At 44.7% G+C, this 71,876-nt stretch overlaps 3 protein-coding genes and 1 pseudogene across 8 annotated transcripts; 2 read left to right on the forward strand and 2 right to left on the reverse strand.

Moving 5' to 3' along the window:
* Nucleotides 1-47,750: 47,750 nt before the first annotated feature.
* LOC123429361 (NEP1-interacting protein 2-like) lies at nucleotides 47,751-48,680 on the forward strand. Its single transcript, XM_045113405.1, has one exon. The coding sequence runs from the start codon at nucleotides 47,866-47,868 to the stop codon at nucleotides 48,433-48,435; it is 570 nt and encodes a 189-aa protein (XP_044969340.1). The 5' UTR covers nucleotides 47,751-47,865; the 3' UTR covers nucleotides 48,436-48,680.
* Nucleotides 48,681-48,753: 73 nt separating this feature from the next.
* On the forward strand, nucleotides 48,754-50,888 carry LOC123429359 (annotated as a pseudogene).
* A 1,866-nt stretch (nucleotides 50,889-52,754) lies between these two features.
* Nucleotides 52,755-56,818, reverse strand: LOC123424581 (two-component response regulator-like PRR37). Of its 6 annotated transcripts, XM_045108214.1 has the most exons (10): nucleotides 56,705-56,812; nucleotides 56,345-56,602; nucleotides 56,057-56,241; nucleotides 55,781-55,945; nucleotides 55,570-55,703; nucleotides 55,218-55,373; nucleotides 54,593-54,782; nucleotides 54,078-54,495; nucleotides 53,332-53,995; nucleotides 52,755-53,232 (listed from the first exon to the last, which is right to left on the reverse strand). In XM_045108214.1, the coding sequence occupies exons 2-10, from the start codon at nucleotides 56,353-56,355 to the stop codon at nucleotides 53,134-53,136; spliced, it is 2,022 nt and encodes a 673-aa protein (XP_044964149.1). In that variant the 5' UTR covers nucleotides 56,356-56,602; nucleotides 56,705-56,812; the 3' UTR covers nucleotides 52,755-53,133. The 6 variants fall into 6 exon arrangements, with proteins under 6 accessions (XP_044964149.1, XP_044964152.1, XP_044964150.1 ...); XM_045108217.1 differs by having other exon boundaries at nucleotides 56,057-56,237; nucleotides 56,345-56,818; XM_045108215.1 differs by having other exon boundaries at nucleotides 54,593-54,776; nucleotides 56,345-56,818.
* An 11,333-nt stretch (nucleotides 56,819-68,151) lies between these two features.
* On the reverse strand, nucleotides 68,152-69,419 carry LOC123429362 (protein STRICTOSIDINE SYNTHASE-LIKE 10-like). The gene is made up of 2 exons (XM_045113406.1): nucleotides 68,869-69,419; nucleotides 68,152-68,769 (listed from the first exon to the last, which is right to left on the reverse strand). Exons 1-2 carry the CDS (start codon nucleotides 69,417-69,419, stop codon nucleotides 68,289-68,291), a joined length of 1,032 nt encoding a protein of 343 aa, XP_044969341.1. The 3' UTR covers nucleotides 68,152-68,288.
* Between the last annotated feature and the right edge of the window lie 2,457 nt (nucleotides 69,420-71,876).

Below are 71,876 nucleotides of genomic sequence, written 5' to 3' on the forward strand. Positions count from 1 at the left end.
ATGTTCTCCGTTGCATTTTATTGCTTTGATCGAGTAGTAGATTGTAACTTCAAGAGGGAGTGTTATACATGATTGTGGGTTCATGACCCCTGATGTCTAGCTTGAGTGACAGAAACATGAGACTAGGGGATGTGCTATTGCCACCAAGGAGAAAACAACGGTGCTTGTGACCACGGTTGCAATGATTGTTTACCTTACGCAAAGTTCGTTAATGCAGTTGTTCGTTGCTTTGAGTTTACACTTTGGGTGGGGCTCGCAACTTAACATCAGCGAGATGTTTCGGATAGATATCTCAAGGTGGATGATTAATAAGTAGATGCTGATGAATAAACGGTCTACTTGTCTTGGCGTATTGCCCATTACTTTTGAGCCTCTAACTTTCTAGTATCATGATTAGCATTGCAGTGCGTTTATAATTCTGTCAATTGCCCAGCTGTAATTTGTTCACCCAACATAGTTGTTTATCGTCTTTTGGAAAATAGACATCACTAGTGAACATCATGGGACTCTGGTCCATATTACCACCATTGTTTACACCTCCATCGTTTACTGTTTTTATTTACTTTTCTATTGCAATCAATATCACTATTCCCGCTTGTATTTTGATCCTTTGCAAACTACAAGGCCGGAAAGATTGACAACCTCTCTGAACTCGTTAGGAGCAAAGTTATTTGTTGTGTGTGCAGGTCCACGTTTTCTGCTAGCGCGAGAGCAGCGGACACCTATTTGTTGATCCTCGGAGTCCTCCTGGTTCAATAAACCTTACAGTACCTTTGTAAGGGAAATTTGCTACTGACTACATCTCCACCTTCCACTTGAGGTAACCAACGAGGGGTGAGAAGTATATCCAACAACTCGTCATCAACATGTGTGTATTTTTTTCATTTTTTGGAACCTAACAGTTAGGTTTTTGATAATTTTTTCCCAGAAACGAGCTCCATGGAGCACACGAGCCTAATACAATTTGCATATCGGGACTTTATTTAGGAATCACTTAGAATTTTTTTTATCAAGTTCCCAACTTTGATTCTCCATACATCTTCGGTTCCAGTTTCCCCATTAATATTTTCGAAAATGTTAATTGGGTGAACGCATAATTTGTAGCAAGTTCCAGCGAACGCCCTGCTGGCCGCTATATCTCATGCATGGACCTTGGTGCAAGAGGCCTTACCAGGTCAGATGTGAAACTCGTTTGCTAGAAACAAAAGCAACGCAACGCTATCATACCCAAACAACGCGGATTACCAGATTGGCTAGTGTATCAAGCATCCACGTAGGAGAGCCGGAATTGAATCCCACTGTCTACTCTCCTTTTTCATTTTCACTATCTGGCAAAAATATGCACAAATTCCGTGTTAGATACATGGCAAGATATTTTAAAAAATAAAATGTAAGTGGCCGATTTATAAGTTTCTAAACTTGTCACATGACAAATTTAAACATTTTTTATGCTCACATGCCAAGGTGAAATGTACATATGGAAAAAAATAGTTTTTTTTCTCATAACCCCATGGCAAATTCATGACATTTGTTTCTTCCAAGTATGGCATTTTTACTACTTTTTTTAATGGTCACTGGGGAAACTGTGGACTATTTTATATCAATTTTCAAGGCAATTTTGGAAATATTTTTTCTAGTTTTCTCACATGGGAATTTTATTATCAAGAGCATGAAAAGTTGATTATCAATAGCATGTCAATTTTATTATTTAGATCATTGAAATTATATAATTTAAAGCATAGAAAATATTATTAAGTGCATGGCTTATTTTTAATCATATGATTTTTTTACTATTTTACCATCATGCAATTTCATTTTTTAGGAGCATGCCTTTCCAATGTGTGATTTCTATGGTTTTAAAACTGAAATATAAAACATAGAAAATTATTTTGTACACCCTTATGAAATATATGCAAATATTCTATATATGATCTTCGTTGTCAGAATTTGGGCCATGTTTTTTTTAAATTTCTATTTGGTAGCCTACCTTGGCAATTTCCAGTATGCGTTTTGTAGTTCTTATGTCATGTTTTGTATTTGTCTTTTTTTTATCAAATGTTGCTTTTAGGTGACCTAACAGGAAAGCTACAGGGCCTGTTCTCGGAATCAGCTATTTACCGCTCGCTGCCGCAAGTTGTTGGGCAAACGCACAAGGACCGAGACGAGGGATTTTAATGGGCATGTTTCACTGATTCTGGTTTTGAAAACTTTCTAAAAGTTTCTAGTCGATTTTTTTAATGAGTGAAACATTTGTGAAACATTTTTTATGATTTTTTCATTATTTTCTGTTTCTTTGTTTTCTTTCCTTTTTCTATTTCAAAAAATGTTCTGGATTTTCGGAAAATATTCTAGATTTTCAAAAAAAAAAATCTTCAAATACAAAATTTTTAATGTTCTATATTTATAATAATTGCTGTTTTTTCAAAAACGTTCATAACCTTAAAAAAATGTCTGTGCTTCCAAATTTATTCAACATTTTTCAAAATTGTTCTCCGTTAGAAAATTTCTTTTCAAAATTCAAATAATGTTTGTGCTTTAAAAAATGTTCATACTTCCAAATTTGTTTTTGGTTTTTCAAAATTGTTCTCCGTGTCAACATTTTGTTGTCAAGATTAAAAAAAAATTAGTTCTTCAAAAAATTGTTCGCGCTTCCAAATTTGTTCAGTATTTTCCAAAAAAAATCTTGGTTTCAAATTTTTTCTGAAGATTCAAAAACTGTTTGTGCTTTAATTTTTTTATTGCTCTTCCAAATTTGTTCGGGGTTATTCAAAATTGATCTCGGTTTTCAAAATTTTGTTCTCAAGATCGAAAAATGTTCGTGCTTTAAAAAAGTGCTCACGCTTCCAAATTTGTTCAGGAATTTTCAAAATTGTTTTGGGTTTCAAAATTTGTTTTCAATATTTAAAAAATGTTCGTGCTTTAAATTTGTTCGCGCTCTTAAATTTGTTCTCCGTTTTAAAAAATGTTCAAAATTGTTCGCGCTTCCAAATTTGTTCGGTGTTTTTCAAAACCATTCTCCATTTAAACAAAACTCAAAATTCAAAAATTGTGCGTGCTTTCAAATTTTTCTCATGATTTTTCAAAATTGTTCTCAGATTCAATTTTTTTGCTGAATAGATTCAAAAAAAGCTCGTTCTTTAAAAATTGGCTAATGCTTTCAAATTTGTTCGGGATTTTTTCAAAATTATTCTCGGTTTCATAATTCTGTTTTCAAGTTTCAAAAGTATTCATGTTTTAAACAATTGTTCGCACTTCCAAATTTTTTAATAATTTTTCAAAAAATTCCTTGTTTTAAATTTTGTTTCAAGATTAAAGAAATACTCTTGCTTGAAAAATTATTTTGTGATTTTGAATTTATTCTCCAGTTTAAAAAATGTTCATGTTTTTAATAAATGATGGGAAATTCAACATTTTTTTATTTTCATAGAAAACTTTAAAAAGGAAAATAAAAGAAAAAGAACCAAAAAGAAAAAAAGATAGGAAATAACTAGAAAATGAAAAATAGAAAAAGAAAAAAGTTAATTATCAAATTTTTGTGAGAGAAAAAAACACTGGATCTGCCCAGACCCTGATGTTGATCTGGTGCTGAACATTTTTGTTCGCTGGATCGAACCATTTCCAGGAAGGAGGGCACGGCATCAAGCCGCCCAAGTATGGCCCAGCCCAACAAAGACCGCAAGCTTTGAGCAATTGTTTATTCGTTCTTTCACGTATTTGTTTTTTGTTTTATTTTCGTTTTTGTACTTTTGCTTATTTTGGAAATATCATAAATATGTATAGTATAAAATTTACTTTAAAGGCAACCTGAAAAATGTTAATCGTGCTTTTGACCATCTTAATGTGTATAGGAAAATCTTTTAATGTGTAAGAAATTTATATGATGTGTATGAAAAAGTATACATCAGAACATATACATGGTAAAAATATTAATTATGCGTCTTAGAAAAGTTAAACATGTATAATTTATGTCCTTGTGTATAAACAATGTACAATGTGTATGCAGTAAACCTCAATATATATTTGTCACCCTAGACGAGGAATAAGTATTGTTCAGCCCCCTCTATTTTAACATCGATGTGTCGTATTTTATGTTCCTTAAATTTGCATTATTTCATATGTAAAAGTGAACGTTGAAAAAACATAATCACGGTAAAATATATTCATGTTGCCTAAAATTACAAACGTAAAAATATAGTGTGAATATATATAAAATGCAAAATTTCTATTCTTCTATTTTTTGTTATGCCAATTTTTATGTACTGAATTAATATGAATGTAAGTATTTGTATTTCAAATATAATTTATTTATAAAACGATCGTAAAATTACGGTGTATTGAAGTAAAAATAGAGGGCGGTGAAGAAAATATTCCTCACCCAGGATGACAAATAGTGCGACCTTATATATATATACTTTCTCCGTCCTAAAATAAGTGTCGCTGCTTTAGTATAAAATTTATACTAACTTAATATAAAATTTACGTCATTTATTTTGAAACAGGGGGAGTATATGATAAACTTTATCTACAAATGGTGGTAGTTACCATCACTTTCTTTGCCCTCCATGTGTCCCCGTTTGTAGGAGGAGGAGGCACCGGGTGCGTTAGTGGTAGCAAACGTGGGCACGACCCTCTAACCCGCAGGCCGCAGCCGAACCTATTTAGGCAACTGAAGAAAGGTACGTACCCCTAAGCAACTGTCGTTGATTAGGCTCTCGCATGTCTAACCTGATCAGGTTAATGAGTTTGGTGGAATCCAATAGCCATCAACTAACTCATACACGTGATTCTCTTATTAATAATTAAAAAATTCAGATAATTAAGGTGTTTATTGAACGGCTCCCTTGATTCTTGGCAAGCTGCAGCGAACCATCATTGGATGGATAATCACATGTCTGTCTATAGCTATTTTTCATGGAACGGAATATCTCAAGGACTGTATGTACTGCAACCGATATACATATGTGAAGTATGTCATGCCATAGTTTCATTTACGATCATATTTATCTAGGAGCATATATATTGTAAGAATGTATGTTTCGGTTTCCTTAAAAGAAGTCATATTCATCGAGTATATTTAAGAGGAGTATGTACTTCCTCCGTCCCAAAATAACTGTCTCAACTTTGTATTAGATTTAGTACAAAATTGTATTAAGCTTAAGACACTTATTTTGGAACGGAGGGAGTAGCATATATTGTATTCTATGGTGAAAAACAGTATGTTGTATTTGAAAATAAAGAGTATGGAGTAAGGTCTAAGTAGTATGTTGTATGTGTTGTAAATATTCCCTAGAGGCAATAATAAATTAGTTATTATTATATTTCTTAGTTCATGATAATCGTTTATTATCCATGCTATAATTGTATTGATCGGAAACACAATACTTGTGTGGATACATATACAAAACACTGTCCCTAGTAAGCCTCTAGTTGACTAGCTCGTTGATCAAAGATGGTCAAGGTTTCCTGACCATAGGCAAGTGTTGTCATTTAATAAACGGGATCACATCATTAGGAGAATCATGTGATGGACTAGACCCAAACTAATAGACGTAGCATGTTGATCATGTCATTTTGTTGCTACTGTTTTCTGCGTGTCAAGTATTTGTTCCTATGACCATGAGATCATATAACTCACTGACACCGGAGGAATGCTTTGTGTGTATCAAACGTCGCAACGTAACTGGGTGACTATAAAGATGCTCTACAGGTATCTCCGAAGGTGTTAGTTGAGTTAGTATGGATCGAGACTGGGGTTTGTCACTCCGTGTGACGGAGAGGTATCTCGGGGCCCACTCGGTAATACAACATCACACACAAGCCTTGCAAGCAATGTGACTTAGTGTAAGTTGCGGGATCTTGTATTACGGAACGAGTAAAGAGACTTGCCGGTAAACGAGATTGAAATAGGTATGCGGATACTGACGATCGAATCTCGGGCAAGTAACATACCGAAGGACAAAGGGAATGACATACGGGATTATATGAATCCTTGGCACTGAGGTTCAAATGATAAGATCTTCGTAGAATGTGTAGGATCCAATATGGGAATCCAGGTCCCGCTATTGGATATTGACCGAGGAGTCTCTCGGGTCATGTCTACATAGTTCTCGAACCCGCAGGGTCTGCACACTTAAGGTTCGACGTTGTTTTATGCGTATTTGAGTTATATGGTTGGTTACCGAATGTTGTTCGGAGTCCCGGATGAGATCCAGGACGTCACGAGGAGCTCCGGAATGGTCCGGAGGTAAAGATTGATATATAGGAAGTCCTGTTTTGGTCACCGGAAAAGTTTCGGGCTCATCGGTAGTGTACCGGGAGTGCCGGGAGGGGTGCCGGGGACCATCGGGAGGGGTGTCACGCCCCAAGGGGTCTCATGGGCTATGGGAAGAGATAAACCAGCCCCTAGTGGGCTGGAATAAGTTCCCACCAAGGCCCATAAGGTTTGAGAAGGAAAAAACACAAGGTGGAAAGAGTTTCCAAGTGGGAAGGTGGAATCCTACTCCAAGTAGGATTGGAGTAGGACTCCTCCACCTCCAATTTCGGCCAACCCTTGAGGGTTTGAGGCTGCCTCTTCCCTCCCCCTCCCTCCTATATATACTGAGGTATTAGGGCTGATTTGAGACGACTTTTTCCACGGCAGCCCGACCACATACCTTCACTGTTTTTCCTCTAGATCGCGTTTCTGCGGAGCTCGGGCGGAGCCCTGCTGAGACAAGGTCATCACCAACCTCCGGAGCGCCGTCACGCTGCCGGAGAACTCTTCTACCTCTCCGTCTCTCTTGCTGGATCAAGAAGGCCGAGATCATCGTCGAGCTGTACGTGTGCTGAACGCGGAGGTGCCGTCCGTTCGGCACTAGATCGTGGGACTGATCGCGGGATTGTTCGCGGGGCGGATCGAGGGACGTGAGGAAGTTCCACTACATCAACCGCGTTCACTAACGCTTCTGCTGTACGATCTACAAGGGTACGTAGATCACTCATCCCCTCTCGTAGATGGACATCACCATGATAGGTCTTCGTGCGTGTAGGAAAATTTTTGTTTCCCATGCGACGTTCCCCAACAGTGGCATCATGAGCTAGGTTCATGCGTAGATGTAATCTCGAGTAGAACACAAAAGTTTTTGTGGGCGGTGATGTGCGTTTTGCTGTCATCCTTAGTCTTTTCTTGATTCCGCGGTATTGTTGGATTGAAGCGGCTTGGACCGACATTACTCGTACGCTTATGAGAGACTGGTTTCATCGCTACGAGTAACCCCGTTGCTCAAAGATGACTAGCAAGTGTCAGTTTCTCCAACTTTAGTTGAATCGGATTTGACCGAGGAGGTCCTTGTATAAGGTTAAATAGCAATTCATATATCTCCGTTGTGGTGTTTGCGTAAGTAAGATGCGATCCTACTAGATACCCTTGGTCACCACGTAAAACATGCAACAACAAAATTAGAGGACGTCTAACTTGTTTTTGCAGGGTATGCTTGTGATGTGATATGGCCAACGATGTGATGTGATATATTGGATGTATGAGATGATCATGTTGTAATAGATAATATCGACTTGCACGTCGATGGTACGGCAACCGGCAGGAGCCATAGGGTTGTCTTTAAACTAACGTTTGTGCTTGCAGATGCGTTTACTATATTGCTAGGACGTAGCTTTAGTAGTAATAGCATGAGTAGCACGACAACCCCAATGGCGACACGTTGATGGAGATCATGATGATGGAGATCATGGTGTGACGCCTGTGACAAGAAGATCGTGCCGGTGCTTTGGTGATGGAGATCAAGAAGCACGTGATGATGGCCATATCATGTCACTTATGAATTGCATGTGATGTTAATCCTTTTTGCACCTTATCTTGCTTAGAATGACGGTAGCATTATGAGGTGATCTCTCACTAAAATTTCAAGACGAAATTGTGTTCTCCCCGACTGTGCACCGTTGCTACAGTTCGTCGTTTCGAGACACCACGTGATGATCGGGTGTGATAGACTCAACGTTCACATACAACGGGTGCAAAACAGTTGCGCACGCGGAACACTCGGGTTAAGCTTGACGAGCCTAGCATGTGCAGACATGGCCTCGGAACACATGAGACCGAAAGGTCAATCATGAATCATATAGTTGATATGATTAGCATAGGGATGCTTACCACTGAAACTATACTCAACTCACGTGATGATCGGACTTGGGATAGTGTAAGTGGATCATGAACCACTCAAATGACTAGAGAGATGTACTTTTTGAGTTGGAGTTCTTAAGTAATATGATTAATTGAACTAAATGTCATGAACTTAGTCTAATGGTCTTTGCGAATTACGATGTAGCTTGCGCTATAGCTCTACTATTTTTTATATGTTCCTAGAGAAAATTTAGTTGAAAGTTGATAGTAGCAAACTTTGAAGAGGATTGTCCTCGTTGCTGCGCAGAAGGCTTATGTCCTTAATGCACCACTCGGTGTGCTGCACCTCGAGCGTCGTCTGTGGATGCTGTGAACATCCGACATACACGTTTCTGATGACTACACGATAGTTCAGTGCAAAATACTTAATGGCTTAGAAGCAAGGCGCCGAAGACGTTTTGAGACGTCACGGAACATAAGTGATGTTCTAAAGAGATGAAATTGTGATTTCATGCTCGTGCCCTTGTTGAGAGGTACGAGACCTCCGGCAAGATTCTTTGTCCACAAAGTAAAGGAGAAAAGCTCAATCGTTGAGTGTGTGCTCAGATTGTCTGAGTACGACAATCACTTGAATCAAGTGGGAGTTAATCTTCCAGATGAGATAGTGATGGTTCTCCAAAGTCACTGCCACCAAGCTGTGAGAGCTTCGTGATGAACTATAACATATCAAGGATAGATACAATGATCCTTGAGCGATTCGCGATGTTTGACACTGCGAAAGTAGAAATCAAGAAGGAGCATCAATAGTTGATGGTTTGTAAAACCACTAAGTTTCAAGAAAGGCAAGGGCTAGAAGGGATACTTCGTGAAATGGCAAAACAGTTGCTGCACTAATGAAGAGACCCAAGATTAAACCCAAATCCGAGACTAAGTGCTTCTGTAATGTGGGGAACAACCACTGAGGCGGAGCAACTCTAGATACTTGGTAGATAAGAAGGCTGGCAAAAGTCGAAAGAAGTATATTTGATATACATTATGTTAATGTGTACTTTACTAGTACTCCTAGTAGCATGAGGGTATTGGATACCGGTTCGGTTGCTAAGTGATTAGTAACACGAAATGAAAGCTACGGCATAAACGGAGACTAGCTAAAGGCGAGGTGATGATACGTGTTGGAAGTGTTTCCAAGGTTGATATGATCAAACGTCGCACGCTCCCTCTACCATCGGGATTGGTGTTAAACCTAAATAATTGTTATTTGGTGCTTGCGTTAAGCATGAACATGATTGGATCGTGTTTATTGCAATACGATTATTCATTTAAAGAGAATAATGGTTACTCTATTTTCTTGAATAATCACCTTCAATGGTTTATTGAATCTCGATTGTAGTGTTACACATGTTCATGATATTGGTGCCAAAAGATACGAGGTAATGATGATAGTATCACTTACTTGTGGCACTGCCGCTTGAGTCATGTTGGTATAAATTGCATGAAGAGGCTCCATGCTGATGGACCTTTATACTCACTTGATTTTGAATCACTAGTGACATGCAAATCATACCACATGAGCAAAGCCTTGTTTTCATTGAGATGAAACAAGATAGTAACTTGTTGGAAGTGATACATTTTGATGTATGCAGTCCAATGGGTGCTGAGGCACGCAGTGGATATCATTATGTTCTTACTTCAATGACGATTTGAGTAGATACAAGAGTATTTACTTAATGAATCACAAGTTTGAAATATTGAAAAGTTCAATTCTGTTTCAGAGTGAAGTTCGTCGTAACAAGAGGATAAACGATCTACGATAAGATCATAGAAATGAATATCTGAGTTACGAGTTTTGGTACGCAGTTAAGACAATGTGGAAATTGTTTCGCAGTTCATGCCACCTGGAACATCATAGTGTGATGATGTGTCTGAACGTCATAGCCACGCACTATTTGGTATGGTGCATGCTATGATGTCTCTTAACGAATTACCACTATCGTTTATGGGTTATGCATTAGAGACAACCGCATTCACTTTAAATAGGGCACCACGTATTTCCGTTGAGATGACACGGTATAGACTGAGGTTTAGAGAAATCTAAACTATCGTTTCTTGAAAGTTTGGGGTTTCGACACTTATGTGAAAAAGTTTCAGTCTGATAAGCTCGAACCCAAAGCGGATAAATGCATCTTCATAGGATATCCAAAACAGTTGGGTACATCTCCTATCTCAGATCCGAAAGCAAAGTGTTTGTTTCTAGAAACGGATCCTTTCTCGAGGAAAGGTTTCTCTCGAAAGAATTGAGTGGGAGGGTGGTAGAACTTGATGAGGTTATTGAACCATCACTTCGACCAGTGTGTAGCAGGGCGCAGGAAGTTGTTCCTGTGGCGCCTACACCAATTGAAGTAAAAGCTGATGATGGTGATCATCGAGCATCGGATCAAGTTACTACAAGCCTCGTAGGTTGACAAGGTCGCGTACTACTACAGAGTGGTACGGTAACCCTGTCTTGGAAGTCATGTTGTTGAGCAACAGTGAACCTACGAGTTATGGAGAAAGCAATGGTGGGCCCGGATTCCGACAAATGGCTGGAAGCCATGAAATCCGAGAGAGGATCCATGTATGAAAACAAAGTGTAGACTTTGGAAGAACTACTTGATGGTCGTAGGACTATTGAGTAAATATGGATCTTTAAAAGGAAGACAAACGATGATGGTGATAAGTCACTATTAAGAAAAGCTCGACTTGTCACAAAGATGTTTCCGACAAGATCAAACAGTTGACTATGATGAGACTTTCTCACTCGTAGCGATGCTAAAAGTCTGTTAGAATTATGTTGGTAGTTGTTGCATTATTTATGAAATATTGCACATAGGATGTCAAAACATTGTTTCCTCGACGGTTTCCTTGAGCAAACATTGTATGTGATACAACCAGGAGGTTTTGTTGATCCTAAAGATACTAGCAAGTATGCAAGCTCCAGCGATCCTTCAATGGACTGGTGCAAGCATCTCGGAGTTGGAATATACACTTTGATGAGATGATCAAAGATTTTGGTTTGTACAAGGTTTATGAGAAACTTGTATTTCCAAAGAAGTGAGTGGGAGCACTATAGAATTTCTGATAAGTATATGTGGTTGACATATTGTGGATCAGAAGTAATATAGAATTTCTGTAAAGCATACAAGGTTGTTTGAAAGGAGTTTTCAAAGGAGTACCTGGATTGCGCTACTTGAACGTTGAGCATCAAAGATCTATGGAGATAGATCGAAAGCGCTTAATGGAAGTTTCAACAAGATCCATGCCTTGACAAGTTTTTGAAGGAGTTCAAAATAGATCAGCAAAGAAGGATTTCTTGGTTGCGTTGTGAGGTGTGAATTTGAGTAAGACTCAAAACCCGACCCCGGCAGAATAAAGAGAATAGACGAAGGTCGTCTTCTATGCCTTGGCCGTAGAATCTGAAGTATGCCATGCTGAGTACCGCACCTGATGTGTGCCTTGCAGCAAGTCTGTCGAGAGGTACAGAGAGTGATCCATGATTGAATCACTAGCAGCGGTCAAAATTTATCCTTAGTAACTGATGGACTAAGGAATTTTTCTCGATTATGGAGGTGGTTAAAGAGTTCGTCGTAGAGGGTTACGTCGATGCAAGCTTTGACACTAATACGAATAACTATGAGTAGTGAAACGGATTCGTATAGTAGAGTAGATATTTGGAGTATTTCCAAATAGCGCATAGTAGCAGCATCTATAAGATGACATAAAGATTTGTAAAGAACACACGGATCTGAAAGTTTCAGAACCGTTGACTAAAACCTCTCTCACGAGCAAGACGTGATCAGACCCCATAACTATACGGGTGTTGGATTCGTTGGAATCACATGGTGATGTGAACTAGATTATTGACTCTAGTGCAAGTGGGAGACTGTTGGAAATATTCCCTAGAGGCAATAATAAATTAGTTATTATTATATTTCTTAGTTCATGATAATCGTTTATTATCCATGCTATAATTGTATTGATCGGAAACACAATACTTGTGTGGATACATATACAAAACACTGTCCCTAGTAAGCCTCTAGTTGACTAGCTCGTTGATCAAAGATGGTCAAGGTTTCCTGACCATAGGCAAGTGTTGTCATTTGATAAACGGGATCACATCATTAGGAGAATCATGTGATGGACTAGACCCAAACTAATAGACGTAGCATGTTGATCGTGTCATTTTGTTGCTACTGTTTTCTGCGTGTCAAGTATTTGTTCCTATGACCATGAGATCATATAACTCACTGACACCGGAGGAATGCTTTGTGTGTATCAAACGTCGCAACGTAACTGGGTGACTATAAAGATGCTCTACAGGTATCTCCGAAGGTGTTAGTTGAGTTAGTATGGATCGAGACTGGGGTTTGTCACTCCGTGTGACGGAGAGGTATCTCGGGGCCCACTCGGTAATACAACATCACACACAAGCCTTGCAAGCAATGTGACTTAGTGTAAGTTGCGGGATCTTGTATTACGGAACGAGTAAAGAGACTTGCCGGTAAACGAGATTGAAATAGGTATGCGGATACTGACGATCGAATCTCGGGCAAGTAACATACCGAAGGACAAAGGGAATGACATACGGGATTATATGAATCCTTGGCACTGAGGTTCAAATGATAAGATCTTCGTAGAATGTGTAGGATCCAATATGGGAATCCAGGTCCCGCTATTGGATATTGACCGAGGAGTCTCTCGGGTCATGTCTACATAGTTCTCGAACCCGCAGGGTCTGCACACTTAAGGTTCGACGTTGTTTTATGCGTATTTGAGTTATATGGTTGGTTACCGAATGTTGTTCGGAGTCCCGGATGAGATCCAGGACGTCACGAGGAGCTCCGGAATGGTCCGGAGGTAAAGATTGATATATAGGAAGTCCTGTTTTGGTCACCGGAAAAGTTTCGGGCTCATCGGTAGTGTACCGGGAGTGCCGGGAGGGGTGCCGGGGACCATCGGGAGGGGTGTCACGCCCCAAGGGGTCTCATGGGCTATGGGAAGAGATAAACCAGCCCCTAGTGGGCTGGAATAAGTTCCCACTAAGGCCCATATGGTTTGAGAAGGAAAAAACACAAGGTGGAAAGAGTTTCCAAGTGGGAAGGTGGAATCCTACTCCAAGTAGGATTGGAGTAGGACTCCTCCACCTCCAATTTCGGCCAACCCTTGAGGGTTTGAGGCTGCCTCTTCCCTCCCCCTCCCTCCTATATATACTGAGGTATTAGGGCTGATTTGAGACGACTTTTTCCACGGCAGCCCGACCACATACCTTCACGGTTTTTCCTCTAGATCGCGTTTCTGCGGAGCTCGGGCGGAGCCCTGCTGAGACAAGGTCATCACCAACCTCCGGAGCGCCGTCACGCTGCCGGAGAACTCTTCTACCTCTCCGTCTCTCTTGCTGGATCAAGAAGGCCGAGATCATCGTCGAGCTGTACGTGTGCTGAACGCGGAGGTGCCGTCCGTTCGGCACTAGATCGCGGGACTGACCGCGGGATTGTTTGCGGGGCGGATCGAGGGACGTGAGGACGTTCCACTACATCAACCGCGTTCACTAACGCTTCTGCTGTACGATCTACAAGGGTACGTAGATCACTCATCCCCTCTCGTAGATGGACATCACCATGATAGGTCTTCGTGCGCGTAGGAAATTTTTTGTTTCCCATGCGACGTTCCCCAACCCCTTAGCATGGTATCATCATTTCACCCACATAACATGTGCGAGAAAGTTGAGAGGGTTACGGCAAAAACTGGAGGCACTTTGTGTACAAAACGGACAATCTCTTTCGAAGTATCATGGTTTCATACAGAAACTCGTCTCTTACAAAGGGATTTCATTTTTTTGAACTTATTTGAACTCCATAGTTTTCCTGTGTTCAAAATGCACCATTCAAAGCCACATCAACAATTTACAACCCTTTCTGACTTCATTTGTTATTTTTCATGCATTTACTGATTATTTTGAGCTATAAGACCATGAAATTGAAAAGCATTTGAAATAAACTCTGAAAAGGTTCCAAGTTGGCATGGTATCATCATTTCATGCACATAGCATGTGCAAGAAAGTTGAGAGGGTTACGGCAAAAACTGGATGCACTTCGTGTACAAAACGGACAATCTATTTCGAAGTATCATGGTTTCATACGGAAACTCGTCTCTTACAAAGGGATTTCATTTTTTTGAACTTATTTGAATTTATTTGAACTCCATAGTTTTTCTGTGTTCAAAATGCACCATTCAAAGCCACATCAACAATTTACAACCCTTTCTGACATCATTTGTTATTTTTCATGCATTTACTGATTATTTTGAGCTATAAGCCCATAAAATTGAAAAGCATTTGAAATGAATTCTAAAAAGGTTCCAAGTTGGCAGTGGTGACAATTTTAACACAACACATGATATCCATTACATCTAGGGCACAACATTACATTTGTTCAAGTTCACAACAGTGCACAAATGATAGAATTATATCTAGGGCACAACACACTAGCAGAAACATAACACACACACACTGCCACTTAATTGGTTTGCTTCGAGCAAATAGAAACTAAACTAGCCACAATGATGATGCCAAGAACAAAGAGAAAACACATTGTTTCCATGAGCTCATTCCTTTTCTGCAACTTCAATTGCATTTTCTTGTTTTCATTATTCAGATCCATAACCTTCTTCTCCATCCTACTAGCTTTGATCCAACTACGTTCAAGGCCACCATGGAACTCCTCAAAAGCTTGCCACACTAGCTCAGTGGGAGGGGGGGTTCAATCCAAACAACCCAATCACACTCATCAGGAAGCTGTTAAATCAGAGTTCACATAATTAGGTGAAATTCATAACTTTGCAATAAATCGATGAAAAAAGAGTACCAAATGATGTTTTGAGGAATTACATCGAGTGGACAACCCAAAAACCTTCTTTCCGTGCTTGCTCCACCCCAAGAAACACGGCGAGCAGGAATTAGCCCATGCCCCGGGCAACGGTGATTCGGGCGCTCCTCAAGGCCGTAGAAACTTGGATTGGGAATGAAAAATTCGGATTGGAACTGCACAATCCCGCAGCCATCCACCTACGAGCCAGAAAGGCGCATATTACGGCCCATCCCGCAAAACCCTAAATGAGAAATCGCCAAATCCAATGTCAACCGAAAATCCAAATCGACTTACCTCACTGTCTGCGGAGGAGCTTGCACACGACATTGCGGACGTACACATGGACGTGCCCCAGCGGTGAAAACGGGGACGGGGCGTGACGGACCGCTAAATCTAGACAAATCTCGGGAAAAATGGAGATCCGAGGTCGAGTTTCGAGAGGAGAAAGCTTAACTAGTGTGGCTCGGGCATTTCATCGAACACCTCATGTGCATAGGAGGTAAGCTAAAGCACCCAAATGCCCTCCCCTCGCCGGCCAAAAAAAACAGAGTGCTCTGCCGCGACGATAGGTATATATAGGCAAATTATTTGTCCCGGTTCGTGGCATAAACCGGGGCTAAAGCCCCCCCTTCTAAACCAGTTCAAGGCATGAACCGGTACCAACGGATATGGGCCAGGAGCGCGGCCCATTGGTCCCGGTTCGTGCCTAGAACCGGGACAAATGGGTCCACACGAACCGGGACCAATGCCCACAAGGCCCCCTGGACTCATGAACCGGAACTAATGCCCCCCATGGGCCCCGGTTCGTGAAGAACCGGGACTAATGGGCTGGCGAGGCCCGAACCAAAGCCCTATTTTCTACTAGTTATTATAGTCGTACGTCGTGGCCATCACCCTATGAGCCATAGACCACAGCGTGAAAGCAGACATCACAATGCAAAAGCAATCATCAATTGTCCGTGCGTCGTCACACGTCGCCCTTGATCGTCATTGTCCTTCAATGATGAAAAATATCAAAGAAATTATAAGTTCGTCTAGAATCTGAATCTGCATGTAGCCTCAGGGGAAAATAAAAGGAAACCATTCAAATCATTGATATTAATGTACACTGCAGACCACTAATTTTGTTCCATAGAAGAAGCTAAACATACTAGTTTTACCAGGGATAAAGGCATCAGCAACTAAAACGTGTAGTACATTCAAAATACATCAAGATTCTAATGCTCATGTACATGTATTGCAGCTGCAGTTGTAGCTAACTGGCTAGGAGTACGAGATCGGAGATCTTCTCATGTACACGTCGACGGCGCGGTGCAGCCGTGGCCGAGAACTGGCGGACGATGAGTGGTCGGAAAGAAACCTGTGGATGGCATCCTCATTGGCCCCATGAAAAGTAGAAAAGAGGAATGAATCTGGCGACAAAAAAAATTCTCGGCAGGCCAACGAACCTACTATGTAGGCGCGAGTAGATACACAACAGCTTGGGTGCACATATCTTGATTAACCAGCAGATAAATGGTAAGTGGAACCGGTTTGCCTCGTGGGATTTTGGACCCGTTACACAACAGCTGGGGTGCACAAATCTTGATGGAACAGACGGTAGATAGAGTGGAGGTAATTACCACTAGGTGGTAGAATGGATTTTCCATATATATAGAGTGGATGAGAATAACTATTCTGATTTCAGGCTGACTCGTCTCAGCAATAACAGTTGAACTTTCTGGCGTGCTCGGTTGAACTTCCATGAAAAGTCTTCAAATGAGGATTACGATATACTCTTTGAAAGATATGGACAACCTAGTCATGCCTAGGTTGGATTTTTATTACAATGTTCATGGTTTAAGAGCAGTTTTAAATCGTGAATAATATTTTAGATCCTATTTTTTAACCGTTTGTTGGAATGAGGCAAATGAGATGGCGTTAAATAGCTGCTGCAAATCCTCTCGTTTTATATGTTGAAAGTTTTTCCAAATTCCTTACAGTTAAAGACATCTCATTTAAAAAATGGACGGATTTCTAAAATCAAGCAGCCGGATTAGTATTTCGGGGTTAATTTGAAAACGGCTAGTCTGATTGATGCAAATGATATGACGTTTCAAAGCTTATGAAAATGCGCATTTTTTCATATAAAAAGTTTCTTCCAACTATTAACGGTTTAAAAGTAATTTAGAAAACGACAGAAGTTGTACCGAGTTCGTATTTTTGCATTAATTTCTCAATAGTTTCTCGGAATGGAGCAAATGATACGGCCTTTGAAAGAATGAGAAAATGTGAAACTTTTATACATAGATTTTTTTTCCAATTCCTTATGGTTTTATGTCAGTTTTAAAAATGGTTAAAAACGTTTTTTGCCTGTAGTTTTTACAAACTTTGTCGGAATGGGGCAAATAACATACAGTTCAAAAGCTACGGAAAATGCACATTTTTTCATGTATTTAGTTCTCTATGATTCCTAACTGTTTTTAAGCAATCTCAAAAACAATGAGATCATGCGTTATGCCTTTTTTGTGAAACACATCCTTCGAAAATGCACCGCGTGAAGAACTTGGCATTCTCGCCATGTCCACTTTGAACTTCACTCCGTTTTCCACGTGCTGTTTTTTGTTTGTAACACTCCATCTACTCATCCTGGTAATATTCTTCAAATGAGGCTTGCGATATACCGTTTGAAATCTATGGACACCCTGGAAACAGCCTAGGTTGATTTTTTGTCAAAATGTTCATGGTTTAAGAGCAGTTTTGAAAACCGTTTTTTTTCTTACAAAAAAACTTGAATGTTATTTTTGATCCTAACTTTAAACCGTTTGCCGGAATGATGCAAATCAGATGGCGTTGAATAGCTGCTGCAAATCCCCTCATTTCATACGTTGAAAGTTTTTCCAAATTCCATACGGTTAAAGAGGAAATGAAAAAATAGCAAATTTTCTGAAACCGAACGAACCGAGTTCGTATTTCTGGGTTAATTTGAAAACAGCTAGTCCGATCAATCCAAATGATATGGTGTTGGAAAGCTTATGAAAATGCGCAATTTTTCATATAACAAGTTCCTTCCAACTATGAACGATTTAAAAGTAACTTAGAAAATGACAGACGATATTGTGGAAGAATTCAATAGAATCTACAAACAAGTCTCGCTGACAAATCGTTTTTGCATATTTCAAATTCAATCAAATATCCGGAGCCAGGCAAAGACAAGCATTTTCGTAGAAGGACCAAGATGATAGAATATCGTGACATGTTTTTACCATAGCAAGCTAAGTGCAAACCAATGTGCACAATGGCACGACAAAACATCTCAAAGTTTCTACTACCCCTATTACAAACTCATATCAGGAGTTGTTAAAAATTTAAGATTTTTGGTCTAAAAAATGCTTGGGGGCTAGTTCTTTGTTGGGCGTGTTATTTTGTTCCGAAAGGAACCCGCCTTCAATCTTCGTCGTCGGCTGATTCAACGTCTGATTCCTCTGGCTCATCATCATCAATGTCTTGCTGACCCTTTTACAGCCACCAGATTGTCCTCAGCGACTCAAAATTTGAAGTTCCTTCGACCGTAGCAGAAGCATCAACTTCAGGAGCAGTTTTTCTTTTGTGACGAGGCGGGACCAGCTCAGAGGGTTCATCTTTAGGCATTGGGATGCATTCATTATCAAAGGTATACGCGGCGTAGTACTGGGATGTGTCAACTTGCTTTGCTAAAAGAGTCGCCAGCGGCCGGGTCTCTTTCATTACACGAGCAAAATCTTCACGAGTGAATTCTGAGCCGTCCAACTTATGTTCTGGAAATCCATCTTTTAGAGCCGCCAAATCGACTTCAGGTAAATATGCCTTAGCACGCGCAAGAGCCAAATTTGCTCCGCCGCGGGCTGCCAATTTCTGGGTTTCAGAGACCCATTGCGGCACAGTGGAAAGTTGCTTTAGCATATCCTTGAGGGTCTGGGGCGGATATTTCAAATTCTTGACGACCATAATGGAATAAACAGACCTGATGAATAGTTGTTCCAGATAAGTGAATATCACTTTCAGTTTTATAATGGGCAACTGCACCAAGGACTGATGTGTTTGGACTACACATGAAAGACAAATACAACTTTAAGTCGCCCCTTTTTTTATTATCAGTCTCAGAAGATCAAAGGAATAGAGGTCACAAAGTCTTACCAAAGATGGCAGTTAGCATCTCGTTGAGTTGCTTCAGCACAATGGGATAATTTTCTTTCAAGGGACCAAGTTTCCCCTTGGCCTTTTTGGCACAATTCATGAGGGCAGTTTTTTCTGTTTCAATTTTTTTACTGCTTGCTCAAAATGGTCCTGCGCGTGACAAACGGAATTTGCAAAATAAGCCGCCGTCGATTCGGCCTCAGCCCTCAGCTTCATCTCTTCCTTCAGACGTTTCTGCAGGTCTGCGGCCACAGATTCAGCATCCCCCACATACCTCTGACGGATACACAAAGTTTATCAAAAATTGTGATTATCACACGCCTTAAGAGTGGCTTATTATAAGCAATAAGAAGGTCAAGATAAGGAAATTTTTTTTTAAGTCCCCAACATATTGCATGCAATATACTCGGCACTTGGGGGCTAATGCATAACTGTTCTTTCCAAAAGAATATGATGGAAAAGAGGAAGACCCACCTCATCTCACAGAATGAGCCGACCCTTGGGGGCTACATATGTCGAATCTTCATAAAAAATTTCCATCCTAAAGAAGTAACGACTCCGACCTTGGGGGCTACGGACGTAAGTTCACATTTAAACAGTGTGAAAAGAGCCGGCTTATCATATTTATAATAAACCGACCATTGGGGGCTAGGGACAATATATAAAGATAGAGTAGGTAAGCAAGAGTTTTTCCTCATATTTCTCCTTGAGAGCCCAAATCATATTGGCTTCAATTTCCCGGCGTTCAGACAGCCGGGTCAAGTATTGCTGGTGGATTTCTTTAACACTAAACACAGACATATTCGAGACCACCAATTGTGTTTTCCCTTTTTCCAAGTTCATCGGTTCTTCCTTGGCCACAATCTTAACAAGAGAGGTGGAAACAACAGGAGCTTGAAGCTTTTGTTTGACAAAGACAACATCCAGAGCGCTCTGGTTAGTCGGTGGAATAGAATCATTCCCATGAGTCGTCGGACTTAAGTGACGAGCCGGACTTGGTGGATGAGCAAGAGGATCAACTGAAATGCATGTAATCTCTACCGGTGCGTTCATTAAAACTGCCTCATTTGATTTAGACGGTTGCCGGTTCGGTTACAACATCCGGAATGTTCCTTTCAGAAAGGTCAACCTCGGTGGCTGCTTTTTCCGATTGGGGGATCAAAATGTCTTGATTTTCAGCACACGGCCCGACAGCGTGACTAGACAAAGTAGATTTGGCCCTAGACAGATTAGAAATCAAATATTATGCTAAGGAAGGTAAACATATGGAATCAGGTCATGATCAGAAACTTGCCTGCGATTGATACTAAAGCTGGGAAGTAGCGTCGCAGATGAGGCGCCCGAAGATAGAGGAGATTCCTGGTAAATAAGTTTGAAGGACGAAGAGGTTGTTTAAAGAAACGAATCTTAAGACAAGCATCATATGGTACCTCAACACGTGGCTTCCGAGCTGGCGCTGCATGAGGCGAGGGAGTGTCTTACTCACCCATGTCACTTCGGGTCTTGCGTTTTGACTAACCAGCAAATTGCGTTTCCTTCAAAATAAAATTAGGAACCAAATGAGCGTCTTGATTTGACATTTTAACCTCCCGGACCACTTGCCTTGTCCTTCTTGCAACAAACACTTCTGAGGAACTGGAATAAATTGGAATTACTCAATATCGTCGGCTTCGCTGGCTTCAGAGTCTCCATGAGAAGAAGGCGTGTCAGTGAGTTTAGTAAACAAACGGCCAAGTGAGTCAAGTTCTACCTTAGATGGTTCTCCTGAATATGAGCCGGGAGTCAGGTCATCACGAGCCGGATCATTTCCTCGAACCATGAAAGAACATGGATCTGAGGTGTGACTTTCCAAAAGCTAGAATCCTCCTGCGAATGAAAAATCATGGTAAGGATGGCGGGTCAAAATAAAATCAACAAAGGAATAGAGTACACTTGATGGGAAAGGATCAGTACCGATGGCGGAGGATCTCGTAGATAAAATGGACCTAAAACATTAACATTTTACCTCTCCTTTGAGTCAGAGAAAAACTTCTCCATCTCTTTATTAAGAGCACCATCAGATAAATCTGGGGTGGAGAAGCGTTGAGCATCGGATGAGTCGCGTGAGTAGTCACACATTAAACCGGTCCTCGCGCTGACGGGCTGGATGAGTCACTTTAGCCAGCAACGGATCAAGTCGATCCTGGTTAGGCCATGAGCAACCAAGGCTCTCAATTTTATATGAGCAGGAGCCATCATATCCCTCTCTTCATCCCTTGGCCAACCCGGGAGTTCTACGTTGTTGCCGATCCTCTCCAATCTGTAACCTGGCAACGAATTTTCTTCTGCACGGGCAGTATTTCTGCAATGGAACCAGGTCCTGTACCATCCCTTCGGATGATTCGCCAATTTAGACTCACGGAATTAATTATTTTTCCTTTTCTGAAAGGAGATTCTACCAAGTTCTCAAGAGGGGTTGTTCGTGACTTCAGTCTCACGGTTGGCATAGAAGAACTCCATAAGCAAAGTCACTAACGGCTCAATCTGGAGGTATACTTTGCATAAAACTTGAAATTGACATATGTTGATCATAGAATTGGGACCAATATCGTGGGGCCTGAGGTTGAAAAAGTGCAGAAGGTCCCTGAAGAATTTTGAGCTGGGCGGTCAAAAACCTCTACGTAAATGATTAGTGAAAATAACAACTTCTCCTTGCCGAGCTGCGGGTAGGGCTCTTCTTTAGGAGCTCGCCAGTTTATCTCTTTTCGAGCCGGCAAGAATCCTTGACTCACAAGGTTTTCCAAGGTAAGTTTGGACTCTTGGTACCTGGCCCAGTTACAAGCCTTGGAGTTCTTGAGGGGCATTAGGTGGTATGAAACAGCTACAAGGATGGTAAAAGAAAACAAGGTGATGCATGATACCAGCAACTGACTGGTCGTTATTCAAGGGGTGTTTAAGCCGCCAAAACTATTACAGAACAACGTTCTAATCCGGCCAATGTTACAACAAGGTGTTTTAAGCCGGCAACAACGAGTAAAGGATTTTGAAATGTAAAGTCCATGGGAGACTTAGCAGAAATTCTTCATAAACAGGTTGCAACACGCGACATCTCTTGCAATGGATCTAAATAAAGCTCAAAAAATAGAGATACCCGTTCAACGTCGGGGTATGCCCGAAGTTCAAGACATTTGCACGGGGTGTCCTAAAAAGAGTCTCATATCAAATCTATGCATAGAAGATGCCAAAGGAGGCCGCGACAAACCTATGGATGCACAAGGGATGAGAAGCTTGTGGATCTGCAAAGCGGGTCTTCAGTTACCTTGATGAACATAGTATGAACACCTGTCGAATCTATTGATGAATCCAAACCCTAGTAAGGAGGAATGTGTACCTGATTCGTTGAAGGAGAAAAGTGATGATCGTGTGCACCCCCACAAATACAAGGAAAATCCAATAAAAAACGCGACGCGTTGGAGGAGGTCCGGTCGTCGTCTTCGGAGTTCTGGAGTGCATAGTAATGGGTAAGAACGTGGAGGAGAACAAGAAAGGAAAATATGCTGCAGAGGTTCGCCCCGCCTATTTATAAGGACAGGGGGATCGAAACGGAACGGTCACAGGAAATTAGTGGCTGAGTTTACACCTAGATTTTCGCGACAGTCTGGATTTAGTGCTGCTTTTTGAAAAGATTCGTTATGACGACTTGGATGAGAGCGGTCAACACCATGGCGTCATATGAATATAGACTGAAAAGACGCTAAGTCTCAAGGAAGGAGAAATGACTCGACATAGTCTTGGCCCGGACTCAAGTTTTATTTCAGGGATAAAGGGCGAAAGATTGTCCGCTCATAGTTTGACCAAAGAAGCTTGACATAAACAAGTTCAAATCAACCTGGGCCTAATGTCGAGGATATGACCCCGCAGTGTAAACCGCCCTTTTGGGCCGGGTTAGACCGTAGGTGACTCAAGAAGTATATACACAATGGGTTGTAGAAAGGACAGAAGGACAGTAGAAAGACTTACCAAGAGAGACGCCCGTCGGCCTAATACCCGAAGATAGCGACTCAAGGCCCACGAGGTGGAAGGCGCGAGAAGCTTTCCTAACTTGGGAAACAAGATGAGATAGAATTATAATAGGTCATGGGTGTTTATTGACTAGACTCTGTTGTAAACTCGAGGCCTCTATCTATATATAAAGGGGAGCCCTCGAGCCGGAAAGAGGAGGCTAGAAACTCTGAAGAGCTAGGTTAGCTATTTCGCATCCTTGTAATCGAGATCACCATTAATATAAATACAAAAGAAGGCGTAGGCTTTTACCTCCATTGGAGGGGCCGAACCTGGGTAAATCTATCTTCCGTTCCCGATCAACCTCTTCGAGTCGCCACACAGCAACGATGGTCTCACCTCTAAGTCCTTTTACGAGGACATCTTCCGTGACAAAACCACGACACAGGCGGTCCTTGAACTAGTGTTGCGTGCTGCTATTTGAACGTTTGTACCCTTTGCATACAACTATCTGATCGTGCAGACTTGAAAATAAACAAGGAAGGCCGGATATATGCGGCTACGGTTGGATGATGTCCTTCCGTATCCATGTCCGCGGACTAATTCCCTGTCCGTGGACGAATGCGAAAAAAAATTGCGGGACGCCGTTAGAAATACCCTTACTCGGCTTGAGAACTCTTATTCTTTCGAAAAGTGCAGCCAATCTTTGAAAACTCTAAAGACTTCTCCGCGAATGGACGCAGAAGAAAATTTGCATGTTGGAATGCCCTTACTCGGCTTGAGAGCTCTTATTCTTTCCAAAAGTGCAGATAATCTTTGAAAACTGCTTCGTGCTTCGGAGTTCATGCAGAACAGGTTGTTGGATCATCCTACAACTGTTATGAGGTTGTTTTACGCTCCATTTTAGAGCATCTACAAACGGATTGAACAAATTTGACCCCTTAAACGTCCGCGGAGGCGCCCGGTCAACGTCCGGGCATGTCCATTTTGACTCTCATTTTTTTCGTTCACGCAGCCATGTCTTTTATTTTTTACCTTATATGTCCGATCACATGTATGTAATTGATGGAGGAGGAGAGAAAGAGAAAAAAGAAATAGTAAAAAAAATGCTCTGTGATGAGCCCAATATTATGCAATTAACGCATGACCATTGATCAAACACATCTAGGCATTCCTCGTACTCATCTTATATATGAGATGAATGTGAAGACTGTCGAACACTTTAAACATTTAAGAAGGCTTTGAGGGTGCTTGGATACGTTTTAGTTCCATAACTAAAAGTAGTGAGACTAAAATTTGCTAGCCTCACCCATGCTTGGATCCAAATATTAAAGAGACTAAAATCAAATTAATGAGCATTTATTATCCTGCAAACCCTCCAATCCAGAACTCGTCTGAGGAGTTAAATGAGAAGAGAGAGGACTAATGCACATTTTAGTAGGGGTACCCCTGACTAAAAGATTTTAGCCTCAACACTAGTTTTAGCCTCTGTCTAGTCAGGGGTGCTTGAAACTTTAGCCTCTTAAAGAGACTAGCCGAATGCTCATGCGTTGCTATGAATAATAAATTTAGATATAAAGACGTAAAATTTCTATATCGTTACTATATCCATGATGACTTCATTATGTCTTCAATAAATTCCACCATGTGATGGCCCTGAAAGAAGGCTTTAGAATTATTTTTGGACTCTCTTATCACCTGTGTATGCCCCACAATCACCAAGAAAATGTAGCCACCACCCCGACATAACTCACACTCTCTTATAAGAGCCTTTTCCCCTCTCTAACAATGCGAAAGGAGAATACATGTTTCCTTACCGTCTATCACCAGTGACCAGCCCATGAGTTCCCTCATCGATGTGCCACTTTGATAACGAGAGGCGTACGAAACCCTGCTGCTTCGGTCCCGCTTAACGTATTTGCTTTATGCAGCGACACTTCGGTTGCAGCGGCGACGAACGAAGAGTAAGTTTCCCCCGACTCCGACTCGAACTTCACCTCATCGGCATCCTTGCTTATAACTAAAGTCATTCATAATTTGAGGGGTGGCGACGAGGTGGGGGTGGGGTGGGGATAATTTGATTTTTCCTTGGCGACAAAAATACAACAACTCACTGATGTTTTTGCCGATGGCTGAAGTCCATTGGGAACCTAAGGCCAGTGAAGTCCATTGGCCTTTTCCTCTCTCTGACAATGTGAAAGGAGAAGACATGTTTCCCCACCATTTATCAACGGTGACCAGCCCATGAGTTCCCTCATCGACTTGCCACTTTGATATCGAGAGGCTTACGAAACCCTCGTGCTTCGGTCCCGCTTAACGTCTTTGCAGTGACAGTTCGGTTGCAACGGCGACGGATGGAGAATAAGTTCCCCCGACTCCGACTCCAACTTCAACTCATCGGCGTTCTAGCTTAGAATTAAACTCATTCATAATTTGAGGGGTGGCAGCGAGGTGGGGTTCGGGTGGGTATAGTTTATTTTCTCCTTGGCCACAAATATATAACATGTCACTTATGTGTTTGTCGATTGCTGAAGTCCATTAGGTACCCAAGGTCAGTGAAGTCCATTGACATTTTTCCCCTCTCTGACAATGTGAAAGGATAAGACATGTTTCCCCACCGTCTATCACCGGTGACCAGCCCATGAGTTCCTCCATCGACATGCCACATTGATACCGAGAGGCGTACGAAACCCTTGTGCTTGGGTCCCACGTAATGTCTTTGCTTTAGGCAGCGACACTTCGGTTGCAGCGGCGACGGATGAGAATAAGTTTCCCCCGACTCTGACTCCGACTCCAACTTCACCTCATTGGCATCCTCTCTTATAATTAAAGTCATTCATAATTTGATGGGTGGCGGCGAGGTGGAGGTGGGGTGGGGATAATTTGTTTTTCCTTGGCCACAAAAATACAACAGGTCAGGGATGTGTTTGTCGATTACTGAAGTCCATTGGGAGGCCAAGGTTAGTTAAGTCCATTCTCTAACAACGTGAAAGGTGAAGACATGTTTCCCCATTGTTTATCAACGGTGACCAACCCATTTGTTCCCTCGTCGGCTTGCCACTTTGATACCAAGATGCATACGAAACCCTGGTGCTTTGGTCCCACTTAACGTCTTTGCTTTAGATAGTGACACTTCGGTTGAAGCGGCGACAGATGGAGAATAAGATTCCCCCGACTCCGACTCCAACTTCACCTCATTGGCGTCATCGCTTATAATTAAAGTCATTCATAATTTGAGGGGTGGCAGCGAGGTGGGGGTGGGGTGGGTACAGTTTGTTTTTCCTTGGCGACAAAATACAACAGGTCAGTGATGTGTTTGTCGATTGCGGAAGTCCATTGGGTACCCAAGGTCAGTCAAGTCCATTGGCCTTTTCACCTCTCTAACAATGAGAAAGGAGAAGACATGCTTCCCCCGTCTATCACCGGTGACCAACCCATGAGTTCCCTCATCGACTTGCCACTTTGATACCGAGAGGCGTATGAAACCCTGGTGCTTGGGTCCCGCTTAACGTCTTTGATTTAGGCAGCGACACTTCGGTTACATCGACGACGGATGGAGAATAAGTTTCCCCCGACTTCGACTCCAATTTCACCTCATTGATGTCCTCGTTTATAATTAAAGTCATTCATAATTTGAGGGATGGGGGTAGGGTGGGGATAATTTGTTTTTTCCTTGGCCACAAAAATACAACAGGTGAGTGATGTGTTTGTCGATTTCTCAAATCCATTGGGTACCCAAAGGTTTACATGGCATCCAATAACCGGTTTATTGGTTTATAAATACCTAATTAACTGGACATGCCATCCGATTCATTCAAGTACAGAACTACAGATTAAGGTTGTACGTAAGCAAAATATTTCACCAGAAGTGTATATGTCATGCGAACTTAAAAGTTACATGCCACTCCCATTCATAGTGTTTTCATGTCAATTTAAATATTTATCCTAATTTTTATACAACTAAGACTTTAAGGCGAAACCCTGAAGAACTTGTCACCAGAGATGATTGGATGAACCCTGAAGAACGAAGCCTTAAAATAGAGAACACACAAGAAAGGAGCAAATAAACTGGTCACATACGATTATTGTACTCTAGATGTACATGTACTTCATGATGACGGGTTCCTTGGTGCGCTTCTCACCAGTCTCAAGTCGTCCGTTTATTCCCACATGCGTTCGGGTCCGTCGGTGGCCGCCGTCTGCATGCACTGCTGCTAGGTCCTTGTGTGTTCTACACACAGCGCGGCGAGGTTACCCCTTGCTTGTTGTTGTCGCCTTCCCATCTCGCGTTCTCGCTGTAGACATGGTCCACCGACGAGCAACCGCTCACCATGGTATTCAAGGGCCTGTCAGATTCGCCATTAGCCACAGGGATTGGCACTACGAGCTGGTGCAACAGTGCTACGATATGTGATGTACTCCACGAGCTCTTAAATATCTCAACGTTGTCTGGCCGGGAGGACTTGAAGGTTTACGTAGAAGACAATGGGGTTCCAGATCGCGGGAGCCGGGAGGGAAGACGTTTGCGTCGTGTGTGTTGAGGGGATTGGTCGAGCAGTAGTTGCGGATTGCAAAGAGAAGACGTACGTGCGTGGGTGGACCGCTGGAGGGTCTTTTTTGGTTTCTTTCCCTGTAAACCAGAGATGGGAGCGGGGACGTATCGTGAGGAAAATCGGCGGGGCGGGGACATGCGCTCGAGGGGAGATCCCTGATCGAACCAGCACGACCACAGATCCCGTTTAATAGTAGAGACTAGTTTTAGTCCCTTGGATCCAAGCACCCTCTCAGCTTTTTACCTTTTCTTTTGTCCGATTCGTGGTCTTGGGGTCCGCGTGGTCAATGTGAGGGGCTTTTACTACCCTGACCGGTGGGTGGACGAGGCTAGCCCGAAGCCCCGAACAGCCGAACTGTTCTAACTTTGGGATTCACAGCAGTGGCAGTGGAGTATAGGTACAGTAACTTGGAACAAAACTAAGAGTGACAGAACTGATGGCCAAAGAAATCAGGCCGTATTTTGCACGGATGGTTGGCTAGAAAATCAACTCAACACACACGTACGGTGCTACTTTATCAATCAAGGAACCAAACGGTCGTGCAAATACCGGGCCCGGCCGGACAGCAAGCTAGCTCGCGGTCTGAACTAACCAGACCCACCGAAATACCTACAGTTTTGGAAATGGATCACAGCACGCGCGTCAATTCTCGGTCTTGAATGAGTTGCCCCCACGTACGTAGTACCGCAGTTTGGAGTCTGATGAAAGCAGCATCATGGCGGCCCAATTGACCATTAATATTCTCGACATCGTGCTGCCTCGGCCGGTCCTCCGCTCCAAGTGTTTCATGGTGCGCGTCGTGCACCGATTTAGACGTAGCATCCTCCGCTTTAATAACAACTCCAATACGCCGACCTAAACGGACGATGTTTTCGTTTATTTGGTCAGTCGTATGGTTGACGTTCGTTTTATTTAAGATTTACGTCGATAATGCGACCAACGTCCAAGATTTATTTTATCTTCGTCCATATATTCAAAAAGGCCCGCGATTATAGATCAAGCCAACCACCATGTCGTCGTTCAAAATTCATGCCGGCATCATGTTAGGGACCGGCATACTATGCCAGCTTCAGAAAACACCACACAGTTTATGCTAACACATTTGCCAACAGCCATCCCACATACCGGTACACAAAAAGGGGCGTCAGTTCGACCACGCCATCGCGGTCGTGGTCATGCCAGCACACTTGCCGTCATATAAAAAAAGAATGGCACTCATCGTCATAGATCACTCGTCGTCGAACTTGAGCATGTCGGCCTGCATCTTCTCGAACCACGGCCTCTTCCTTGACGACACGGTGTCGAGATCCACCTTCATGATCTCCACCCCCGTCATCATGCTAGAGCCACTTCTTTCGTTTTGGTCTTGGCATTGGCGGCCTCGATCTCTAACATATTGGCTTGTTTCTCCGCCTCCATCTCAAGCATCCTCGCTTGCTTCTCCGCCTCCATCTCAAGCCACTCCTTTGGATCTCCATGAAGGCGTTCATTTTCTCTTCCTTGTCTTGTCGGCGTTTCTCCTCTCTTGAATCCTTCTTGGTCATCATGCCCTCCACGGTTGCGATCAAGGCGATTGACACTGCATCCCGCTTTGTCCTCCTTCTTGAAGTTGTTCTTTACCCGCGATCGTGGCTTCTCACCCTCCCCAACCTCCACCAGAGCTTCCTTCCCCATGCGTTGTGGGGCGACATATTGGAGCTTGAACTTCTCCTCATCTTTGATGATCCTCCAACAATGAACCAAAGCTTGAAATGCCTACAAATGAATTACAATCAAGCATATTAGCAAATGAACATGAAAACAAAGAAGGGGTGTATGCATGCACACCATGTCTTGCATGCTGATGCCGCTCACGGGGTCTGCCTTGATGCTCTCAGAAATGGCATAAAACTTATTGCATTCTCGTTGGATCAACTTCCATCGCTTCGAAATGGATACCCACCCGCGCGTGCTTTGCATTTGATACGGTGGAAACTTCTTGCATTCGTGAAACTCACGATGAACACGAATCCAAAAGATTGATGCCTTTTGTTCGGCGCCGACCTTGGGGTCTTGCCCAATGTCCCTCCAACACTCACAAAGGAGTTTGTCCTCGGCCGTCGTGTATGCCTTCGTTCGTCTGCTCTTGCGCTTCGGCTGCACCCCGGTGGCTTGGTTGGCGAGCTTGTCCTCGAACAAAGGCTCCTCGTCGATGTCCACCTCATCCTCTTCCTGGAGGTCGTAGTCATCCGAAAACACGTGGTCGAGCGGGAAGCCGTTTAGGTCAAGGCTGACCAGATCTTGCATGAAGGCGGGCTGCATAGGATGACGGCGTGAACGGCCCGCCTCGACCGTCCTAGCATTGGGTCTCTTCGGGATTGTAGCCAACCGCAACCGCGGTGGCACTGCCTGTGGTTGTCGCATCATCCTCGAAGATGATGCTTTGCATGAAGCGGTTGGCCCTCTCGTCGTCGACGGCCGTCGGCATTTCGTCGAACAGGTTGCGGGCGCTGGAGAGCATGTCAACTGACATCTCTCGCGCGCGTTTCCTCGGCCCACCGGATGACGAGCCGTCGGCTACCGGTGTGGCGCTGAGGCTGATGGGCGCGGGCGCGGGCGTGGAAGGCGCCACCACGCTCACCTCCGGCGAGCATTCCTCGAATAGGCGAGAGGCTTCCAGGTACACGTGAAAGCCGGGAATCGGCTGAGTCATCGACGCACGGGGCAACTCTAGCAGCGCCATTCGATGGAACGCACACGAGCATGTGCTAGCCGCGGCCACGGCGGCGTTGACGAGACCGTGTTGGCCAGGATTTAACCCTAGGTACAAAAACGCCCCCCTCGTTGCCGTCGTGACGCCTGCAGCGGTATCCTCCCGTAGCTCTGCGGCGGCTATGGCTGCGACGGCCGCTGCTTCGTCCCTTGTGTCCACCCCGTGCCTCCGTCCCTTTATCTGTTGGGGAACGTACCAAAAATTCAAAATTTTCCTACGCCATACATGGATCTTCCTATGAAGTAACTGAAAGTGCGTTATATCGACTAGAGGGGGGGTGAATAGGAGATTTTTAGAATTTCATTACTGAGGAAATTCCTTTTGAGGAAATTCCTCACTGATGACTAACTTACAGCGGAAACAGTTAAGGATCAGTCGTGCAATCGTTCACAACAGCAGTATTACAGAGTGAAGATTATGAAAACAGATTGCACAGTAAGCAGGCATGCAGAATACAGATGATGATTAACTCAAGTGAAGAATTTGGGGTTGAGGAAATTCAGAGAAAGTCTTCAGCAAATTCTTCAAACAGTCACAGTGAAAGTCATCAACACATAATACAGAGAAAGTAAAAAGTTGAGGAATTAGAACCCGATTCTTGGTGAAGACTGTTGTTGATGACCCAGTTCCAACTGCTGTGACAGTTGTACATCTGGTTTGGAGCGGCTTGGTATTGAAACCAAAGGACACCCAGTCCCGGAACACACAGTCCCTACCGTATTCTCCTTGAGCTAAGGACACACAGTCCTCGCCCAACACTCGTGGTAAGTCTTCAGGGCAGACTTCCAAACCCTCACAAACTCGGTCACCCGGCGATCCACAATTGACTGCTGGATTGCTCTAGACCATGACGCCTAACCGTCTGGAGGATGCACAGTCCTCAAAGGTAAAAGGCTTCAGTCCCACACAGGAACAACTTCTTCAGTGATGCTCAATCACTAGGTTTGGTTTGTGGTTTCGGTGGGTGGTGTATTTCCTCACTGATGATTTACTCTCGAAAGCTCTGAGGAATTTGGGTTGCTCTTATGACAAGTGTCAGTTTCTAACGGAGCAGCCAACTAGCTAGTGGTTGTGGGGGGCGGCTATTTATAGCCTGGGAGCATCCCGACATGATTTGACATTAATGCCCTTAAATAATATGGCCGTTGGAGTGGATAAGATCAGTGACTTGGCGTGGCTTATCGAAACGGTCGAGACTCTCAACTGTGAGAGTCCTCATGTCACTCATATTCCTCACTTGAGGCTTTTAGTAGGATTTGGCTTGTGTTGAGCATCATGAGGAAATCCATTCCATAGTGTTACTTTGACCCCCTTTAACAGTACGGTGTTCCTACTCATTAAGTGCGAAGAAAGTAAAACAGAAAACGTAAATCTTCATGCTTCAATTTCTTCAGAACGATTTTCTTCAGGAATCACCGATCTTATCAATATCAATATCTTCATGAGGAATATCAATTTCATCGCAAATTCTTCGCGATTCATTTCTTCAGCTTCAGACCAATTTCTTCAACTGAAGACATATATATTTTTAGGGGTCGATATTCTTCAAATATTTCAAACTCCTCAATGACTTATAGATCCTGTGTACACTTATAAACACATTAGATACTTAACCTATAAGTCTTCAAACCACCAAAATCACTAAGGGGCACTAGTTGCACTTACAATCTCCCCCTTTTTGGTGGTTGATGACAATTAGGTTAAGTCTTCAACAGGGATCAAAAATATGAAGTGTAAATACTCATTTGAGGAATTTGAAAACAAGATTCACAGAGACTCCCCCTGAAGATGTGCATACCTTGAGGATTTTGCTTTTATAGCATATGCACATTGATGATTTATATCATGGAGATCTCCCCCTGAATCTTGTAAATCATGCATACATATAACATATCATATGAAGAAAAATGAAAATGCATGATGGCAAATGGTATCTGACGAATTCCAGCATGCGTGCATTAAAACTTGAGGAATAAGCATGCGAAGAAAAACGTTCAAAAAGCGTCAGAGTACCATCGGGCTTAAGTTACAACTCATTACATAAAAACTTCAGAAGAGCCAAGAGTTTGTAACTTAAATATAGTTCATAAGCCCCAAAAATAAATCCCGTTTGAAGACTAACTCTCAAGTTTCTCCCCCTTTGTCATCAAGTGAAAAAAAGGGACAAACTGAGGACTAACGCCCGTGAAGACGTCATTTCTTTGCGGTTGATGAAGATCCTTGGCGCTTCTTGGGGGTAGTCTTCTTTCTTGGTCCTGTTGCAGTGTCGAGTTGTTCCTCATCAGATTCGGCGGTGCAGAATGACGAGAAGGAGCTGTCTTCAAGATCTGGCACAGGAATGGGCCTGAACTTCTTCTTGGGAGGCCACGACCAGTCAAAGTCCTGCTCAAAGTTCAATTCTTCAAGCTCAGTCTGGGTCTTCAGATGTGCAAGGGTAGCCCAGGTGCGATCAAAAACCTCATGCAGATAGTGATGATTAAGCTTCACACTATTCTATGTCTCAGTGAGGGTTTTCACAATGGCACCAAACCGGCGTTTGACCCATTTGTGGTTGTGATCCACCTTCTGATGAAGACTGAGAAGAAGCTCTCTGGTGTTTAACACGCAAGGAGGAACTGGGCTTGGCGGACGAGTCTCAGTGTCGTCCCATGAGGAATATGCATCTGGTTCTTTAAATTGACCATCAAGAGGCTTGCTTCCTTCATCAATTACAGACTTTCCTTTTCCCTCAATGGGCTCGAAAGTCTTCTTGTTGACCCGGATAGGAGGCATATAACCAACATGGTTCTGGAAATCTGCGTGAAAGTTGATGCCTGTCCTTGTCCTGAGGAATCTCATGATCCATGGTGCATAAATTTTGTGATCATATGGGCACATTGCATTGTCGGCCAAAGTCCTCAAGAAGAAATCATGGATATTCATGGAGATACCGTGAATGATGTTGAAGAGGATATTCTTCATGAGGCCGACGACACCTTCGTCATCATCATGGCCTTTGATTGGCGCTAGCACACTGCAGAGAATGCGGTAGACAGACCGGGGTGTGTACTTTAGCTCATGGACGAGGAATGTGGTTCTTGAGGGTTTTCCTGCAGCCAAAGGCTTCATGAGCACTTCCATCATTCCATTTGGCAGCTCACGCTCACCATAAAGCTTCACTGCCCCTTCTGAAGGAATTGGTACGGGCAGTTCTCTGAGGAGTTCAGATGCTGGAGCCTTGTAGTGAGTATTTTGGGTCATCCAGTCGAACACCCAAGTGTTGATGTCATCAGCATTGCCCGAGATGTGCAGAGTTGAATAGAACTGAAGAATTAGCTTACTATTCCAATCTGATATGTCTGAGCACATAGGGAGCAACCTGCATCATGTAGTACACTGAGGACTGGTTCCATACAGGGAATCTCTTCAAGTTCATCATGAGGAATGTGCCTGTGCTGGAATATCTTGTTGCGTCCACAGAGCACTGAAGCATAGTAGTTCATCTGAGTCCTTGTCCAAAACTTCAGATGCCTCATTTGAGGCCTGTCATCAGGATTCTCTCCGATCAAATACATGCGTTCCTCAAAGAAATTCTCTTTCTGAAACTTTGGCCTCTTCGATAATGGCAGGCACTGAACTGGATTGAGAGTGTGCTGAGGAATAGGAGGGGCAACAACCATGGCAGATTCTGGGTTGAGGACAATGAATTCATTGTCGGGGGAGGGAATATTTTCTTCAGCAGTTTCCTCAGGATGAGGAATTTCTTGTTCTAGCTGAGCATCAGGCTGAGGAATTTCTTCATCCTTCTCAGCTTGAGGAGTTTGATCAGCCTGTTCAGTGGGAGGAGCCTGCTCAGACTGGACATTTTCTTCAGCTTGATTTTCATCAGCTGACTTTGTGGCAGACGCAGATTCATCAGCTGGTGCAGCTGAAGCTTCAGTAATCTCTTTCGGAGGAATATGAGGTTGAGGACTGTCATCAATTTGTATTTCCTCATCAGTATGCTCCTCAGAGGCAGCATCCTTCATTTCCTCATCTGCCCTTGTAGTGTGATCAGCAACGACGACCATTTCAAATGAGGGTGCAACATTAAGAGGCACCGGGTCCAGAGGGGCAGATTCTTCAGTTTCCTTGAGGCATTTTGCTTCAATCTTTTCTTCTGCTGAGGAAGCTTTTCTCTTCTTTGCTTCCTTCTCAGCAGCTCTTGTCTTTTTCGCGTCTGATGCAGACGGGATTAACTTCTTCACCTTTGAAGTTTTTGGTGAAGGTGATTTCTCAACAGATTCTTCAGCTGGCAGTGAGGAACCAGCTGGAACAGAGTCATCAGCCTGCTTTGGTGAAGCAGCTGGATCAGTAGCAGTTTCATCAGGAGCGGTCTCAGTGATGATCTCTTCAATGGCCGGCTCATCAGCACGGCGCTCTTGGTGTTGTTCCTCAGCTTGAGGAATTTCCTCCTCAACAGGAGATGCATCTTCTGGCTGTTCAACCAGGGGCTGAGGAGTTGGTGCTGGTGGGGGGTGACGTCTGTTGTAGTCATCAACAACACTAGTGACTAGCTTGATGAAATTGCGTTTGATGCTTGTGCGGTCTGACAGTTTCTCACACTTGTCAGTTAGGACTTGCAGCTCTGCCTGGGTGGACACCAATGCTTCAGGCGTCAACTTGAGAACATTTTGCCTGAGGAATTTCTCCTTTCTGGCCTTTGCAATCTTTGCCTGCTTGGCCTTCTGTTCCTTCCACTTGGCTTCGTTTATGAAGGTAGCCACCATGTGGCTGACACCAGGAGGAAGTTTCAAATCATCAATGGGTGTGTTTGGGTCTTCATACCACACATTGATGAAGTCGAGGAGGACTTTGGGGTCCATCGCTAGAGGAATAGCACTGCCTGATGCTTGTGCTACCCTTTCTTGCTTGTTCCTCATGATGGCTTCCAGAGTTTCATCATCATATTCTTCACTTCCCTCTGATGCAGACGGGACTGTGATGATTTTGCTTGGGCTGGGCAGAGGTGCAGGTTCAGTAGTTGCCAAAGTCTTCACATGGGGTGTTGAAGACTTTGTCTCCGAGCTAGTTGCAGCTGGGAGTGAGGAGCTAGAGCTGGCAGTCGTAGTCTTCGCGACTTTCTTCTGTACTGGCTTTGGAGGTGGAGCTGAGGACTTTGGTGTAGATGCCATTGGTGCTAAGGATTTTGGCGCTGATGGTTTTGGTGTGGACGGTTTTGGAACCGAGGGTTTTGGAGCTGAGGGTTTGGTGACAGAAGTCTGTGCAAACTTCTCTTGGGGTTTTGAAGCTTTTGGCTTTGCTGGCACAGACTTTGGTTGAGGAATCTCGGAGCCTGAGGTTTCTGCTGCTGAGGAATGAGCAGCACCGGAGGCAGCAGCTAAGGATTAATGAAATTTCTTCACTACTGTTTCTGCTTGCTTCTTGAGCTTGGCCAGATGCCTTTCTTTTTCCTCTAGGTAGTCATCAAGTGTCATAAGACTTGAGGGATGAGCAACTTGATGATCCTCAAGCGGGGCCCTTCTGCCAGGAGGCTTCAAAGCGAATTTCTTCGCATATTTTGGAGTCACAAACCTGTACTCCTTCCACTCCTTTGCCCATCTGCGTTCAATTTTCTGCATCCTAATCTTTCTTTTAGGCATAGTCTCAGGTTCATCATCAGGCGTGCAATAGTCCAGGTATATGTCATCAGGAATATCAACTGATGTGTTCTGCTCCAGTTTCTTTCCTCCCTTATGTTTCCTTTCTTCCTTCATTTTCTTCAGACGAGGAACTTTCTGAGGATTTTGAACTCTTGAGGATTCTGATGAGCCTTGAAGAGTTTCTTCTAGAAACGCTGCAAATGAGTTAATGTGATGAGAACCGAGAGATTCATCAGCTGACATGTGTGTACCTGTGAACAAAGTATAGTTGCGAGGAATTTGGAGAGGTCATATGCGTTCTCAGATTTGAAGAAAATGGAAAAGTTTGACAGTTTGAGGAATATAACCAGTGGTTGAGGAATTTGCTTAAGCATCCTGTTCTTGGGTTCCAGAGTTGTACAGATCCGAAAATTTGCACAATTGAGGAATCTCGTGAAAATCTTAGATGCTTAGCTAGTTCATCAATGATTGTGGAGATGGATAGTGTTTGAGGAATCATGTGCGCATCGTATCTTGAGGAAAAACAGATTTCACATGGGAGAGGTAAAATTTTAGATCTAATCTGTTGTAAAAATGGGATATAATTACCCTGGAAGGTGCGAACGAAGAACACAAAAAGGTGGTGATGGAGAGGCTCTTCGGTCAAGTGTCCAATGCACTCTAACTTGGCAGCAGAGGACGTCTACGGCGGCGGCGGACGTAGATGTTCCGTCTCCGGCGTGATCCTGGCGGCGAGAAGGTTGAGGCAGTGAAGCTCTTCCTTGCCAGCGACAAGACTACCAGCGGTGGCGCTAGGGTTCGGTGTGCTGTGGCAGGAGAGCGATGAGGCGAAGAAGATGATACCGAGGGGGTTAAGGACATATTTATAGCCCGAAAGTTACTGTTTGGCGCGAAAGTTTCGGACCGAATAGCCCCTGCCTCTACGTCTCCGCAGGACACGTGTAGCTCCCGTACGATGCGGTGGAGATAGTGGAGATCATGGCTATCCAATCGTGGGAAGTGGGGATTCAGTTACTGTTCCTTTGAAGAAAACAATTTTTCGAAGATTTGAGGATTTTCGTTACAAAATCATGAACTGACAAGGATGCAGTGAGGATTTTGAACAAAGTTTCAAGTAGAACGCATATGAAGAATTGAATAGACTGGATAAGTATAGCATAGAGGGAAAATCGGGTCCGATCACATTCACTTAGCAGAAACATCAAATTGAAGAAATAGCAATAAGTGAATGCTGTTGAGGACTAGAAATCACAGTCTACCTAGGCAAATGAAAGTCATCAAGTGTTTTTGAAGATTTTGCAATAGATCATCACAATGAAGAACAACTGTTTTGAAGAAAAATGCATTGTGAAGAATTTGATCATTTGAAGAAAATCAACTTGAGGAATTTCACATTGTGCGGTGGCGTTGCCCACCATATAAGAATGTTGATTACAGACGCCGCGTACAATTGTCGTAGGGCTCTAAAAATCAATTTCTTCGTTAATTTCTTCACATTCATAGTGACTTTCTTCATCGGTTGAAGAAAATCGTTTCATCATGTGTTGCACATCTAAGTCATCTACTTTGCATAAGTGTTAGGATGTGTGCATGTTTTTAAAAAACATTTGAAGATTCTAAGATATTTAGCTCACACCGCAACTTGCAAAACCTTTTCTCATCCAAGGGCTTAGTGAAGATATCAGCCAGTTGATCATCAGTCTTCACATGGTCGATGAGGATATTGCCCTTGAGGACATGGTCCCGAAGAAAATGATGACGAATCTGGATGTGCTTGGTCTTCGAGTGTTGTACTGGGTTGTAGGCAATCTTGATAGCACTCTCATTGTCACAGTAGAGAGGCACATTCTTCATGTTGATGTCGTAGTCCTTGAGGGTTTGCTTCATCCATAGTAATTGAGCACAACAAGAACCAGCAGCAATGTACTCAGCTTCGGCAGTGGAGAGTGATACGCAGTTCTGCTTCTTTGAGGACCAGCAAACCAGTGATCTTCCGAGGAAATGGCATGTGCCAGATGTTGACTTGCGATCCACACGGTCACCAGCATAGTCTGAATCAGAATACCCTACCAGATGAAGATTGGAGCCCTTGGGATACCATAATCCTAGTGTTGGTGTGTGAGCTAAGTATCGAAGAATATGTTTCACAGCCTTATGGTGTGATTCCTTCGGTTTTGCTTTAAAACGTGCACACATGCAAACACTAAGCATTATGTCTGGCCTAGATGCACATAGATACAATAAAGAACCAATCATAGAACGGTATACCTGCTGATCGAAATCTTTACCATTTTCATCAGTGCCGAGGTGACCGTTGGTAGGCATTGGAGTCTTGGCACCTTTGCATTCATGCATGTCAAATTTCCTCAGAACATCCTTGAGGTATTTCTCCTGTGATATGAAGATTCCATTGCTTTGTTGACGAATTTGAAGACCTAAGAAGAATTTCAGCTCCCCCATCATAGACATCTGATATTCTTCACTCATCATATAAGCAAATTCATTACTGTATCTTTTGTCAGTACAGCCAAATATGATATCATCAACATATATTTGACATACAAACAGTTCATTATCATAAGATTTTGTGAAAAGAGTTGGATCGAGTGAACCAGGTTTGAAGCCTTTCTTCATGAGGAATTCCTTCAATGTATCATACCATGCCCGAGGGCTTGCTTGAGACCATACAGAGCCTTTTTGAGTCTGAAGACTTTGTGTGGATTCTTTGGATCCTCAAAACCTGGGGGCTGAGCAACATATACTTCTTCCTCAAGCTTACCATTGAGGAATGCACTTTTCACATCCACTTGATATAAGATGATGTTATGATGATTAGCATAAGCAAGTAAAATTTGAATAGCTTCAAGTCTAGCAACAGGTGCAAAAGTTTCATCGAAATCTATTCCTTCAACCTGGGTGTAGCCTTAGGCTACAAGTCGTGCCTTGTTCCTCACCACTTGACCGTCCTCATCTTGCTTGTTTCGGAAAATCCACTTGGTGCCGATTATGTTATGCTTGCGAGGATCTGGTCGTTTGACGAGCTCCCATACGTCATTCAGCTTGAATTGAAGAAGTTCGTCTTGCATGGCTTGGATCCGCTCCGGTTCCAGAAAAGTCTCAGCTACTTTTGAGGGTTCTGTGATAGATACAAAAGAAAAATGCCCACAGAAGTTAACTAAGTGTGAAGCTTTTGAGCGAGTGAGAGGGCCTGGCGTTGATGTCGTTGAGGATTTTGTCAAGTTCTACTTCATTTGCAATCCTCGGATGTGCTGGTTGAGGGTTTTGTCTGGGCTGAGGAAGTGGTGTTGTTGCAATTTCCTCAGGAGCATCTTCTTTTCTTTCATCAACGATGGGGATTGTTTCTTCACCAATTTCCTCAGTGGGAACAATGTCTTCAGTAGGCTTAAGCTTTATTGCTTTCTCAGGAGACAGCTTATCTGGATCGGAAGGCAATTGCTCTCTTTGCGAGCCATTAGTTTCATCGAACCGCACATCTACAGTCTCAACAACTTTGTTGTGATAGTTGTTGAAGACTCTGTAGGTGTGCGAGTCCTTTCCATAACCGAGCATAAAACCTTCATGTGCCTTAGGTGCAAATTTCGAGCTATGATGAGGATCTCTAATCCAGCATTTTGCACCGAAGACTTTGAAATAACTTACATTGGGTTTCTTGTCTGTGAGGAGTTCATATGAGGTTTTCTTGAGGAATTTGTGAAGATATACCCTGTTGATGATATGACATGCAGTGTTGATTGCTTCAGGCCAGAAGCGTCAAGGAGTCTGATATTCTTCAAGCATAGTTCTTGCCATTTCAACCAGAGTCCTGTTCTTTCTTTCGACGACACCATTCTGCTGAGGAGTATAAGGAGCAGACAATTCGTGAGTAATACCAAGTTCATCAAGATAATGTTTTTTAACTCGGTTCCATTATCACTCCTGATATGTTTGATCTTGATGCCGAAGTTCATTGATGCCCTTGAAGAAAATCGTTTGAAGATTTCCTGCACTTCAGTTTTATACACGATAATGTGCACCCAAGTGTATCTGGAATAATCATCAACTATGACAAAGCCATATAGAGATGCTGCATTGGTTAGTGTTGCATAGTGTGTAGGTCCAAATAAATCCATATGAAGCAATTCAAATGGACGTGTAGTGGTCATGATGGTTTTGGAGGGATGTTTGGATCTGGTCATTTTCCCAGATTCACAAGCACCGCAGAGATGATCCTTGAGGAATTTGACTGATTCGATGCCAATGACATGCTTCTTCTTAGCAAGTGTGTGCAAATTCCTCATGCCTGCATGACCTAGTCTTCTGTGCCACAGCCATCCTTCTGAGGTTTTTGCTAGTAAGCAAGTGGCTGGTTGAGGACCTGTAGAGAAGTCAACAATGTACAAATCCCCTCTTCTTACACCTTCGAAGACTTTGGATCTGTTAGATTCCATGATGACTACACATCTATATCTACCAAAGATAACAATCATATCAAGATCACAAAGCATCGAGACTGACATGAGGTTAAAACCAAGGGATTCAACGAGCATTACTTTGTCCATATGCCTATCCTTGGAAATAGCTACTTTGCCAAGTCCCAATACCTTGCTTTTACCTTTATCAGCATATGTGATTTGCTTCAGAGGTGATGTAGTTAGTGGCATATTCATCAGTAGGCTTTTATCACCAGTCATGTGATGTGTGCAGCCACTATCGAGAACCCACTCAGTATTTTTGGGTTTGTCATCCTGCAGATGAATTAGTACAGCTTACCATCTCATATGCTTCAAGTTTGAAGAATATGATACTAATTTCACCAGTTTAGTGATTTCATCGTAACAGAAATGTAAGGACGTGTGAAATATTTCTATTTCATCAATCATTAGCTTGCGTCCTGTCAAGCATTTCCTCAGGTCTCCAGCAAATTCTTCAGATGATGATTTTCATCTGGAGACCTGACCTGCAGAAGTGATTAGTTTGATTTCTTCACCACCCACGTATGAAGGGGTGGCAAAGCGTTCATCATCCTGCGAGCACCATATGAGAAAGGTGGCATTGAAGCTAATGCACTTCTCTTAACAGTAGGGGGGTTAAAGTACTCATATGAGTATGCAGAGAACTGGTTTGAGGATTTATGAACATAATGATTTGAAGAATAACGCTCATAATCATATTCCTTGTAGTTTCCCTGCATGTTAGACGCATAAGCACGGGTATGAGCATAGTTTTGACCAGTTGAGGATTTTGATCCTCTTGAAGACTTTGGTCCTCCTGAGGAATTTGATCTGGGGTTCAGATTCTTCAGAGGTGATGTCATGAGGACATTTACTTGAAGATTTTCAAGACAACTTTTGAGAACCCAGATTTTCTTCAGAGGAGGGCCATTCCTGCAGTTAGTTCCAACATATCGAGCAAATACTTCACCAGATTGATTTTTGAACAGTTTATAGTTGGAATCAAATGACTCATCCGAGGAATAGGATAATTCACATGAGAAGCCAGTTAGATTAGATGGATCAAAAGGAGGCCCAGTAGCAGCAACCCATGAGGTTTTGGGATACTGCTCAGGTTTCCAATAAGATCCATCAGGATTCAATTTCCTCTCGAAGGCAATTCCTTCTTTCCTCGGGTTCCTGTTCAAGATCTGCTTTTTGAGCACATCACAAAGGATTTGATGTCCTTTGAGGCTTTTGTACATGCATGTCACGTACAATTCCTTCAACCCTGCATTTTCATCAGTGGCATTTGTGTTTTCCTCAAGTGAGGAAATAGACACAACAGGTGCAGTTGAAGTATTTGTAGCAGTGGTAGCATTTGAAGATTCTGGTGAAGAATTAGCAGTTTCACGATCAATGCATTTAAGACATGGAGGAATAAATTCAACTTCACTAGCGCTGATCTGTTGAGCTAGTAATGAATCATTTTCCATACGAAGATCATCATAAGACATCCTCAGCTTCTCAAGATCAAGCTTCCTTTGAAGATATTCGTAGGAAAGCTTCTCATGATCGGTGAGGAGTGTATCATATCGATCCTGAAGAATATCAAATCTAGACTGAAGATTTTTCATGTCATCAGCGAGGATTTGATTAAGATTCATTTCATCATTCAACAGATCATCACTTTTGTCTAGCAGTTTTTGAAGCTTTTCCAGAGCAGTTTGTTGTTTGGTGGCAATGATGGCAAGTTTACTGTAACTGGGTTTTTTGTAATCATCATGTTCACAGTCACTTGAATCAGAGGAGGAGGCATTATGTGATACCTTTGAACCTTTTGCCATGAAGCAATAGGTTGGAGCGAAGTCATCAGCATAGTCATCAGTATGGATGGTGCACTCATTGTCTTCATGATTGAAGATTGACTTGCTGACGAAATTGGTTGCTAGTGCAAGACTAGCCTGTCCGGATTCTGAATCTTCTCCAGAGCCTTCTTCATCATCACATTCTTCTGATTCTGCCTCGGAATCCATTTCCTTGCCAATAAGTGCCCGAGCCTTTCTGAAGCTAGTCTTCTTGTGTGAGGAGGACTTTGAAGATGAGGATTTTGAAGATTTCTTTTTCTTCTTTGAGTCATCAGAACTGTCATCCTTGTATTTCTTCTTCTTTGATTCCTTTCCCCAGCGAGGACAATCAGCAATGTAATGACCTGATTTCTTGCACTTGTGACAAGTCCGTCTCTTGTAGTCCTCCGATGCAGATTCTGATTTCCTCATGTCTCTTCTTGATGATTTACCGAACTGGCCTCGTCGTGTAAATCTCTGGAATTTCCTCACAAGCATTGCAAGTTCCTGACCAAATTCTTCAGGGTCACAACTGCTGTCATCTGTGTCTTCTTCTTCAGATGAGGAAATTGCTCTTGCCTTCAGTGCACGTGGTCTGGAATAGCTTTGTCCATATAGATCTCTCTTTTCTTCTAGCTGGAATTCATGAGTATTTAGCCTTTCGAGGATATCAGCAGGATCTAGCATCTTGTAGTCTGGTCTTTCTTGAATCATCAGAACTAAAGTGTCAAATGAAGAATCCAAAGATCTCAGCAGTTTCTTCACAACTTCGTGACCAGTGATGTCTCGAGCTCCCAGTGCTTGCAGTTCATTTGATATGTCAGTTAGGTGATCAAAGGTGTCTTGGCAGCTTTCATTGTCATGTCTCTTGAAGCGATTGAAGAGATTGCGAAGAATATCAACACGAGAGTCACGTTGGGTTGATACTCCTTCATTTACCTTGCACAGTCTCTCCCAGATCAGTGTTGCAGAGCCTAAGGCACTTACTCTTCCAAACTGGCCAGGGCTCAGATGACCACAGATGATGTTCTTCGCTTGAGAATCGAGTTGCTTGAATTTCTTCACATCAGCTGCAGTGACACTAGCAGAAATGATGGGGACACCATTTTCCACAATATACCAGAGATCATTGTCTATAGCTTGTAGATGCATTTGCATTTTGTTCTTCCAGAAGGGAAAGTCTTTCCCTCGTAGGTACGACATGCTGCAGTCACCTTAAACATGCCTGCAGTCGACATAACTAAAACTCCAGGTGGTTAAACCAAAATCACACAGAACAAGGGAGTACCTCGCTCTGATACCAATTGAAAGTGCGTTATATCGACTAGAGGGGGGTGAATAGGAGATTTTTAGAATTTCATTACTGAGGAAATTCCTTTTGAGGAAATTCCTCACTGATGACTAACTTACAGCGGAAACAGTTAAGGATCAGTCGTGCAATCATTCACAACAGCAGTATTACAGAGTGAAGATTATGAAAACAGATTGCACAGTAAGCAGGCACGCAGAATACAGATGATGATTAACTCAAGTGAAGAATTTGGGGTTGAGGAAATTCAGAGAAAGTCTTCCGCAAATTCTTCAAACAGTCACAGTGAAAGTCATCAACACATAATACAAAGAAAGTAAAAAAGTTGAGGAATTAGAACCCGATTCTTGATGAAGACTGTTGTTGATGACCCAGTTCCAACTGCTGTGACAGTTGTACATCTGGTTTGGAGCGTCTTGGTATTGAAACCAAAGGACACCCAGTCCCGGAACACACAGTACCTACCGTATTCTCCTTGAGCTAAGGACACACAGTCCTCGCCCAACACTCGTGGTAAGTCTTCAGGGCAGACTTCCAAACCCTCACAAACTCGGTCACCCGGCGATCCACAATTGACTGCTGGATTGCTCTAGACCATGACGCCTAACCGTCTGGAGGATGCACAGTCCTCAAAGGTAAAAGGCTTCAGTCCCACACAGGAACAACTTCTTCAGTGATGCTCAATCACTAGGTTTGGTTTGTGGTTTCGGTGGGTGGTGTATTTCCTCACTGATGATTTACTCTCGAAAGCTCTGAGGAATTTGGGTTGTTCTTATGACAAGTGTCAGTTTCTAACGGAGCAGCCAACCAGCTAGTGGTTGTGGGGGGCGGCTATTTATAGCCTGGGAGCATCCCGACATGATTTGACATTAATGCCCTTAAATAATATGACCGTTGGAGTGGATAAGATCAGTGACTTAGCGTGGCTTATCGAAACGGTCGGGACTCTCAACTGTGAGAGTCCTCATGTCACTCATATTCCTCACGTGAGGCTTTTGGTAGGATTTGGCTTGTGTTGAGCATCATGAGGAAATCCATTCCATAGTGTTACTTTGACCCCCTTTAACAGTACGGTGTTCCTACTCATTAAGTGCGAAGAAAGTAAAACAGAAAACGTAAATCTTCATGCTTCAATTTCTTCAGAACGATTTTCTTCAGGAACCACCGATCTTATCAATATCAATATCTTCATGAGGAATATCAATTTCATCGCAAATTCTTCGCGATTCATTTCTTCAGCTTCAGACCAATTTCTTCAACCGAAGACATATATTTTTAGGGGTCGATATTCTTCAAATATTTCAAACTCCTCAATGACTTATAGATCCTGTGTACACTTATAAACACATTAGATACTTAACCTATAAGTCTTCAAACCACCAAAATCACTAAGGGGCACTAGTTGCACTTACAGTAACCATCAACGAGAGAGGGTGAGAGCATCTTCGTACCTTTGAAGATCGCTAAGCGGAAGCGTTGCTAGAACGCGGTTGATGGAGTCGTACTCGTTGCGATTCAAATCGCGGTGTGATTCCGATCTAGTGCCGAACCACGGCACCTCCGCGTTCAACACACGTGCAGTCGGGTGACGTCTCCCGCACCTTGAACCAGCAAGGAGGAGGGAGAGGTTGGGTAAGAGCTCTGGCCGCACGACAGCGTGGTGGCGGTGGAGCTACGAGGTCTCCCAACAGGCCTTCGCCAAGCACCGTGGGAGAAGAGGGAGAGGAGAAGCAGGGCTGCGCCGAGGGAGAAAGAATTGCGTGTTCTCAAAACAGCCAAAAGCCTCACTATATATAGGGGGAAGGGGAGGGGCGCACCCTTTAGGGTTCCCACCCCCAAAGGGTGCGGCAGCCCTAGATGGGAAGTGCTGGGCAGTGGCCAAGGGAGGAGAGGGGATGGCGCACCCCTAGGTGGGCCTCAGGCCCACCAACGCCTAGGGTTCCCCCTCCTTCCCTCTCTGGTGCGCCTTGGGCCGAGTGAGGGGGCGCACCAGCCCACCTGGGGCTGGTTCCCTCCCACACTTGGCCCATGTAACCTCCCGGGGCTGGTGGCCCCTCCCGGTGGGCCCCCGGAACCCTTCCGGTGGTCCCGGCACATCGCCCGTGGTGCCCGAAACATTTCCGGCGTCCAAACCCGTCCATCCTATATATCAATCTTTACCTCCGGACCATTCCGGAGCTCCTCGTGATGTCCGGGATCTCATCCGGGACTCTGAACAACCTTCGGTAACCTCGTATATCAATTCCCTACAACCCTAGTGTCATCGAACCTTAAGTGTGTAGACCCCATGGGTTTTGGACGCATGCAGACATGACCGAGACACCTCTCCAGTCAATAACCATCAGCGGGGTCTGGATACCAATGGTGGTTCCCACATGTTTCACGATGATCTCATCGGATGAACCACGATGTCAAGGATTCAATCAATCCCGTATACAATTCCCTGCGTCTATCAGTATAGAACTTGCCCGAGATTCGATCGTGGTATCCCTATACCTTGTTCAATCTCGTTTCCGACAAGTCTCTTTACTCGTTCCGTAGCACATCATCCCATGACTAACTCCTTAGTCACATTGAGCTTATTATGATGATGTTCTACCGAGTCGGCCCAGAGATACCTCTCCGTCACACGGAGTGACGAATCCCGATCTCGATTCGTACCAACCCAACAGATACTTTTGGAGATACCCGTAGTGCTCCTTTATAGTCACCCAGTTACGTTGTGACATTTGATACACCCAAAGCACTCCTACGGTATCCGGGAGTTGCACAATCTCACGGTCGAAGGAAAAGATACTTGACATTAGAAAAGCTTTAGCATACGAACAACACGATCTAGTGCTATGCTTAGGATTGAGTTTTGTCCATCACATCATTCTCCTAATGATGTGATCCCGTTATCAATGACATCCAATGTCAATGATCAGGAAACCATGATCATCTATTGATCAACGAGCTAGCCAACTAGACGTTTGCTAGGGACACATTGTAATCTATTTATTCACACATGCATTACTGTTTCCTAATAATACAATTATAGCATGAACAATAGACGATTATCATGAACAAGGAAATATGACAATAACCATTTTATTATTGCCTTTAGGGCATATTTCCAACATTATCTTCGCCGACTCCCTAGCCCGCTCCTCGGGCGTTAGCTCCTTCTTCTTCTTGGGCGCGGTGGCGGTCCTGCGGGGGGCGCGAGGCTTACCTTTGGGGGAGGGGCGGTCGTGATGCCGGACGAGGTGAGGGAGGCGAGGCCGGCAGCGGCATCGAGGTCGCCGTCCATGGCGGCGTCCGGAAGCGCACGCGGGCGGGAGGGTTATGGGGAAGTGGACGGAAATGATGGAGGCTTTGCCACCGACTTGCAGGCCAGGGGGAGTAGTTGGCGCAGCGCGCGCGTCCGTCTCGTATCCGCGCCGACGCAAATCAGGCTAAAAAATGAGCCGGCAGACGAACGAAAAGAGGATGCGCATGCGTTTGGATCAACGCATTGGGACGACTTTTTTGTCCGTAGCGATCACAACGGACGCGTGTAGACGAAATTGATCCACGCGTTGAGGTTGCTCTAATGAGATGCATTAGCAGCTTATTAACTGGATGTCTGGTTCGCTAGCCTGTACAATCCCCTTAATTGGTCCCGTGCAGCCGCCATGCCATTGCCATCCACCCACACATTTCACAGGTGGGCTGCCTGCCCCGGTGCGTGCACGCACGTACTGTTGCATGCACCTATCGGTTGGCAGAGCGTCGTTTCGTGCCACAGCACGTTGTACAGCAGTAGAATGTATACAACGGACGGAGAGAAGTCAAAAAGGAAGAATCTGTGCAGTGGAGTTGGAGCTGGGGGACGTACGTACGAGACGAGGCCGGTCCTTGGCGCTTCAATGCATGGACGTCGACGCCCAACCGCATCTTCATTGCTGTCACCACTGCTCAATCTCCGCGTCGGATCCATCCCTCGCACACCCACGACACATGTCGCTAGCTCGTACGTCCATCTCGTACTGCCAGTCTGCCACGTAACTTAGCCAGTAGCTTCTTCGGTCGCTATATATATGCTGCTACTACGTGGTTGGCCAGCGTGATATGCCCTCGATCAAGTGAGCCTGCGGTTTTGTAGCTGCTACTAGTAGTATCATATATCCATTCCATCCTGTGCATAGGCCCGGCGTCCGGAGCGATAATCAACGAAGATGGTGGCGGTGTCGCGGGTGGCCGGCGGGCTGGCGCGCGCCCTCCTCTTCGGCGTCTTCGCGGCGGCCGGGACTGTGGTCGGCGCCGCCTACGGCCTCCTGTCAGGCTTCGTCGACGAGGAGGACGGCTTCCTGCACGGCACGCTGCTGGGGGCGGTCGGCGGGGCTCTCGCCTCCCTCGACCTCGCCCACTCCCTACTCGCCATATGGTGCCGCCGCCGCCATGTTTTCGACCACTGCTCTCCCGCCGGCCGAATCAAGCGCACCGTCGGCGCCGTCTTGAGGCTGACGGCTCTCGCCGACCCGCACTACTGCGGAAGACGAGGTGATCCCGCCGTCGTGGGCCTCGAGCAACCGCCAAGATCGTCAAGCTTCGGCTTCTTTCCGCCGGCGGCCGTCGCTGCTGCGGGCGGCAGCTGCTGCCCCATCTGCCTCCAGGAGTTCGAGGCCGGCGGCGAGCGCGCGGGGCGGCGGCTCCCGGCGTGCTCCCACGTCTTCCACCTCGACTGCATCCGTAGCTGGCTCCTGCGCAAGCCCGACTGCCCCATGTGCCGTCATGCCGTCCACTAGCGGAAGAAACCGGCCGTCGGTCTCGCCGGAAACGAAAAGGAGTTGGCAGAAGCTGAGCTCGGCAGGTCAATACTGTATGTGATTTCAAATCTTCTATTTTGTCGACGATTTCAGTTCGTGGTCACCGGGTGCGTTTTTTACATGGGAGCTGCCACGTGTGTATATAAGTGGGTCATTGTTGTTACGTGGCACCACTGCTGTTATATACTCCTTCTATTTTTAAATATAAGTCTTTTTAATGTTTTATTGTAGGACTACATACGAATGTATATAGATATATTTTAAAGTATAAATTCATTTATTTATTTCGTATGTAGACTTCTAGTGAAATTTTTAAAAAGACTTATATTTAGAACGGGAGAGAGCATGTATGTGGGAAATTAACTCCATGGTGTGTTTAAGCTTTGGCCGCGGCCTAGGTCTAAGACTTTAGTAGGAAATATATATATTTTCGAAACGGAGATAAAATCTTTATCTTATCTATTAATTAAAAAGAAGAGTGTTGTTCGGTTAATTTACGAAAATCCAAACAAAATCCGTTATATGTTTAGCCATGAATGGCAACCAAGGCACGATCCCATGATGCAAACATACTACTCCCAAATTATCAGACCACAACTTCACACGGTGCTACTCCACTTAATCAAGGGAATTGGTACATGCAGGGTCGCTCGATCGTACAAATACGTACCCCGGACAGCCACCTGGCCAACGTAAGACCCACCGGTCTCTCGTGCTGTCTCTGTACGTGCCTTGATTTCGACACGGCACCCTCCTTCCTGCTGCTCACCAGCTATAACTAGAAGCATTCATTCATTCATTCATCAGGAGCAGCTTGATTAGATTAGTTCCAACCCAACCCATGCTATGAGTAGCATCAGTCGGCAGCTCGTGCATCCCTTGTCAGTTTAGTTCAGCAGAATGTATTAGCTGCATGCAGCGGAGCGCGGGGCGGGGATGAGATGATGCCGGCCCGGACGCCGACGGGCAACCGCATTTTCACTGCGGCCAGCCACCACTGCTGGAACTCTGACCGGAACAGGCCTGGATCCTCTGTCTGCACGCACAGGCACAGATAGCTACCTCTCGTACTGCTGCGTCAGTTAGCTTTTCCGTAGTAGCTTCTTCTTGCCGACTACTCGATCGCCATGTTTAGTTTAGTACGTGGCCTGGCCTGCCCTGCCCTCGATCAAGTGAAGCCTGCGGTTTCGTAGCTATCACATACAATAGTCTATAAATGTCACAGCGAACCAGTGGCTGCCAGCGATGGGCAAGGCTAGCTAAGACCGCCATCACGCGGGTGGCCGGCGCCTTTGGAACGGCCGGGACGGTGGTGGGCGCCGCGTACGGCCTCCTGTCAGCCGGCTTCGTTGACGAGGACGGCGGGTTCATGCAGGGGACGCTGCTGGGCCGGGCGGTGGCCTGAACGCTCGTGTCCATCCACCTCGCCGGCTCCCTCCTAACCCATATGGTATCGCCGCCACCAGGGGCATGCAGGACGGCCACTGCTCCATCGGGCAAATCAAGCGCATCGGCGGCGCTGTCTTGGGGCTCATGGCTCTCGTCGACCCGCAGCACTGTAGAAGGCGAGGTGATCGTGCCGTCGTGGGCCTCGAGCAACCGCCAAGATCGTCCAGCTTCGGCTTCTTTCCGCCGGTGGCCGTCGCTGCTGCGGGTGACAGCTGCTGCCCCATCCGCCTCCAGGTCAGACACAATACTTATCGCAAAGTGATACATGTGTGTCGCATAGAGACGGGATTTAATTTAGTGGGAGGCCAAGTTTCTGTCAACGTTGAGATGTTTATAGTGACTTCGTCATCCCAACAGCTGACAGTTCGATCGGTCCATCGAATATGCTCATGTAAGCATGTGCTATACTGTCTTGTACACAACTTTCTGTTTCGTTAATTACTCAATGTTAATTATATTTGATGAGTTATGTTTGTACAGGTTCCATTTTATTCTACTAGTCATTCAACTTGATGCATGAAAAGTACTTGTAATGGACTTGTTACGTAAAGACATGAAGATGTGGGCAGACCCGAGAGAAATGCTTCAGAGGTAATTTCAATCATTATCATACTATATTGACAACTTTAGTTCATTTTCTGATATCAAGTAATTAATAACTCTTTTATTCATTTTCTTTACCGAACAGGATTTGGAAAGAGTTCATTAAGAAGTTGAGTCTCGCCTTATTGTTTTGGGCCTAGGCTCTCTGGTGTGTGGCTCCGATGATGTCTTCTGTTGATGTTTTTGTCTTGTCCCTATTTTCTAGTTCTGGTGCCTCTTTTTTCTTGTTTTTTTTTTCTTTGTGTTTTGGTCTTCATTCGGTTTTTCCTAATTAGTCGAGAATGTTAAGTTTTCAGGTCCAATTTTCCTTATAAATTAGACCAATTCTCTTCTTCTCAATGAAATGCAGGAACACCCTGCCCCTCTTGAGGTGTTGTTGGAAAAAAAAGAATTGAGGAAGATACAAACTAACTCTATCTGTATCCTATGGGATTTACTAATTCTAATTTAGATGAGAATTAACAAAGTCTCATCTAACTCCCACAAATCATTTGAATGATGAACAAAGTATAAAAAATATATAACCTACATGAATTTTCATGACAATCAAGTAGCATATGAGTTTGATGCGATTTCTTTAACTCCCATCTAGATAAGCGCTAGACACACACACACACACACACACACATATTATCTAACGTAAGGACGCGTACGTAGCCATAGTACTTCAGTCAAATCATTTAAATATCCAATTCAGACGGTCATTAATAGGCAATCGCTGGGCGGATTGGCTTCACCTGGTCAGGAGGCTCATAGATATTCAGTTATCAGAGGAACGTGATAGGGTGCAGTGGAAGCTTACAAATAACGGAATATTTTCGGTCAAATCGATGTATATGAATCTCATTGATACGACCAGCATCCCGAAATCCATTAATATTTGGAGAGTCAAGATACCCTTAAGGATCAAGGTCTTCACGTGGTTTGTGTACAAGAAGGTGATTCTAACTAAGGATAATTTGGCTAAACGTAATTGGGAGGAGTACTCGATGTAGCTTTTGTGATAATGACGAGAACATTACACACCTCTTTCTCCAATGTCCACTTGCAAGAGTCCTTTGGCAGACAGTGCGTATAGCCTTCAACATTGTACCCCCGGATAGCATCGACACGTTATTTGGAACGTGGCCGGATGGAGTTGATATAGTTTTTGCTAAGCACATTCGGATTGGAGTTTGTGCACTTCTATGGGCTATATGAAACTGTAGGAATGATGTGATTTTTGACAGATACTTCACAGAGCAACGGCTTTGATCCGTACATGGTCATTACTCACTCCTGCGGAAACCAGGGAGCCTTTGGTTAATGGGTCTACCCGATGGGAGATGGTAACGCGGGATATCTTCAACCGGTTTGGATGGCGGTCCAGTAATAGGATATATGGTTACGCATCTAGGCCTATTTTGCCGGTTGTGACACTTTTTAATCTATTTTATATTTCATATTGCTTTGTCGGAGACTATGTGAAACCAAGATCAGTTCGTTTATTTTAATAAAGAGGTCATATGCATCATGCTGATGCAGAGATCGGCTCCTTTTCTGGAAAAAAAAACATATTGTCTAACAGAACTCAGCTGAAGTCGGTCTTTCGTCGTCGTGCTGCTGCGGCGACTCTAGCTAGATCGATATGTGGGCTCAACTTGTTAAGGTGGTGTTTCTTTACCCAGGGACTAGACTAAAAAGTCACTTTTAGTCCCTAAGTAAAAAACAGGAGGGGCTTTTCCTTAAAAGACTAGAAAAAGATTCTATTGAAAGGACTTTTTTCTTTAATCCCTAAGACTAAAAAAAAAATCTAGTCCCTTGAAAAGAAACACCACCTAAAACATCGTGGAGCAACTCGCCTCGTCCACCGGTTACGGATTTACCCGTGTGGTCCTCTACAGGATCCGGTTCCTTCGTCCCCCCGGTACATTCTCAAGTGTTCTGCACCAGCACCAGCACCAGCCAAGATTCGTGCTTGTTCGTCGACGAAAGGCTGGAGTCCGCCGCGCAAGGATGCTGAAGCAAGACGAGTGCATGCTACAACGCTTGGATAGGAAACGCAGGGAGCACTTCACCGTAGTAGTAGTAAAGAATCTACAAATGCGGTTTCGTCTCAGCGGTCTTCACCTTCTTCTTCTACTTCTTCTTCTTCTTCTTCTTTTAAAATGAAAGACAATGTGCAACAAAACTTCCACATGTCGCGTGATGCCGACACAGGTTAGACAGATTTGCAACAAGTACGATGATGATGTCTGCCCGGTAACTAGAAAGAAACCACAAATATGCGTTGATTGATGACACCTGACAAGGCTGCCGCCATGGCCAAGCTGATGACAAGTGTACAGCACAATACTCACTCATACTACCATTCTAGAGGCTCAGACATTGATTGGTCAATTGCTGCTACATTCAAGAGCGGGAGCCTGTCTGATCGGCTCCACACGCTCCTACTATGTACAATCGCCCTCGTCCTCCTCCGCCGGCATGTTCTATGGTAGGTCGCTAAGGCAGGCAGGAGGAGTCACTCGTTATTCTTCTTCTTCCAGGAGATGAGACGAGCTCCCAATGATCCATGGCCAAAGACACAAGAATCAGCTGTCTAATTAGTAGAGTACTAGGTATAGCTAGGTGCGTGGCGGGAGGTTATCTCTCCACGGTCGCCGGCGCCGGCGGCTGCCGCACGAACTGCCAGCGCACCCGTGGGCGCTGCTCGGCCAGCCGCTTCCTGCTCTGGTAACGCACCTGCAAAACGAACGACCCATTCAGAAACGAACCCCCAATAAGAAGAATGAAATGAAGAACAGAGGACACACGAGACCGCTCTAGGGAAAAACCTAGTACCTTCTTCCCGAAGTTCCTCTCTTTTCTCTTCTCTCTGAACTTGTTCACGGCGGCCACACGGCGCTCCCGTTTCATGTTCATCATGTTACTTCTTTTGTCGACGCCACCACCGGTCTCAGCATGTACAGCAGCAGCAGCAGCAGTGGTAGCTGCGGTGCTCCCGTTATTGGTGTTGTTATTGCTGAATGAGTTGCTACCATAGTTGGCAGTATGGCCTTCAACCGGACCCGAAGGATTGACAACACTGGACTGAGCAGTGCCTCCTGCCGATCCACCATTCACGTCATCGGCCGCTGCACAGGGGTGTTTGCTCTGTGCTTCACAACCCATTTCTTTCGCTGCTGCTGCTGCTGCTGCAACGTTCTTCTTGCTCACTTCATCAGCCTTGTCTTTTCCTGCTGCTGTCGCTGGCGTCCATGGCTGCACACGATGAAACGCCGACGTGTGTGTGTTGCCGTTGATGGGCGAAACCTTATTATTTCCACAGGGCTTGGTCACCACGCTCTTCGTGGTGGAGCCCATGTCATTGTTGTTGCTGCTGCCGTTAGAGCCCTGCTTCATCTGAGCAGCAACCGTTTTCGCGGCCTCGGAGCTGTCGCCGTTGGGTGAGCAGCTCCCGACGAACCCTGCCCCGCCTTGATTGGAGACCGCACACATATTGTACCTTGCAAAGAATGAAAACGGTTAGTATGCAACATACGGATGATTTCAGGATTCACAAAGGACACTGATATTATGCTTTGCACCTCGTGAATGCCGACAGGTCTGACCGTCTCACGACGTTCCTCTGTTCCTCCTGGATCGGGCCTGCACCTTCCCCGGTCGATCTCGACCTCTTCAGGCTCAGCTCAAGATATGGCATAGCGTTCTCGCCGTCCGTGTCTTTCCCTTCCGACGCCTGTAAGGAGCAGTTAGGAGCATCTATGGCTCTAGCTGCTGCCTGTTGGGCGTCCATGTTTTTGGCCATCGAACCGATTAAGTCAGCAGCTCGAACAATTGGCTCCTCCAAATTCTCCATGACCGTATCACTGGAATTGTTCTGTGGCAGATACTCACACCGTCCATCGGTTGGTTTGACCGAACTCTCGTTCGGGGAGGATTGATCGTCTGTGTTCAAATTACCAGGGGCTCCTATCTCCAACTCCTTGCCTTTGAATCCATCACCTGGAAAATAGATTGGAACTTAATCAATACGAAGTGGCACAAGCAGCTTTTGGTTCAGTTGCACAGTGAGCTGGTTGGGCACTTGAGCATACCATACCATTAGTGGTTTCTTTTGGTTTCTGGCATTTTTTGTTATTTGTACCTGGTAACCATCTATTGCTGCATATCTCTGACTTGGGATGGTTCACATGGGCACAAGTGCCTTCAGGGGGATCGGCTGACTGATCCGGAGACATGTCCTGGGGACTGTCGATCTCAACGGCACGCTTTGTCCATGAGCTCTGCGCCTTAAAATAAATTGATGAGAAACTAGTTCAGATGCATATACTTCTCACACATGTAAGTATTCTACTTACAACAGTTGATTCAAGTTTATCCAAAGTCCAAACAACTAGCATGTGTTTCAAATCTTAAATCCAGCAGTTTCCAGTGTCTAGCAGTTTCCTAGTACAGTTTAAGCTAAGACTACTACCACACTAGAATAAAATACAGAGCTGTCTAAGTCCGGCAGTTAACGAAAAGAGCGAGTCATGTAGTAGTCAGAGATAACTAATTTGCTATATGGACAAATTGGCCTCTAGTGCACTAGGAGAAGCAGTTAGTTCCATTCGGTTTTATCTAGCTTCCTTATCCTAACAATTGTTCTGTTCAGTCTTGTCTGAAAATATTACAGGTAGCAGTATACCTTAAGTACAAAAAAAGATAACATAAAAATCTCATACCTGAGTGCCACTGCCATTATCGCTGCCATCCCTTGCATTGAGCCCCATGCTGGCATCGTCGTTGCGATCATTGCTGTTGTTATTGGAATCATCGCCGCTCTTTGATTTGGTACACTTCTGAGTCTGAATGGCACTTCCACTACCACTGCCACTGGACTGAGTTCCAAGAAAACAACCTTGTTTTAGTATAATAGTCACACATGTTGACCGAGTAAAAGATGCACTATTAAGCTGGAAGCACACAAGTGAAATTAGGAAACTAAAGCAGCAGCAGCAGCAACAGTATTTCTGAATGATGATACATACTACTGTGAAAGAAGAGAGTGAGACACCATCAGAGATAGTAACTTACGCTGTGAGACCGTCGCCACACATGCGCCCAAAGGTTCTTAAGCTCGTTCTTACGTATCGGCTTGGCCAAGAAGTCAGCAGCACCATTTGAGAGGCAGCTGAGGACGGTGCCCATGGAATCGTGCGACGACATCACTGGAAACGGACAAGATAAGTATTGGTGGAGCAGATGAACATTTGAGCGGCGAGTGGGGTTGGACCAAGGTGCTTACTGATGACGGGGATGTCCTTGCAGACCTCGTGGTTCATGATCCTGCCGAGCAGGTCGATCCCGGAGAGGCCGCCGTGCATGAACACCTCTGTGAGAACAAGGTCGATGTTGCTCTGCATGTCCTGAAGATACGCCCACGCCTGGTGGCCGTTCTCGACGGGGATAACTGCCGGGACAGACAGCCAGTATGCAGAGCTTTAGTACTACTATACTTTGTATGTATATGACTGACGAGCGGGGCAGTAGAAATTAGGCAACATGGAGGGTGAGCGAGGACCTTGGTACATGCAGTGGCGGAGCAGGGCGGCGACGACCTGCCTGGTGGAGTCGTCGGTCTCCACGAGCAGGACCCGGATGGTCTTCCTGTGTAGGAACTCCTCCCAGCATCGCGGCTGGGCGGCGTGCTCCCCGCGCGGCGGCTGCTGCTGCTGCTGATTGTCCATGGCGCTAGGAGGAGGCTGCCTGGCTCCAAGAGGAAACATGTTGGGGTCGTTTGGTGGTGGTTGACGCGGAGGCAGGAGCCAGCAGCAACAGCAAGCAATAGGGCCGTGAATGACAGTCGAACCTCGGTCGCATCCGGGAGTCCCACGGCGTTCGTCGTCGACGGCGGCGGAGCAGCGGACCAAACCAATAAAAACAAAACGCAAAAAAAACACACAAGAGCAAGGGGGTTGAGACTGCAGCGGAATGAATCGTCTCCTGGAATGGAGCTGCCGGCGGCTATAAGGGGGGGCAGTAGCAGACAAGGCGTGCGAGCCGGTTAATCTCCAGCAATTTCCGGACACATACTATTAGCAGCAGCTAGAGAGAGCCTGAGCGTGCCCTGGATCCACACGCACGTAGATTGAGATTGAAACGGGTGATTCGATCCCCCAATCGAGCGGAAACAGAGCGCGTGGGTGACCATAGACGGGCGGGAGCGCACCTTGGGTCTGCTGCCGGTCAGGAGGAGGACGACGAGGCCATGGACTGCGGCGGCGGCGGCGAGTCGAGTCGAGCCGAGGAGGGTGTGCTGTGTGTGTGGGTGGGTGTGGGAGGCGAGGGAGGGGGGCGGAGGAGTAGATATCGGGGGAGGGGGGGGGGGTGTGACGTGGACGAAATGGAGGCGGGGAGCGACGGTGGCGGGGCCCGCGGCGGCGAGAAAGAGATCCGCGTAAATCAAAAGCCGCGCGCTCCACACCCGCGCGCGCTGGATCCGCATATCTTTTCTGCCCTCCGGAGGCGCCCCAGGCCCGGCCCAGCCGGGATGCGGATTTTGTGGGGCCCGCCTGGCGGTGGGTGGACGGCCCAGCCTCGACACTTGGCGGCTGCTCTCGCCTCCCCCCCCCTCTGTGTTAGCCTCATCACGCGACCATGTGTGGTGCTGCGCTGCTACTCCAGCAATGGGAAAAGACGATTACGCCCTTATTAGACATCCTTGTGGGCTTGTGTGTGTGCGTTTGAGGTTGCTTTTACAACACGCTTGACGCCCATTCTCGTGTACGGGAACGGTGAAAAGAACGAAGTTTCTCTACAACTTGGAACATATTGATGCAAATCCTGAGAAGATTTGTGTGAGTGTTAAATGGTGCCATTTCGGCTACCGTTTTTTTACATGTGAGCAAAATGTGGGCCATGGTTTGATAGAAAGAACATATTTCACGAGTTCGATTAAAGTTTGGTTTAAGCACCAAACCTTTTTTTCAGGGTTTTTTGCGAAATAACCGTGAATCAAAAATGGTGTCTTTACCAAGATGGTTCGTCCTGTTCTGGGAAACAATATAAGGGAATCATACTTTTTTTTCTTGGTCAGAATTTAGCAGGAATTTGAAAAACAAATCTAAAAAAACTCCATGGTTACACTGGTGTCAAAAACGCTCTTATATTATGGGACAGAGAGAGTAACACATTGAACTAAGAGAGTAGAATGGTCAACACAATAGAAAAAGGGACATGGATCTAGTTCTTCCTTACAGTCAGTTTCTCGCAACTGTGGTAGTGGTGTATCTGCAACGATCTAAATTTAAATTCTTAGCGGCATATTTGGAAGCCGGGATTTCTTAGTGTTATTCGGGCATATGATCAATTCTGAACGGTGAATTAAGTAAAATATCCTCTTACTATTTTTCTCAACTCGATTTGACATTTCATAAATTAAAACAACACATAAACACAATTATATTAAAGTAGTTTGTGGATGTAAGTGGGGTTTTTTAGTTGACCACATATTTACCTTCAGGCTTTGATGTCCTTTGATGCTAGTATTCCGGGTACCGGTAATCCTCCATGGACAAACTACGAAAGTTCAACGGAAATTACCTTCTTTGTCTGTTTGAGATTGCTTTTACCATGATTGCCACGTGGTAGATATTCTTGTCCTGAAACGGTGAAAATCAAACTTTGTCTAGAACTTCTATAGCATACAAAAGAAATCCTGAAAACATTTGTGTGAATATTAAATAGTGTGATTTGCAAAAGGGTGTAATTTCTGCTCTTTTGAACATGTGAGCCGAGTCAGTGAATCGGCAGAGGATGTGTATTGTATTTTGTGGGCTCTGTCTAAGTGGTCGGAGGCCATGATGGAAGGACGCACACAATGTCAACATGTGGACGGTGGACAGGTTCTCTGGCATCCCCCTCTGTTGACTTCGCATGACTATACTATGGACAAGGGGAAACCGAAAGCCAGCTAGTAAAAATATCAACATCCCATTTAGTAAGTAACTTGTTGGCAAAAGATTTAAACTCTAGTGAACTGGGGATATCACTGTCCCTTTTAACCATCTAAACTTCTAAACTTAAACTAATACCGTCCACTCCTTAAAATATCATTGAGGTGGGCCCCTTCCTACCCTATCTCCAAACATAATTCTTAAAGTAATATAATAAAATAATGTAAGCGGTTATAAGGATTTAAATAATATATTCTGCTAGGGGGTAGGGGCGGAGAATGAAGAGGAGATACTAGTATAGAAGCGGGTTTTAGATAAACAGTTTGATGCAGCACGTGCTCTTATAAGCTTTTATGAAGGTGTGAACTGAGTCATACTAGTATATATTTACAACCAACTATTATGGTGATGGATATAAAACTGACTATAGATGACATGTCACAAACATATATCTAAGCCGGCTATACTGTTAACCGACCATGCTCTGCCTTCTACCATTACTCTTTGGCTACCGTGCTAGCAAGGTTCACACAGTGTCGGCAAAGTAAGTTATACTACTGTTAGCGAGGACCGTCGTCAGGTCTTGTGGGTGTGTATTCCATCATTGTAATGTGGATGCATGCACGTGACAAGCAGAATCAAGTTGAGAAATGATAAGGTTCTTTCTTTCTATAGCATCGCGAGGCAACGTGAGCCACTAGGATGTTCCTGTATCACAAGCGCTCAAGCTAAGGCCGACACATCATCTCGCCAGAATCTATTCCATACTATCTTTTGACACATCGCACGCCATCCGTATATGCATGCCAACATTATGTTTCCTCAGCCTCTCATCAAAATGTACTGTGTTCATGTGTTTTTGCTGCTGCTCTATGAGCCCCCTTCTTTATGGAAAATGTGATATGCATATTGACAAGTAGTATCAGGAAATTTTGAACAGAATCAAACATGCACATATACACCACATATGTGTAAGTTTTCATTAGAAAATTACATACAATGTGAGCTACACAAAAAAAGATAAGCCTGTGCGGATTTATTACCACAAGATGTGTGTATTGTTTCTTTTTTCAGATCCATGCATTTAATTTTCTTCGTCACATCTATATAGCCATGTATTACATTAAAATTTATAGGTACATTGACCATGACTATACATGTACCTGTCAAAAGAATCAGATTTTGTTGGTGCTTCATTACATTTTTCATTATTTTTGGTAAACCCGGCTTCACTGGAGCTTTGGAGCTCTAGAGAAATTTCACAAACCACCGCCTTCATGGACACCATTAAATGTATATACCGCCTGAACATCCGAGCAAGGCAGTTTTGACTTTCTAATTTTTTATGTGTGTCTCATAAAAGTGCTTTAGTTTTGAAGGATTTTTGTACTTTTTACTTTATTATGGATACTTAGATTGTAGAGACGATCACAAACAAAAAAAAGAATGTATTTTGTGATAAAGTGTGTTTCCTAGTAAAAAAATACTTCCATGTTTTGGTTGCATAGTTTTGTTTCAAGAAATACTTTTTATTTTATAATTTTTATTGGATTTGACTACCATATTGCACTAGCAGAAACTGATGGTCAGAATTACGTTCCAACTTTGGGGAGGCTGAGGGAGGAATGTGTAAAGTACGCATGGTCAAACTTTGCTTCTTCCATTTTTTGTCCTCGAGGAAACTAGAAATGTAAAATCTATACTCTCTATTATTTGTGCTCATATATGCTTTGTTGTCGGAAAGGTTTTGTGGCTGGAAAGAAAGGTATGTGTGCCTAAAGAGCCAACCACAAACCAGATAGATATTCTGCAAGATGTCTACCCGGGTCCACCTCCTCTGCTCAAAGTGCACCTTCAAAGTTCAATTAATCAAAAAAACAGAAACACTTTCTGCATGCCTGACTAACAAGTCACAAATTGTCATCTCTAACATAACTTTAGCACATACCTAGGTTTCAGAGCAAAAGATAAAGCCAAAGCAGTCACACCAAATCAGATTGATCTACTGCTTGCATCACTAACCATGGCCGCTAATTAATCACCTGTGGGTACAATAGTAAGGTAGAGCCAATAAAAATGCAGTGAATTCCAAACCACCGTGAGTAACTGCTCCCATACTTAACAGGTAAATTAATCAATTTACTAACATAAAATGGACAGATGCACTGTTTTAGTATGGTCGATGAAGGAGAAGAGAAGAGAAGACAAGGCTCATGGTCAGTCGAATGCCACTTGGTCCTAAGAGATTCTGCAGGCATCATCTCCTCTTGCTTTCACTTATCCTTTGCTGGTGTGGCTGAGAGATGAGCAGTGCCTTTTAGCTTTGCATCTTTCTTTTGCTTTGCCCTTGTGTGGCTTGCGCTGAATCCTTTCTCTCCTCATATGATTCTTCCCGCCTTTTGGAGAGCTTGGTTCACATGCCACAAGACATTCTGAGGACAATGTTTTCCCGTTTGGTATTGAAAACATTTTGTTTTTATTTTCCCATTCGATTATAAAGAAGTCATGGCATTACGCAGTCGTTATTCGCTTCGTTATTGTCTTCTTTGAAGAATGGTCTGGCATTTATGTACTTTGAAGGATGCTCTATTGATAGTCTCCTTATTGGTGGTATGCCAGAGCAGGCGTATTTCGGAGGAGGAGAACGGGGCCCTTGCGGTTCGGCTATCCGAAGAGGAGATTGAATCGGCTATTAACTCTGCTAACTTGAACTCTATCTTGGGCCCTCACGGCTTCTCTATTCTTTTTTTTCGGAAGTTTTGGCATGTCTTGCGATCTTTGGTTTGTGCAGTCATTCAAGGTTTCTGTTTGGGGACAGTGGACATTTCTAGGCTTAATTATGCTATCTTATCTCTTATCCCTAAAGTCAAAGGGGCTAACTTGATCTCTCAATTCCATGTGATAGCTCTCATTAATAATTTTGCTAAGTTTCCTGCTAAAGGATTTGCGACGAGGTTGTCGCCTGTTGCTCACCGTACTATCAACCCTACTCAATCTGCTTTCATCAAGGGTAGATTCATCCTGGATGGGGTTTTGTGTCTGCATGAGATTGTTCATGATCTCACACTTAGGGGCTCTAGAGCTGTTATCTTCAAGCTTGATTTTGAGAAGGCTTATAACTCGGTTACCTGGGATTTTCTTCGACAAGTTTTTCATGCCAAGGGTTTTGAGGTTGGCTATGTCCATCGGTTTATGGAGCTTGTTTCCGGTGGGCACATTGCGGTGGCTCTGAATGGTACCACCACCAAGTACTTTGCCAATGGTCAGGGCCTAAGGCAAGGTGATCCGGTTTCACCTCCTCTCTTCAATTTCGTGGTTGATGCCCTATCGTGTATGTTGGATCGGGCGTCCTCGGCTGGCCATATCGCCTCTGTCATCTCCCACCTCCTCCCTCGGGGCAGCTCTCACCTTCAGTTCGCGGCTAACACTATCTACCTAGTGGAGTTCAATGACAATTGTCTCACCAACCTTAAGTTCATCCCGATATGCTTTAAAGCCTTGTCGGGGCTCAAAATTAATTTATCTAAGAGTGGGGTCATTGTTACTGGGTGGATCGTGTAGAAGCCTTAAGGATTGCTCACTTGCTCAACTCCTGAATTGTAGCCTCGGTTCCTTCCCTTTCAAGTATCTCGGTCTTCCTATCTCGACCTTCCATTTGTGTGCTAACGATTTTAAGCCTCTGGTCTCGAAAGTGGGCAATAGAGTCATGTCGTGGCATGGCAGGCACAATATGATGGCGGGGACAGTTTCTCTCACTAATGCGTGCTTCTCCTCTCTCCCCATGTTCACCATGGGCTTCTTCAAATTGTCTAAGGGCACGCACCACGGTTTTGATAAGCATAAAGGTGCCTTCTTTTGAAATTCCTCTGATAAGAAGCACAAATATTGGTTTGTTAGATGGAAGACCATCTGTAGACCTAAAAGCCACGGGGGGCTAGGGATTTTTAACACGAAGGTTATGAATACTTGTCTCCTCATCAAATGATGGTGGAAGATTATGTCGGCCTCAACCGGCACCTTGTGGTTTGATCTTCTGAAAGCTAAATATCTCCCCTTTGGCAGCCCTATGTTTGCTTCCTCACGCGGGGGATCTTAATTTTGGAAAGACCTCGTTAAAGTTAGAGACGTGTTTTGTGAGCATGTTAAATTCATAGTGGGGAACGGTGATGACACCCGGTTTTGGTTGGACGGGTAGACTGGTGATACTACCCTTGCCTCCTCTTTTCCTGTTTTGTTTTCCTACTCCTCTAACCCCGAGATCTCAATCTCTGAGCTCTCTCAGAATAATTGGGATCTAGGCCTTCGAAGGACACTTTCTTCTGAAGAGTTGGGTGACTCGCATCGTCTTGCTGTGTTGTTCCCTAACCTCTTGGAGGAGGTTGATTCGATGACTTGGCCCCATGTGGCGTCTGGGAAATTCTCGGTTAAATCCATCTATGTTAGGATCATTTCCGGTACCCCTACGACTAAATTCAGGTAGATTTGGTCTACCAAGATCCCCCCTAAAGTCAAAATCTTCCACCGGCACGCCTTCAGGGGCCGTTTGCCCTCTGCGGACCATATCCGGAAACGAAATGGCCCTGGTTCAGCTTTTTGTGCCCTATGTCCTCCTTTGGAGATGCTAATCATATTTTCTTTGGGTGTGCGCTGGCCCAGTTGGTCTGGATGTGTTTGGTCCTGGTTGAATGTGTCATGGCCCCCCAATTCCTTTTCAGAGCTGCGTCTACTGGCTCAACCCCTTTAGGGTGTGTCTAAGAGTCTGTTTTGGGCTGGCCTTGGTGCTCTTTGTTGGTCTTTATGGACAACTAGGAACAAATTCATCATTGAAGGTGTTTTTCCTAACAAACCTGCTGATATTCTGTTTAAAATGTCTATCTTTTTGCAACAGTGAAAATTATTGACTAAATCAGGGGATCGGGACGATATGGAGGTGTTGATCAACAAAGTGCGGACGTGTGTCAATCTGCTGTCTCCTCCTGTCGTCGTGAATTCGTCGTAGTGGCGCTCTACTTTTGATGTCTAGGTGTAGGTTGTTGGCCTGCGTGCCTCCTTTATGTCCTCTGGTTTGTGTGCTTGTGAAATCCGGGCTCTTGTGCCCCTATGGTGTGACTTCTTTGTTGCTGCTGTGTTGTTCGCTCAGTTGTAGGATTAAATCCGTTGTATGGCTTTATATATAAAGTCGAATGTATGCCTTTTCTTTAAAAAGATCAATTAGGATTCTATCAGAAAATAAAAACTATCAATCAAGATTGGACTTGTGGAGCAGGAAATTCGGTGGTTCGGTTGGGTGGTGGGCGTAAACAGAAAATTACGGGCGTTATGCACATACAACACCATAAGGTTACGATATTTCTGGGAGGCCGACCGTCTGCAAAACTACGGACACCCTCCTTCTCTTTCTTCGTTCTCTCTTCTCCATCTAGATAAATTTTTTAAGGCCAGTACTGGGCGTCAGAGCGCTGGTCGCAGCGCGATCGTCAGATCTACGTGGGGGACCGTTAGATCTATCCATACAACATTTTTCCTCGATGCAGCAAATTTCACGCGATGCAGCAATTTTCGTCAACGGTTGCAACAAAAAAATAATTGTAGCAAAAAATATCTACGTGATCGTAGCAAAAAAAGAAGTTGATGATGCGTGGTAGCAAAAGTCAAATGCCGGTTGTAGTAAATATCTACGTAAACGTGTATGCAACTTTTTTAGTGAATGGTTGCAGCCAAAAATGATGCCGGTTGTAGCAAAAATTAACACGGTTGTAGCAAAAGTCAAACGTCGATTTTAGCAAAAATCCAACAAACTCGAGTTGCAACCAACCGTGGATGCAACTTTTTAAATGAACAAAAATGTAACAAAATGATAAACGTTTGAAATAAAATTAAACGTGATTGCATCAAATCGAATAAAAAATATATTGCATGGCTGCCAGCGAGGCGCGGGGCCCGCACGCAACCGGCCGAACGATTCAATCGGCGCGCTGGGTGGAAGCTTTTCCCAAATTTCAACATGATAGTTATTATAGATAGCTGGGTAGATATCACTCTACATGCTCTCAAAGCATGTACAACGGTATACAGTGAGCAGTCTGTAAGATATGTTAAATAGGATTTTTAACCACGTGGAAGAGAGAGACACAAGATGAAGAAGGTGTCCGTCTGTAAAAATAAAGACAGTCGGTTCCCATAAAATTCGTTGCTTTCCAACATCATTTTTACCGTTGTATGGATAGGTCGTTTGTAAAGGTCCTAGAAAATCTCATGTTCTACTTTTTTTACGTGCAAAACTAATCACACGTACAGCCGGAACTTTAGATCGTGTGTGACTACTCCAAATGGCCTAATAGACCGAATATTGCTTTTGGCTCCCGAGCTCACTGGAGGTCTTTAAATTCAAACTTCAAATTCAATGAAAATTTGTATTTTAATATTTAAAAAATTCTGAAAAAAATACATAGATAGATGAAGGTATAATACACAAGTGTGTAAATTTTCAGAACAAATACGTTGAAATGAGGGCTGTGCAAAAAAGACAAATCTGCAACCTTTTAACACATGTTACTATTCATCATTTCAGACCATGAATTTGTCTTTTTTGTACAGATCGCATTTCAAAGTATTCGGACCTGAAATTTTACACACACACGAATCACATCCTTGTTTAGTTGTATATTTTTTCAGATTTTTTAAAACTAAAATTTTCAAATTTTGAATTTTTCAAACATTTCGGCCTCCATGGCTCCCGGGAGCCAAAACGCCATTCTCCTAATAGACAGCCTATTTTACATGGTGTCTTTTGTACCGTCTATAAAATGACGTGGAGGTAGTATATAGACACCAGCTATCTAGACTAATGTACATGCCCTCAGGCATCGTTAGCGTGGGTTGACCGTCAGTTCCTTCTTTTTTTTTTGCCTCTGTGTATCTTTATGCCAGGGCCCCCGACAAAAGACATTTGGCTTACGAGTGTTTTTTTTTGCTTCATAATATGTATCTCATTTATATCATTAAGATTAAAGTACAAGTTACATAAAGACCGACATGACAAAACTAAAAAGATAGAAGAACATCTTTGAGTTTGACACCAACGTCCGTCGCCTGCCTCCAGCACCACCACAGCAACCACCTAATAAAAGAATAACGAATAACCTTATCACCCGAGCTCGACGTGGTTCCATCGCGGATATGCAGCTTTGCGGATCTTCAAGGTGGCTCACCAAAAGTCAAGCCCTTGTCATTGAACGAATCACACCGGCGCAACACCCCGGACACGCCATCAAACTCCAGATCTGGCACCACACCACGACTAAGACGTCGAAGTAGGAAACCATACATGTCATCTACGAACCACGAACCCAACACATGTTCCGTCTTCCAGATGCCGTCGATGCAGACCACAATCTGCATCCGCTCCTGGACTACCTCCCAAGCTCCGCGCCGACGCTGGACCAAGCATTGTCGCAACGGAGGAGCCCGAGGACACATGTCCACCACGAGGATGCTGTCGCCGCCACGCCATCTTTGCTTGAACAGTCTGGTTTTCAAATCCTTCTCCAACCATAGGACCGATTAACTCATCGGGGAAGGATCCGAATAATCATTATTCAGCATCGCCATCGCCGCTGCCGAAGCCAAGACGATGAACAACCTAAAAACCTAGACTATAAAAACTAAAAATGATCCACATGCATGGATCCGACGACCCTCCTCACCATCGGCGACCGAACTATATGTCGAGAGTCACATACTATACGGCCTACACTGATTCATCCTTCGTCGGATGCTTTGCACTCGCGGCGTATAGTATGTTTTTCATGTAATGCTTCAAGGACAATGGCATCGTCGCCTTGGATCACGAGGGTCGCACCCTCCTCTATGATGACGCCTCACGACCCTGCAAGAGGCGAGAAGGCCAAGACGAACAAGCCTAGGTCATGGACGATCTCCTTCACGGTCGACGACGACCTCTACGTCATAGCCAGAGAGCCCGACACGTTCCCGTGGCACCATTTCCAGGCTCTCGTCTCAAGCCGCCCCCACGGCCACCTCTCACGCGGGGATTGTCGCTGCCGCCCTCTACCGCAGCTTGCCTTCGATTATCCTAACCACGATCTCGACCCAAGCGCCTACTCCCCGACGGAGGAGGTGAACACCGGATGACTATTTTTAGAGCAACTCTAGCAGACCCCGCATCCCTCCGGCCCGCAAAACGTGTTTGCAGTTCGTGGAAAAACGTCTTTGCGGGCCGGCGCTCACGGCCGCGGATGCAGACCCTGCATAACGGATACGTAAAAAAGCATATTCGTGGAATATGTTTTTTCAGACCCCGCGCGGGCTGAAATGTCTCTCCCACCAACCGCTTCCGCTTATATGCAGGGCACCGCAACGGCGAGGGGCGGGATGTGTGGTCTGATCGGGCAGGTTTTTCCGTCCCGACCCGCATTTTGGCGGTTATTTTCTGGGTCGGGACGGGATGCGGGGTCTGCTAGAGTTGCTCTTAATAGTTCGCTGTAAGGATCCTGCTTGCTTGTGCAAGTATTTTTTTAGTGTATATTAAAAAGTAAAGTACGTTTTTGTCTTTCAAGTTCTAGGAATTATAAACTTTCCTCAAAAAAATTCGGTAGACATTTGGTTCTTCATCAACTCTCAAAACCGGATAAGTTTAGTCGAGAACCATATTTTGACCATGTTGACCAGGTTTGACCACATTGACCGGGTTTAATCGATGAATAGTAAACTACAAAAATAGCAAAAATACAAGGAAACTGGATTTTTTAGGTACCAAGATGTTTGGGTGCGCTAGATGCGTAAAAATTGATGTGGTGTTTCGACATTCGTAAAGCTCATGGCAAAAAAATGTCTCACAATAAATCCATTTTCTTCTAGAGCTCCTCGAATGTTATTCGTTGAGTTTAGTTAACCCATGTATTAATTATGAAGAATCTTTACTATTCCTAATCATTCGTGTCTTTTGAATGCATTCCCTTAAGGTTGTATATACTACTCCCTCCGTTCCAAAATAACTGTCTCAAGCTTAGTACAACTTTGTATTAGAGCTAATACAAAGTTGAGACACTTATTTTGGGACGGATGGGAGTACTTGTAACCAGTCATTAATAGAGATGATTGTTCATTTTTACATCTCTTTCCGTTGACTCTCTAGTTTTACTCTAAACAATTATTAGTCCTACGACACCGGATGAATTTTTACTGGTTCGCTGTAAGGATCATATTCTGGTTGCTTGTGCAAGTATTTTATTAGTGTATACTAAAAAGATAAAAGTATGTTTTGTCCCTCAAGTTTCAGAAAGTATAAATTTGATCCCTCAAAAAAAATATTAGACATTTGGTCCTTCGTCAAGTCCCAAAACCGGATAAGTTTCGCCCCGAACCATATTTTGAATGTTGACCGAGTTTAACCGATGAATAATAAATTCAAAAAGTTGCAAAAAAAAAAAGAAATCTGAAATTTTGTAGCTACCACAAAAATTTACACGCACCTAGCGCACCCAAGCATCTTGGTAGTCACGAAATTTTAGATTTTTTTGAATTTTTTTGCTATTTTTTTGAATTTGCTATCATCGGTCAAACCCGTCAATCCCGGTCAACGTGCTTAAAATCTGGTTTTGAATCAAATTTATCCGGTTTTAAGACTTGAAAGATCAAATACCTATAAAAAAATTTGAGACACCAAGTCTATCCTTTTAAGAACTTGAGGGACCAAAAGCATAATTTTCTCTAAAAACGAGCTCAATTACATCCACCAACGAATTAAATTGCATAACTGTCCACAGTATGACGATCTTCTAATAAAAACTGTACTACTCTTAATGTGCTATCAATTATATAAGTATAAGGAAAAGACTAGGCAACTAGGCCGATATAATCGAGCTCGACGGAGCCGAGCCACAGCTGTCCTTTCCTCTCGGTCACCTCGCTGAGGGTCACGCCCTTGGCCGCCGTCAGCTCCTCGACCTCCACACCGCCGCCGTCGAGCCGGACGCCGACCAAGTGCTTCACGGGGGGCGTGGTCACGCCCGGGCGCCCCTTCTCCTGGTTCAGCGCCACCCAGTAGCCGCCCTTGTCGTCCCGCCGCACGTTGTCCGGGTAGCCCGGCAGGTCGGCGAGCAGCTCGTAGCGGCCAGCCTTTGGTCCCTGGAGGTAGTACCTGTGCGCCTGGCACGGCACGGTGTGGGCGACGACGACGTACGTCCTGTCGTGGCTCACCGCGACGCCGTTGGGGTATGGCAAGCCGTCCTTGAGCACGGTCACCTGCTTCGTCTGAGCGTCGTACTTTAGCAGCCTCCCCGTTGCGTCCGCGTTCATCATGATCTCCGTATTAAACCTGCATATGGATCGGTAGTTTTAATTAGTTTCGTGAATTTAAGCATGCACATTGCACGTACGATTGCACCAGTCCTCATTGTATTGTATTTGTACGTACCTTCGTGGATATGTCACGCTGCTGTCGGTGAAGTAAACATCGCCGGTAGCCTGATCGATGTCGATGCCGTTGACGAAGTTGAACGGGACGCCGCCGGCACCGGTGGCGAGCACCTCGGCCTCGCCGCCGTCGGGGCCGACCCTCATGAGCCCCTTGTACGCGTCGGCGATGTAGAGATCGCCGGACTTGCGGTGGAACGCGAGCCCCAGCGGCCGTCCGCACAGGCTCTCCGTGTCCTGCGACGGCGCCACGGGCTCGGTGCACATGGGGAACTTCCTGTAGTTGGCGTGGTGGGCAAAGGTCGTCCAGCCGACGGCGCCGCCACCCCACTTGAGGACGCGGCCGTCGGAGACGCCGGTGTAGGGGCCCTGGCCACGCGCGTCGAAGGCCAGGCTCTCGGCGCCGGAGACGCCGCTGGGCAGGGGGAGGTGGAGGCTCCACTCCGTCGGGCTGGTCTTCACCTCAGCGGCCGCACACGGCGGGACTAGAGAGGCGGCGAGAAGAGCGGCCAGGAGGACGAGCCACCCGCTCGCGGATCCGCGGCGCCCCATGAGCCGCGGCGCCGGTGGGTTCGTCGGCACAAGCATGCGGTGATCGAGCAGAAGGACTTGTGGGTTTGCGTGAGTTCTTTCACGGCAGGTAGCTCGAGATTTAAAGGGACGATGGGATTGCATCGGGAGTTTGAATTGGAACGGCCATCTGACTCAGACTTGTAACGTTTCTCCTCCTTTTGAGCGGAGGTGGACTGTTCTTCGAGGTGGTGACACGTGTCGGGGACATGGACCGTCGGTTGCTAATCGGATGGACGTAAACGAAGTACAGGCATGTATCGTCTTCCAATCCGTTTCACCCAACGGGATTTTCGGAGGACTTCGGTGCCTGGTGTAGGCCAGGGGCGGAGCTGCATCTGCACCTATCCTGTTGCATCATTGCTAGTTTAGCCTGATGCACTTATATACATGCTTGATCCCAGTGCTAAACTATTTGTAAAAAGCTACTTAACCCTGTTGCCCGTGCAACAGGGTAGCTCCATGCAGTTCCGCTCTTGGGTGTAGCATAGGGACGCAAGCGGACACGTCTCCATGTCTGTGATGGCTACAAAATTACTTTTTCTTTTTGAGGATCGATGGCCGAAGATTACTAATGATACATGTACGTGTAAAAATCCCGTTATTTTACAATGGGAGAGTAACCATTTTTTTTACCTTATCCGTTATTTTTATTTTGATTTAATTTTAATTTTACCTCGTCATGTTGATAATGGCGTGCACCTAGGACCATGCTAGTACAATGGTTGTGTGTTGCCACGGGCTATAATGCATATAAATGAAATAAATAAATAATTAAACTTGTTTTCAAGGTCGAAGCTCATTTCTTCCTCGTACGTACGGCGTGTTCGGACATCAGACGGACGCGTAGTGTGCTTCCTAAAATTCAAACTATCCGTCATGTTATTTGCAACGCGCGGATCCAACACAAAAATCTCATCCCATGAAGCACCTTTCCCTCCGTAGCGAGACATTTCCCGCTCGAGCCCTTTCCTTTAAACCGGACGACACATACATCACCTTTCTCATGTTGGCCTCTCTTCGTCGCAGCATACTTTCTCATAGACCGATAAGGAGGAGTACCCACAAACCGTCCCGCTCTCCGCCCTGATCCCCTCCCGTAGCATCGCTACCGTGCTACGCATCGTCGGCCAGTCCTACCCTAGCCACCTCCTTTATTGGCTCGATGCCTCCTCCCCCTTCTTCTTCTCTCACACTAACATCCTTTCATATAAGTTATATGTTTTTAGAGAACATGTAAATAAAGAGAAATGGATTCTTCTTCAATCGGCAACGTCCCTCCTCCTCCCGCGACACTCCCACGAGCGTCCGGGAGGCTAACCCTAGCATCGTCGCCTCCCTTTCCCTCCTCCTCCTCCCCCTCCCTCATCGCCGCCAAGGAGGGCGCACGGGCAAAGCTCATGCGTTGCTGGTGGCAATGGGGCTCCTTTGTCTCCTTGTGAGGGGGTGCCATGCGGGCCGAATCTCGCGCTAATTGCTGAGCGTGGCAGCACGATGACGCTCCGGAGAAGGGCCGATGAAGATGGCATGGCGGCGGTGCAACAAGCGGCATGATGATGGTGCATGCCAACAGGTGGTGACGACGATGGTGGAGTGGACCAGATCTGTCCTTATGCTGCGGTTCATGGGCGGCCTCTCTCTCTCCATGGCACGGTGGTGAGGGTGTGATGCGGCTGCGATGGAGGTGGACGGCCCCCATCCGATCAGGCCCTTGCAGATGAACGACAACGCTCTACGCAGGAAGGCATCCATGGTGTGCTACGTTGGATGCAATTACGGGTCAATTTGCTATCCCTCGTTAGTGGGCGCCCGATTGCTAGCGGCCTCGCGAGGATCTGTGTCAGCTGCCATGGTGGAGGGACACGGGGGGGGGGGGGGGTGTTCGATGGGGAGCTCGGTATGAGGGATGGGTGGCCTCGATGCGGTCGTGTCACCTGTCGTCGACGGAGGGGATGTCAATCCGGATGCGTCCACTCCTCCTTCTCCCCCTTTCTTCGTATTCGAAGGGGAGGTCAATAAGAGGGATGGGTGGCTTCAATGCTATCGCATCACCTTCCGCAGGCAGAGGGGTTTGCCGGTCCAGATGATTCCGCTCCTCCTTTCCCCCCTTTCCTCGGTCACATGCGGGTTAGGCGCAAGTTTGTCGATGTCTAATGACCCACAAGTATAGGGGATCAATTGTAGTCCTTTTGATAAGTAAGAGTGTCGAACCCAACGAGGAGCAGAAGGCTCTAATAAACAGTTTTCAGCAAGGTAATAACTGCAAGCACTGAAAGTAGCGGTAACAAGTGATGGTGTGTTGAGGTGAAACGTAACAAGCGAAAAGTAACAAGTAACAAGTAGTAGCAATGGTGCAGCAAGTGGCCCAATTCCTTTTGTAGCAAGGGACAAGCCTGAACAAAGTCTTATAGGAGGAAAAATGCTCCCGAGGACACATGG

This window comes from Hordeum vulgare, chromosome 2H (genome assembly GCF_904849725.1).
Source record: "Hordeum vulgare subsp. vulgare chromosome 2H, MorexV3_pseudomolecules_assembly, whole genome shotgun sequence".
Taxonomy (NCBI): domain Eukaryota; kingdom Viridiplantae; phylum Streptophyta; class Magnoliopsida; order Poales; family Poaceae; genus Hordeum; species Hordeum vulgare.

What these genes read in the sequence shown, in the direction of transcription:
- LOC123429361 (XM_045113405.1), top strand. Translation starts at nt 47,866, where the DNA reads ATGGTGGCGGTGTCGCGGGTGGCCGGCGGGCTGGCGCGCGCCCTCCTC.
- LOC123424581 (XM_045108213.1), bottom strand. An exon ending in CCGCCACTGCATGTACCAAG is followed by an intron (nt 55,946 to 56,056) that starts GTCCTCGCTCAC and finishes CTGTCCCGGCAG; the next exon opens with TTATCCCCGTCGAGAACGGC. An exon ending in ACCAAAAGAAACCACTAATG is followed by an intron (nt 54,496 to 54,592) that starts GTATGGTATGCT and finishes TCTATTTTCCAG; the next exon opens with GTGATGGATTCAAAGGCAAG.
- LOC123429362 (XM_045113406.1), bottom strand. Translation starts at nt 69,419, where the DNA reads ATGGGGCGCCGCGGATCCGCGAGCGGGTGGCTCGTCCTCCTGGCCGCT. An exon ending in AGCGTGACATATCCACGAAG is followed by an intron (nt 68,770 to 68,868) that starts GTACGTACAAAT and finishes ATCCATATGCAG; the next exon opens with GTTTAATACGGAGATCATGA.